The sequence below is a fragment of the Hydra vulgaris genome, chromosome 05 (genome assembly GCF_038396675.1).
Source record: "Hydra vulgaris chromosome 05, alternate assembly HydraT2T_AEP".
NCBI lineage: Eukaryota > Metazoa > Cnidaria > Hydrozoa > Anthoathecata > Hydridae > Hydra > Hydra vulgaris.
In genome coordinates, this window is record NC_088924.1 from 28,891,036 (window position 1) to 28,963,124 (window position 72,089).

The window sequence follows — 72,089 nt, forward strand, 5'->3', positions numbered from 1 at the left end:
TTTGTAACTTTTTTTTGTAATTTTTTTTTATTTATTAATTTTTGTGTCAACTCAAATCATTCAAATGAAGACACTTTTATTAAAAATACTCAAACATTCATTCAGGTCAAATACTTGATAAAGTTAATGTTAATCTTAAAAAGCCTTTGTTCACTAAATTTTTGCTCACTAAGAAAAAAAGGTCCTCGTTTTTTTAAGTTTGCCGACTGACTTGTCTAAAAGGGTCAAACTAGCCGACTAAATCAACGAAAAATTCATTGATGTTGGTGGTGGTGGTGGTGGTGGGGGGGGCGTCAAACTCTTCCTTCGCGCCGGCTTTTGATCGGGGCACCAGTTTATATATATATATATATATATATATATATATATATATATATATATATATATATATATATATATATATATATATATATATATATATATATATATATATATATATATATACGTCCTAAACTATTGAAACAAGCATTTTGGAACTTTATGATTACAGTTCCAATGTCTTCGGAATCTATTTTGTTCAAAACAATAGAAATCGGTTTGTATATACTGACAAATTCAAGCAGAATTTCACAATACATCCTTGCAACTTAAGTTGCAAGGATGTCCTAAGTACTTAGGAACTTTTGCAATATTAAGTGGTTGATTATTAACATTTTTTATCGTATTAGTAGTAAATCCTACAATATCATGAGTTAAAGGATTATCAACATCATCCCTAACTGATTTTAATTTGTAAAAAATGCCACGTGAACAGGTGTAATCATTTTCTTCCACTTGGTTTTTACGGCAGTCTATAATTAATAGAAAAAGTCTACATTTTTTCTAACACTGGCTTAAAAAAAGTTATAAAAGTAAATAAAATTAATATTAATTTACATAATTTAAATTGTTTTTTTAACACCAAAACTAACAAACTAATCAAATCACTGTATTTATTACATTTAAATTATTTCTCTACATGCGCTGCCGGCAAATCGTCTCAGAATTATTTGTCGGCACTGCCGGCAATTACCGCTAGCCTTTTTGAATATTAGTAATGAATATTTGCTTGTAGTGAAGATTTATAGAGCTGGATCGTAATATGCTAGCATCTTTTAATTTATGTTTATGACTGTTTTTTTTAAGCTTATAAAAGCACTCTTATTTATTGATTGCAGTTGATAATGAGAGGGTTAAGTTTTTATATCAAATTCGTCACCTATCTTTGCCTAATATTTCCTTGTGTGTATTTATTGTATATTAAATACACGGAAAAATCACCTTACGAAAAATCTCATAAAAATAAGACCAAAAGATAAAACACAGACAAACTTAAAAATTTTACTTAGTAAGTCAAATGAAAGATTGCCGTGTGTGTTGAACGCGTAGTCTTAACTAACTACCAAACCACATTAGTAGCTTAAGTAACTCTATCGTGACGTAAGCGCAAAAAGTTTCTACAGCTGCACAGTGGGCCGGATATTAGACTTATGGTGGACAAAATTATTTTGATAATTTTTTTTTACTAAAGTCCTTTAAATGTCTAAATAAAAACATTATAATAAAAAATATTCGCTTTTACTATAAATTTTAGTTAAATTATTGATTATACTGAAAATAATAGAAAAAACTTTAAAAAACACGGGTTTGTAATTTTTTATATTTGAGTTCTCATAAAATGCTTATGAGGTTTTAATTATATTTTATGATGAAATATAAACTCTATAGATTAATTATGGTAGTAATTAGTAAAATTCTAGTCTAAAGAATTACATTTTTTAATTTTTAAATCTATTACCCTCAAATTCTGAATAACATTATTTTAAGTTTTTTTATACTATATAGAAAAAAGGCTACTTGTAGGAAAAAGAAAACAATTATAGCATGACCACGAACCAAAATTTTGTGGACAGATTGTGACATATAGTACCATGAATAATTGGATATATAAAGTTTTAGAGCTGTTATGCAAAGAACTTTAAACTTTATAGTATCTATTTCATATCCTGATGACAAAGTGACTAAAATAATATAAAAATAATATATAAGAGTTTCATCAACTTTTAATATCTCGGCGGTTAATTTATAGTTGGCAAAAGCTCTGCGGGAAGTATTTCCGTCGTTACTAGTACCTTAAAAATTAGAAAATTATATCTTATATCTAATATATTATATGGATATATAATATATATTTTATATAATACAAAATTTGACTTACCCGAACCTCCACTTTTAGGAAAATCCACAACCAATCCTAATTGGTTCATAAAATCGGTCTGAATTCGGCACTTTACTTGCTCTACCGCTAATTTATCAGCTACAGCTCTAGCCTGCCATTTTCCGGTTTCCTTTTTATATCCAACATGAAGTATTAGTTCAAAAAAGTTTATCCAAGCGTGTAAACTAGATAAACCATATTTAAACTCTAAATTATTGGTGTCTAAATTCATAACTTTCTCCAAGTTATTCATGTTTTTTGGAGATAAACCACAAACTGGACAACACTGTGTCAAGTTTGTCATAGTTGATAAAATTGTTTGAATTTTACCATCTACCATGGTCAGCTCAATAAAACATTTTACAGCTAATTCTTTCCCAGCAAAAGTAATGTTAATAACATCACAGTTCTCAATTTCGGAATCAATAGTTTTTTTTTCTTCTTCCACAACATTCTTAGTTTCCTTTTGAAAAGAAAATCTAGCGGGTCGACAATATGCAGTTGATGACGGCTTTTCGTTTCTCCACACTATTACGTTTTTATTATTATAAAATCCGCTGAGTTCTAATGGTACTATGCAAGTCATAAATGAGCACTCTTCATTTTTTAGATTTCGTTCAATGTTTTTATTATGGCTAACCTGCTTGTAAACGCTTTGCCCTGTAGCACCATCAAACCCAGCTTTGCATCTAAATGTCAGTTTAGTTAGTTCTTCTAACATTGTTATTAGCACAGGAGCTTGTACGTCACACAGTCTTTCAAGAGTGTGCATAAGAAGGTCTTTTAACGGTATGTTTACGGCATACTCATCTACATAAACGTTTTTGGGATAACATTTAGATTTTGAAAACCGTATATAATTATATAAAGGATAAATGTGGCAGCCTTTTTCTTCTGCGCCATTTCGTAAAAGCTGGTATGTTGATTTTGATAAACCACCATCAACAACCAATGCTAGACCTTCATCCGGTGTGTACTTCATAAGATTTTTAACTGGTTTTTCATCTGAAATTTCGGCAATTTTTCTAGCAGTCTCCTACTTAAACTCATTTCTAAATTTTAATTTTGTTGCATGAAGTAATTCAGAGCCAGATAAACTGTTAATAACATTGTTAAGCTTTCTCTTTTTTGTTTTGTTGCATGAGTTTTTAAAAGAGCAACAAGGTCTTCCAACGTCATTAACTGTAGAATTTAGCGTAATCTACGTAAACTGAAAATCTTGAGCTAACCATTTTTCATTGCTTTTTTCAAAATAATTTGCATCATTATTTGCAGCTATCCACTTTTTTCGGTATACTTTTTGTAATATTAATTCTATATTTGTTTTTCTCACACACTTTGTAAATATCTCTACTCAATATATATACATTTGCAAATACCCCCGAGGGTATAATAAACATTATAAACGTTATATACAATGTAATAAATGACACACCCACAACGTTCCTTCTGTCGCAATACAACAATAGTTTATATAATACAGTTATTTACACTAATTACAACACCCCTTGATTTCTAGATCACAAAGTCCGCATACTTATTCGGAAACCTCCGCACTCGCGTCGATCTTCGGAGATTTAGGTTATCCGCGATGGGTTCTTCCGATTCTCTGATAGACAAGTCAGCTACAATGGGAGCAGGACGGACGTCCGACATGTGTCTCGGCAATCCATTGATTTCTACCGAAACTCCTCGTCCTTCATCTGAGACTCTTCCTCTGTTCCATTCGCTCGTGCATTTTGAGTTAGGTGGTTTTACAAATACTTCTTGTCCTTGTGTATAGTTGTGGAGAACTTCCGCGTTAGTTTTGGCAGAAATTGTGTGTGGTTTCCACTCGTAGGAAAATATAGCTTTGTAGGGGAGCGATGTTTTCTCGCCATTTTTTCTGGGAGCTATGTTATACCAATATACCATTTTTAACGGGTCTTTGCCACTTCTGGCTGCCATGCGCTTGATTGTGCGATGATGACGTTCAACAATTCCATTTCCAGATGGCCTGTAAGCGCAACGAAACAAGATGGACACTCCCCAATCTGCGCATAATTCACCAACGAGTTTTGAGCGAAAAGTCTTGCTGTTGTCAAGTAGAACTTGCAACGGAGGTCCTCTTTCTCGGAATATTTCTTCTAAATGGAAGCACACTGTTGTTTCTTTCTCGTTCTGTAGCCTTCTCCAAATTGCAAACTTGCTCCTTTTTCCACAGTCAATAATAGACAAGTAAATCTCTGATTTGTAGTGGGTTATGTCAATAGCCAAACGATGCCAGCTCTTTTCAACTTCAAGATTTCCTTCTTCCCATCTAATCGGCGCAGGATCCACCGATAAACATCTTTCGCAACTTTTCACGACTGATTCAACGTCTTTTCTGCAAACTTTCTCCTTCGGATATGTTTGTTTCATCAAATAAAGTGTTCGATTGACTCCAAAGTGATGAAGATTATGAAACGACTTCACATCAGGCGGTACAATGTTTGCTGTCATTGCAGAATGGTTTGCATGCAGCCAGTTCTGTGGCACCCTCGTAAGAGCATCGGCTTTGTTTTCTGCTGACTTTACCAGGAAAAGTTTTAATTTTATATTGCACTCCTTCACAAGGTCTTCAATTAATGACAACCGGCGACGGACAAGTGGTTCTCCAAGACCGTGTACTCGAACGGGTTTGTCACCGATAATTAAGGATCTCAACCAACCGACAACAGTAGCCGAATCACACTTTATGTTAATACATTCGAATCCCCATTTTGTTGCTAGATTGATTCCTTTTATCACGGCTTCTAACTCTGCAAGATTAATGTGAGCCGTATCATCTTGTTTCCTCAGCCACGAACAGTCTTCTACTATTTCCCCAGCCACTTCCAAAACTATGCCAACAGCTAAACTGCTTGCATCGCACCACACTGTTGCTTCAGAAATGTTTTTGACGTTCCATGACCCATGAACGGGATCTTCCTTTGTAAGTCTTTCATTCAAACTGCTTACTAATTTAACAACTCGTTCGTTCACCAAAGAGTCCCATCCACAACTACTCGAAACTCTTTTTAGATAGCTGCACGAAGGGCGTAACCAATTTGCTATTGGAAAATGTCCGGTCAGCTGTCCGCACCAAGAAAAGATTTGCCGACGTGTCATTTTTCCTTCCGAAACTTTGGGTATGTTGTCACGTTTCCAACGGACTTGGTTGCATTGTTTATACACTCGCAATCCAAGCACACGACCACCGACAAGTTTTTCTGGCAACTTAGAATCCAAGCCATATTTTTTCAAGAGTTCTTGAACTCTGCAACTTGACACTATGTTATTATTGACAATGATATCATCAATAAATGAATCCGTCCCAGACTCGACAAACTTATCTAAGGATAATACCTTTTTTAAGATTTTAGTCATTATTCTGGGCGCCACATTTAAACCAAAACCCAATCTTGTTAGACAGTAACGCTGCCCTTCATATTCCACAACTTGATATTTCCATAATGCTTCGTCGACACGAATTTGCAGGTACGCTTTCTTTAAGTCGATTATCTCAAGATTTTCTCCCAACTTTCTCCAGTTGCGAAGTTTGGTACTGCAAACATCGCCATCTGCAGTATGACTGGATACAAATTGATTCAACTCCCGGTAGTCCATCACCGGACGTATTTTTAACTTATTTCGTTGAGTTACTGCCATCAATGGAATGATGCCATTACATCTCCCTTCAAATGGTTTCAGCCATCCCTGTGCTATCCATTCACTTATTTCCATTGCGTACTCACTTTTAACGTCCTCAGAGATATGATAGTTTGGAATTTTGTTAGTTAACGTTGGTGGTTCCATCAGCCATTTCCAAGACACGCTCCAACTGCCATTTTTGAATTCTGCTACGAAGTCTTTATCAATCAGCTTTAGAATAGTAGACGAGGATACTTCACTCGTTTTTTCTTGAGAAACAGCAGTAGCACCGATAGTTAGTTGTTCCACATTGAAGTTTATGGTTTCGCCGTCTCTCCCGACTTGGACACCTCCAAGCAGTCGTATTGCGTCCATACCAAGTAGCATCTGATATTCGGGAACAATGTCTGCCACCAGGCATTCCAAATCGATGGTGGTATCATTTATAGAAAGATTAACAACAATCTGGTGTTTTATTTCAATTGAGTTTCCATTCATCATAACAACCTTTTCTCTTGCGAGTTTGACATTTTTTGCGTTTATAATTTCCCGACTTAAAATGGATTTGGAGCATCCAGTATCCAACAATGCTTTTATTTTTCTTCCATTAACATATACGCAGAGAGTTGGCGGTTTTAAATTTTGTGGGAAGCCGCTCGCACAAAAACGGGTGGCTTCCCTTCCACGTTTTTTGAGTTCGTACACTTTTTATAGCAGTGCAGGGCCAGGTGATTGTCCATTCCACACACAAAGCACCTCTTCTTGTCAATTTCTTCGCTACAATTTCGACTGATATGTCCATCCTCGCCGCAACGGTAGCAAGTTACGGTCTTTCTTCCGCGTCCTTGAGGAACCTGCCTTGGACTGATGGCAACAGGATTCACGCAACTAACAAAACATGATTCTTTACGACGTAAAATTACCAAACTTCTTGATTTTTCAGCGATCTGGTACAGCGACATTGTTGATATTGAGCATGCGGTTTGCAGCTGTTTTCTTGCTTCGTCAGGTAACCCGAGAATGAATGCGCACCTTATCCACTCTTCGCTTACGTGAGTTGATATTAGCTTGCTCAGCCTCGTTAATTCTGCGAGATATACGTCAACAGACTCATTCTCTTTAAGACGGCGATTTACGAATTCTTCGTATGCTGTTAGCGGAGAAGCAGAGAAGGCAGTAGTCAGTGCATTTTTCACTTCTTTGTAGTCTTCTTTTATTTCATCACTAAGACCTTGATAAACGGCAAACGCTCCGCCAGAGAGAAATAAGGGGAGCACCACATGCAACTCGTCAACTTTTTGAAGTTTTGCAACCAGTTCCAATTTCTGTATCCATTCTGAAAACTCACCCGAACCATCGTATTGCGACACCAAATCTGCAAACTTTATCACTATACTCATTGCCGAAATAGCTTGTAATATTAATTCTATATTTGTTTTTCTCACACACTTTGTAAATATCTCTACTCAATATATATACATTTGCAAATACCCCCGAGGGTATAATAAACATTATAAACGTTATATACAATGTAATAAATGACACACTTACAACGTTCCTTCTGTCGCAATACAACAATAGTTTATATAATACAGTTATTTACACTAATTACACTTTTATAAAGTTTTTACACTCACAATCGTTTAGTGTAATATCTACTGAAGATAGGAGAGTTAATACTGATGAAAAAAATGATTTATAATTAGGAAGTAGTTTGTTTTGTCTTATAAGTGTGTGAATGTCACCAATTTTCATATTATAACTAAAGTAAAAAACAAAAAAAGTATTATTCAAACAGTACAATGTGCATTGAATTGTATTGGAGAAAAATAACATCTGTTATTGTTTGGTTGAATAAAAAACGTGACGTTTCAAATAAGTATTTCGATTTCAAGCGAATAATTTGAAACTCGTATTTTTAAAGTATCAAATAAACTCAAAATGGGAAATAATGGGCGATGTATACAGTTCTAATAGGTTATAGACATGTAGCATTTACTAGCTCAAGCACTCGATATAGGTTCTCGTAGGTTCCCTAACTTATCTGACACTTTTTGTACGAAATAAAAGTATTAAATGTTATAAACTTACCTTGTTATAATAAAGCCAGTTTACAAATGTTTTATAAACAATGATTTTTTCTATTTTTTTTTTTCATAAAGCTATACAATTTAATAGTTAAAATAAATAAACTAATTGCGCATACACGTATTTTTTTTAAAGTTACTGTTAACGAAAGATATACACAAAAATAAAAAAAACTCGCGCTTTTTTAAAAAAAAAAAATAAAATTATTATACATGGAACCGCAATTGATTTTTGTGGTTTTGAAAGATACTATTAAACTCAAACAAATGTTTTAATTAGTCAGTAGAGTATTGCGATTATGTTTTATAATATGATTTTTGAAATAATAAACTTTCATTTTTGAGGTTTTGTCCACCACCTGGCCCACTGTGAGCTGTTTTGATTTTTATTGCAATTTTAAGCTTTTTTAAAATCTCTCTTCCTTTTGTTTGTTATAGTAAATTAGGTGACCTATAACTCAATCTAATTTTGAAATTTTGTAAATGGTAGATTTTGACGTTTTTAATTTTCAACCAACAACTTTTGATTTTTATATTTACATCAAATTAAAACATGTACTACTAATTTTCCGACTTACTAAATCGTTAACCTACTGTATTTTTGACCTACTGAAGTTTTAACCCACTGAATATTCAACCTACAGTATTTTCATTTTTATAACTACGCATTTCCGGTATGTATTTTGTATAAATTGTTGTTGGTTTGAATATGAGCCAAATTTGATCAGCCTTGGTTAAAGCCGAAAAAAAAGTTTAAATCACAACTTCCAACTTCCGTGAACTCGCAAAAAATTTAATATCAAAAGGTATCAAACTATTATTAAATAATGTGGAATTGAGTCCATTTTTAAGAAATTAATAAACTAGCTGAGACTTTTTGCGACTATGCGAGGAATTTTGCGCTACCTGGATTATAGGCAATTTTCAATTTTTTGTTTTCCCAAGTGATAATTGATCTAAAGTCTACATAAGACTCTGTATTCAACAATTAATTGAAAATAATAGTTTATTATTGATAATTGACATTTACTTAGGTAAATATTTGCACATGTGTTATTATCCTATGCCTAAAATTACATTCTTTGCTTGAAATTAACATAATTAAAAAAATATATATTAAAAAGTTAAAAGAATTAAAAGTTACATATTCTATTAAAATTAAAAGCAAAGGTTTTTCAACTAAAGATATTACTAGCTGTTTCAAATATTCAACAAAATAAGAAAATGTAAACAATGCTTTACTTTTCATGACTTCTAGAGTTTGTATGAGTTAAGGTAAAAAAGAAAACTTGGTACAAAAGTTAAATGGATTTGAATTAAATTACCAAAGATTTGGAGAGATTCATCAGGAAACATAAACTATATTTTTGAAAAGAAAAACGAAAAATGGTTAAACCAAAAGTTTGAAATAGACTTTTCGTCATTGGAATTGTCACAAAATATAAAAGGCCGACCAAAAAAAGATTTTGATGATATGAGTAAGAGAAGTAAACGTCGGATAATTGCAGGAGAACATACAAATTACAATTTTGACACATTTAAAAAATCATTACTTATAGCCCATAGAAAAGTGTATAATCAAAAAGATTTTTCTTTATTCAATGTGTTAACACATGACATCAAAAATCATAAAGATTCACATCATATGTTTGTTCAGTTGACAAATGACAACGATAAAATGACAGCTGAAGAAGCCGCTGCAATAATAATTGACGTAGATCTTAGAGTATCTGGCTATAAATGAATCCAACAGGCATCTAAAACAAGATATTCATCTACTTCAACAGTTGAAAAGCATTTAAGTTGTGTGGTCCACAGGATAATCACTTGGAAGTCAGTGATTTAAGAATCAAAGTAAATTTACACGCACCTATGAATCATACCGCTAAAAGAAATGTAAAAATGAGGCAAAAAGAAATAATGGAATATTAGGATATCAGTAACAAACTAAGTGAAAATATATTGCTTTTAAACAATTAGGGTATGGATGGATCTACTGGGCAGGCTTTGTACAACCAAGCGTTTTCCGATTATGTTGACAATCAAGATTCAAGCATGTTTGCAGTTGTAATAACACCTTTGAGGTTTAGTGTGTCAAATTCAAAAAATTTTGTGGACCAACTTAATGCTTCTTAGAGTAAGATTTTGTAGGCCAATTGAACTTCATTTCATTAAAGAAACTGCCGTAGTCGTTTTAGGAAATAAACATCAAATAGAAAATAAAATTTTGAATTTGCATTCAGTGAATATTGAATTAGTTAATGGAAAGTTTGTTATTGTTGTGTTTCAGTTTTATTTTGTGCATGGTTGATGGAAAGGTTTTAGCAATTATAACAAACACATCGTCAACGCAAAGCTGTTGTATTTGCGGAGCTACACCAACTGCAATGAGTGTCTTTTAAATATTTCATACCGACTCGAATTCAAAAAATGGAGAGCAACCAAAGAATTCAGTCAGAGAAAACCAAACCAAGTCCAACCAAAGAAAGTCAGTATACGATAACAAAAAGAAATTTATCCAGCAATTAATGTTCAAAAGGAAGCATCTCCGAGTTGATTTTCCCGCAGTTAGTGGAGCAGGAACATATACCACCGGAAAAGTTTGAAGAAAAGCGTTCTCTGACCCAAAAGAACTGAGCAAAATATTAGGGATTGATAAGACAGTTATTAAAATGTTTAAAAATATCTTAATTGCAATAAGTTTTCAGCAAACATTGAATCCAGAGTTGTTTGAGCTATACTGTAAAACATTATCTGATCTGTATGATTGGTACAAAATACCGTCAATAGTTCACAAAGTTCTTGCACATGGAGGAGAAATAATGATAAACTCGCCAGTTTTCTTAGGAGTTTTAGCCGAGGAAGCATCTGAATGCCGAAACAAATATTACAGACGATATCGTGAACTACATGCTCGTAAATGTTCTAAACAAGCAAATTTTAAAGACGTCTTTAGCCGTGCAATGAGATCATCTGATCCTCTTATTAGTTCTATTTTCTTGGAATCAAGGATGGACAAAGAAAGTTGTGCTCAAACTTTCAGAAAAAGTAAAGAGTTTTTTAATTTTAGAAGTGGACGATAAAAAATCAATAAAACTGACAGAACTAGACTCCTCAGACTTAGAATTATCGGAACCAACAGAAATTACTAATTTAGAAGATGAAATAATGAACGATTTAGAAGCTAATAATGAAGGTTATTTGGAAGATGAAATCATTGACGTGTGAAATAAATATAGCAATATTAAAAGTAAAAATTGAGAAAAATTATTACTTTGAAGAAAGTTTTAAAAATATTATCTTTTTAAAGATTAAAACAAGTTTGTAACCTTTTGTAGAAGTACTAGTGTCTTCTTAGGTATTTATGGCCTACTACACAGTTTACTTATTAGGTCTGTGAAGGTAATGGGTTATCTTTACAAGTTACCTGCTCAAACGAAACAATATAATTAATAATAAATATTATAATCAGTGGCACGTCTAGTTCGTCTAGTTCGGAGTTGTCCCCAAAAAAACAGTCATTAGGGCCAACAAATCTTAAAGATTTTTCCTTCATTAAGTTTAGCAATAAAAAAAAAAAAATTCGAAACTTGTACTTTTGTAAAAAACTCTTAAAACTGGGTCAAAACGCAGCGCGTTTGCCCAGGTGTTTGAACTAAGTAAGTTAATAAATTGTTAGTTAAAATGACATAAAGATAAAAAATTAAATAAAAGTTATTACTTTCTTCAAAACTATTTTTGGCCACCCATATGTATAAAATTATGACAAAGTGCGCTGACTTCAGAGTGTGGAGGTATAAGGTTTGATGAATAGTTGAAAAACTTACTGATTGTTAATTAAAAAAAAAAATACTTAGTTTAAAAAAAATAACATTAAAAACATAGACCAGATAATTGGTTGAAATTTTTTTTTTATTTCTTCACAATAACTATTACAATAAAATAAATGAAAGAAAATGCATATTAATAAAAAATTACAAACTTTGTTGCATATAAAATAAGAACGCGGATTAAATTAATTTATCTGTAATCGATTGAAAATGAAAATCTATAAAATAGGTCGAAAAATAAATCGGTCGAAAAGAAAACGTCATAAATCGGTTGAAAAGGAAAAAGACTGTTATCGGTTGAAAACAATTTAGGCCTCATTAGGTTATCTGAAAATTAGCTCCGCTTTTTAGTAGATATCCTTTTTGTAGAACAACTTAGTAGGTCGAGATTTTTATGTCTTTATATCTCAAAAATAGAACTTTAAAATATTTTATTTTGTATTTTATATGCAAGCCACATGATTTGAACCCTCACGCTGTATTTCAGAAGTGCAGCAACCTAATAACCACTTCGGTCACTAAGACACACTAAACTGCCAATTTTTAACACTATTTCTTTTTTCTTTTTTAACACTATTATAAAATATAAAATTTTTAAGTAAAACTTTATAAAAGTAAAAATATCTATTGAATTTCAAAAATGATTTTTTATTTATTTCAAAAAACCGAAAAACAAAAAAAAAAAAAAAAAAAAAAAAAAAAAAAAAAAAGTGGATAGGTAAGGATTTGAATCATGGCGATCCACTTCAGAACGCTGCGACCACTTAGGCGTTTGCTCGATGAAAGTTTTAAAAGTATTTAATAAACAAAAGACTTTTTAAAACGGTAAATAAATGCTATAAATCAAAATTAAGAAAATGTTACCGCAAGTTATTTTTAAAGTAAACGTAAAACTGTTTTTTATTTAAAATTTGATATATGTTTTAAAATTACATGATTTGAATTTTACAGAAATTAGATATTTGTACACTTTTGTTCATATTTTTTTATAAAAAAAAGTGCTGCGACTCTTTCTTGCCGTTAACTCGGGTGTAACGGCTGCCGCGAGTTCCGTGTCAAACGCTCACAAATCGGTAACGGCGTTGAATTAAATAATAATATTTATTAGATTAGATGGTAATGCAGACAAAATTTAGAATAATTATTTTTTGAAACATTTTGCTCGGTAGACGCTAACTTTTCAATGATTGATAAAACAATAAATCCAAAAAATATAAACAACCCTTGTGTGACCATTACACAACAACCCTTGGGTGACCATGAGATTTAAAAAATAATCAAAAGTAAAACAGAAGTAAACTGAAATATCTATAAACATAATCATCTGCAAATGAGAAAATATATATAGAACGCAAATGTCTTTTTAAAAAAGTTTTTAAAAACGTTTAAAAAAGTTACTACTCAAGACTCATAGGTAAGTTTAAAAATAACTCAAAGTGCACTTGGCAAATAATGAAATTAGTGGTAGAAAAAAAAGATGCTTAGGGTCCTTTTCCAAGATGATTGTAGTTGATAAGAAATATATATGCGAATCAAGAGCTATTACTTATTAATAAATTCTTCGTTGACATCGGTCATAAACTATTATATTAACATAATTCTTCGTTGACATTGGTTCTAAACCAGCAAATAAAAATTCTTTAACCAATGCTAAGTTTAGATATTTTTAGTAGATGGAAAATTGCATTGGTTTCAATTTTTTTTTCTTTTATCTTTTCAAGAGTTTAAAAGAACTTTCTTTTAAAAGAAACCTCTTTTAAGAGATAAAACAAGTAGAACAAATGGCATAAATGGTATTATAGTCATCGGATCTTTTGAACACTTAAAAAATATCCATTTCAAAGCTTATAGAACATCAATCCACTAAGGAGTTTTTTCTAAACAATCAAAAATTGGTAAAATTACCCCTAATTTACCCTTAAAGAAAGGGATTAAAAAAATATTGGTAATAATCGCCCTAATAAAAACGTATTATGTTATCTAATATTTTTGAGAGCTTGGAAAGGACAGAGATAGGGCGATATTTACTGATATTTGTTTGTACATATATGTACAATAGATTATACAATTATTTTCATTAAAATAATTCTTTATACAACCACCAATTTGGCTTTAAAAAGAAATAATTATGCTGAGCATACAACTATCCAATTTGTACGAGAAATCTGTAACTCTTTTGAAAAATCTAAATACGCATTAGGTGTTTTCATTGACCTATCAACCATGAAGTTATGCTACGAAAGCTAAAATATTATAGAATAAGTTACAAAGTTGTAAAATGGTTCGAAAGTTATTTATTTAACCGTAAACAATTTGTTTTCAGCAACAATCATTATCCAAATAAGTTTCTAAATATTTCATGTGGCGTTCCGCAATGTTCCATTTTGAGACCACACTTGTTCTTGATTAATATAAACGACCTAAATAAAGTCTCAAATTTAATGAGTATCATGTTTGTTGATGAAACTAACTTATTTCTTTCTTTTAGACTATAAATGGTGAACTTAATATCCAAATTTTTTAAAATTTAAAAATATATTGCATTTAAATTAAATGCAATATATTAACTCTTAATATAGGAAACAAATTGGGTTCTTTACAATCCAGTCTCAAAAAAAGCTTATTTACACCGAAAGTTGCTCGAAACTTTTGTCTATAATGTTTAAATAAAAAGATATTATATCAGGATGTTCTTAGGTGTTTTTCTTAATGAAAACATCACGTGGAAAACCCATATTAACTATATTGATACAAAAATGTCTAATAGTATTGGAACTTTTTATACAACCAGAACATATTTATGTAAAAAATAGTTTAAATATTTAAACTATGATTAAATATTATTATAATTTAAAGATATTTAAATTATGCTATTATTGCGTGGGAAGCACTGAAAAAAATCACAATGCTTTTATCGCCGTCAAAAACACTTATTACAACACATTTTTTATTGAAATTAAAGTTCTCAATATAGACGAGTTTAATGTTTTTAATGTTTTATGCTTTATGTATATGTTTTACTTGTTGTTGATTATGTATTGATGTAGTTTGTATACACTGTTTGTAAGAGGTTCTGGTGGTAAGTTCAGTGCAATCTTTTTTTTAGAAACCTTGTTTGTATTTGTGAAAGTAATTTGTTTACTTTGACAGCAAATATAAACTGAAAAAAAATCTTATCTTTAGTTTCCCTGTTTGGCAAAGGTTGCCACTCACCGGGGCCCTATTTTTCGCAAAAGTAGGAAAAATGAAAAATTTTCTTTGTTTAATAATTCAAGTATCACATTTCCCAAATATTTACAATATTTAATATTGTATTGCGATACTACAATATTTTTTTTTTCTAACTTAGAAGATGCAGTTACATCTTCTAAACTATCAAAGTGTAATAACATTTAGATGTTATTACACTTTGATAATTTAGAAGGCTCTAAATATGTCTATAGACTTAATAAATCCCTCCAGGATTTTATAGCTGTGCAATGTATATATATACATTTAACAGCTGTGCAACTACATCTGAGGGTTTCACAGATGTAGTTACATCTTTTAAATTATCAGTGTGTATAATATCTGTGCAACTACATCTTTGGATTTTACAGATGTAGTTACATCTTTTAAATTATCAAAGTGTAATAACAACTGAGAAACAATATCTGTAGATTTTAAGACTAAGTTATTTTTAAGATGAATTAACTAATAATGCAATATTTTACCCCGATGTAGTTACGTATAGAAATTTTTTCATATGTAACAACATCTGGAGAAAATTCTTTCAGATGTTATTGGACTTGGGAGAGAGAGAGAGAGAGACTTGCATGGTAGTCGAAAAGTTTTTTCAAATGATAGATTGTTTGCCCAAACCAAAACCTCACTCGATATAGCGGCACTTCCTTGTAGCAGCAGGCTATATGATAATCAATCTAGCAACACTCGGCGCATGTTTAAAAAAAGCAAAAACAAAAACAAAAACTTTTTAGTCATTATTCTTGCGGTTTTTTAAAAAACAATAAAACTTAATTTACTTCCGCATTATTTTAATTATTTTAACTTTTAGACGTCATAAAGTTTCGTCGAAAGGCTGTTTTTAGTTGAATATATATATATATATATATATATATATATATATATATATATATATATATATATATGCAACTATTTAAAAAAAATTACAACTATTTTTAATAAAAAATATCCTATTCCAAGTAAAATCTGCGATTCAATTATTTTTACAGCAATAAAAAATATCATGGTAGAAAAAACGTTATAGACAATAAATTAGTAAATACATAGTATGAAACGTTAAGACTATATAATATAATTTACCGTTCAAAAAACATTAAAAATATGTGACTAAAATACTCCCTTATTTAACATAGAATTTTTCTCTTTCAAATCATCTAAATTGTATTATAGAGAACAGGTTTCTCTCAAAACATAGAAACCATTTTGAAAGTGTAATATAGAAAATCAATTTGGAGTAGTTAGATAATAGTAAAAATAATTTTAAATCGTATTAAAACAAGAAAATAAAATAATGGTTTTTCGTAGGAAATAATAATATAGCATTAATTTTTAGACTTCTTGTGCACAGGAGATCTATGGTTTTCATCTATATACACGACTGCTACCTTAGAAATCACTTTACCATTGTAATCAGATAATCCCTAAATATTAAAATATATTCATAGCTCATTATTTTTTACTTAATTGATTTTTGTGTATTGCATTCTTCGACTTTAATTGCATGGTGTTGAAAGATAGAAAAAAAGAAACTTACTTCACCGCCATAAGAAACAAGTGGTGAAATTTCACACAAAATATCTCTAAAAAATGCAAAATTGTTATTAAAAAGAAAATGAAATGAAACTGTTTTTAAACACGTATTTTTTGCTGCTACCAAAATATATTAACAAATTTAAAAAAGTGAGAACTTACGTTTTACCATTCTCTTGTTTTAAAATTGCTCCAGCATTTAAAAGATATTTAAGATGTAGGTCAGATACATCAATTTTACATGAAGAAGGGGAACAAACAGATTCAGAGGGGCCGTTTTTTAATGGAGAAAACTCTTCACTTCTTTCAACTTCAAAAACAGCAAAATTACTATAAAGATAAATTTAAAAAAAATATGACAAATGTTAATAATATAGGTACGAACATCTATATTATTAACAAATGGTAATAGTATAGATGTAAGTAACAAATGTTAATAATATAGATACATACATACATACATACATGCATGCATACATATATATACATACATGCATACATATATATACATAAATACATATATATACATACATACATATATATACATACATACATATATATACATACATACATATATATACATACATACATATATATACATACATACATACATATATATACATACATACATACATATATATATATATATATATATATATATATATATATATATATATATATATATATATATATATATATATATATATATAAAATACCTTGAAAATGGAAAAACATCAAACACAAACTTCTCCAATTTTATCCCATTTGGTGATTTGGGTTCAACATACTCTCCACTTGATAGATCTACAAACGGTATTTTCTTTTTAGCAATATGATACGGTAGCTCATTCAAGTGTTCACTATAAGTCATTCATAATTTAATTTATTTTTAATATATATTTTAAACATGAAAAAAAAAATAATAATAATAAGTCTAAAAAAATGTCTAATTTATCATTTATATAGTTTTGAAAATTTTAAAAAACAATACAACAAAAACTATGGTAAAAAATACCATACAATTTTAAAAAAACAACCTAATGACTTTTTTTAAGAATTCAACTGTGAAATAATGCAAGCAAATGTTTGAATGTTTGTAAAGAAGTCTTCCATCACTTGAACGTTTTTCAGCTGTTTCTTTTGATATTTCACTATACTCGACAACCTATTATTATTTTTAATTTTTATAACAATAAATTTAATACTAATTCTATTTACTATTAAGATCAATTAAAAAACTAATAGTTATATAGATATATACTTATAAAGCATATATAACATAAATTATAAATTTAATTTTACCTGATACTTTCCTCTAAGTTTGCATACTACTCCAACTGCTTCCTTTGGATCAGTCTTTTCTATAACCTTAATAAAGAAATATATATATATATATATATATATATATATATATATATATATATATATATATATATATATATATATATATATATATATATATATATATATAAATAAAACTCTTATATGTTGTCCAAAAGTTTTTTCCATATTTTGTTGACAAAAAGTAAAAATTAGAATGCAAGACCAGAATTTTTTATTTTATTAATTGATAGACTGCCTGCCCCAACCAAACCCTCAGTCGATGTAGCAGCACTCCCTTGCGGGTCAGGCTAAAAGATAGTAGATGTAGCAGTACTCCATTGCGAGTCAGGCTATTTGTCAGTCGATATAGCAGCACTCCCTTGCGAGTCAGGCTACTTGTCAGTCGATGTAGCAGCACTCCCTTGCGAGTCAGGCTATAAGATAGTCGATGTAGCAACACTCCGCGCATGATTTACAGTAAAAAAAACTAAAAAAAAAAACATTTTATTAAAAAAATTATACTAAAATATAATATAATATAATAAATATAATAAAATAAAAACATTTTATTAAAAAAAATAAAAATAAAAACATTGTTTATATTGTTAAAAACATTCAGACTGACTAAATAGGGGTCACATGCAAGGAGTCCTGCTACATCAACCTTTAGTTGATGTAGCGAGAAAAGCCTGGCAATCTTTTTGTATTGTTCTTTGGAATTATTTTTTCTTGTTCTAAAAAAGCCGCATGAAATTCAGCTTACAAAATTTACCTTATTACAACATTCCAAACCTCTTTCAATACAAAATCCGGTAAATGAAGGATCTGCAACTTTTACAAGAATGTTGTCAACACAATACACTTGAACATTTTTTACATTATGCTTTTCAAAGTCATCAATAATGTTATTTTTTAACAAAGCTCCATATAAACCCCCATTACCATCAGGTGATTTGGCAATATGATCTGAAATGATTATGAATGTTGTTACTCAAACAAGTGTCTAAATGTTCAACATTTTACCTAAATTTAAAATATTTAGTATGTTACTTAATTATTTACCTTTAGATGCAAGGATTATTTTTCCGTCGAATGTCAAGCAAGGTACCAAATTTTGCTCAAAAATAACAATATTCTCTTGCTTTAATCCAAAATAGTTATGCAACGCAAAATATTCACAAGTTGCACTTAATGTTGCTTCGCTGGTCATTATGTACCACCGTATGAAGCTAGGCTTACTGTATTTCTCTTCTGCTAATTGTTGTAATTTTAAAATACGTTCAGCTTGGATCTGATATAATGTCTTACCTGATGGTAGACCAACATTATACATACCTTTTGGGTATGAAACTCCTAAACAGAGTACACATTTTTAGTAAATATTTATGAGGAGTGTGTGTGTGTGTGTGTGTGTGTGTGTGTGTGTGTGTGTGTGTGTGTGTGTGTGTGTGTGTGTGTGTGTGTGTATGTATATGTACCTAGACGAGTTCCTTGTCCACCAGCCAATAACAATACAGCACTCAAACCTTCGGAAATTTGTTTCAAGCCATCATCCCACCACTTTTGCTGCAGCTCAAATGAAGCAGCACTCTTTTTCACACATATATCTTCAGGCAAACACTCAATTAACTCATCTGTGTCGGACTATAAATATAAACGGCCATATATAAAAGCCATGTATTATGTGTTACTTCTACTTCTCATAACATTTATACCAATATTCTATCTAAGCATATGAATGTAAACATAAATGTTAAAAGAACAACTTTCTATCTATTTACAATATAAAGTATTAATTCAAAAAAATACCTCCTCTGCAAGTTCATCGGTACATTTCTTTAGTTGTGAAATGCAGGAAAAGTCAATTGAGCGCAAATCTTTTTCAAAATTTAATTGCTGATCTTTACTTAATTCATTCCAAAATGTTAAAAGATGCTCTTGACCATGTGGCCTTAATAGTGATTCTAATTGCAATTTTTCCATTCTTAAAAAAAATTTATATTATTGTTTAAATGAAAAAACTATGGGAATAAAAGAAGTATTATCAAAAATATTAATACGACTCCCTATCAGCCAGCCGAACAATATCAGTCTTAAAATAAATAGAACGACGTCATAACAACATCACAGACGAAGCAAAATGCTGGATAAAACCGCCAGAAAAGTCTCGGGCGGCTTTATCTAGCATTTTATAAAAACACGCCTAACAGTTTTAAACACCTATCATTAATCTGCCTAAACAACCTAACTAAAAAAACAAAACAAATAACAACTAACACTTAGAAGTTGTATAATTTAATATAAAACTACTTTAGCTTCTTTCTTGTTAAAAAAAACTTGATTTTTTTTTAATTCAAAATCCTCATTCAAATCATTTGACCAGCATCTTTTACTTTCTCAAATAAAATACTATTTAAAAAAAAACTAAAAGCTCCATCCAATTATATGTAATGATATAATATGTAAAAATAAGTTATTACCTTTCACTTTCTATTTTGTGTTTGTTGATATACGGATTAAAAACGTTTGAAAAATAAGCTTATTTTATGTTTTATAATGACAATAGTTATTCATTTCCTATTTAGCATTGAAACTTGAAGAAAATTTAACGATATGCGATTGCATAACAGGATGTTACTTGTATAATATAAAAATACATGTATTATTCATAAGGGGATATAAGGAGCTAGAGTTGCGACAATTATAAGATTTTATTAGTATAGTTATTATTGTTATTATAATTGTTATTATTACTATTATTACGTGTTTTATTGCATTTTTTTTTAATATTGCTTAACAGTCGTTATTTATTTTAATTAAAGATCTTTGATCTTTATTTAAATCATTACAGAGGGTAAAATTTTCCACAACGTTAATAGTTATAGATAACTATATAAACTGCTGTCTTTAAAACAAAGTTTTTATTTGAAATAAGAACTTTTAGAGGAGCTGACCAAAAAAAAATTAAATAATTGGCGTAAAAATTAAATAATTGACTCATAAAAGATTAAGAATGAATCCGAAGTAAATCTTTAAATTTATTGAACAAATCAATTTTAATCTTATTTCATAATATAGGTTTCATACTTTTGACTGAACAATTTTTAATTTTTAATTTTGTTTCACATGTTTTGTTTTTCTGTAAAATCATTGATTACTTTTAAAAGATTTTAAATTTAGCTTTTTTTAGTTTAATTAAAATTTAAATTTTTAAATTAAAATTAAAAAGATAATTAATTTTTTGTTGTTAAAAGTTTTATTAAAAAACCACTTTCTTGAATGTTTTATTCAAGTTGTCATTAAGGAAGAGGTTATTTTATAAATTAAACAATGCTTTTGCAACAAAATATTTCACAATTACTCCCATTATTGCGGGAAACGATTAGAATAAAACATTATAAGAAATACATATACATCCTCTCATTAGTAAAAATGAATAATATCATGCTGACAATTTATGACAAATATAAAAATACTATTGGGAGGGTATAATTGGAGACAAAACTGTTTAAATGTAAACAAAAAGTCTTATAAATTTCTTTGAACCAATAAATTTCACCAGATCATTATCAAACTAAAGTATTTTACAATTTTATTTTTATTTAAATGATATATTTAAGCAATTTAGATTTATAAAACCCCTTGTCAGTATAACTTCTAGGGTTTTATAGAAGTATAAAACACTAAAAGAAATAGATAAGGTATCTTAAAGTAGCATCAGTAGAAGGAAGTAGAATCCGTAGAGTACATTTTAGTCATAACATTTAAATTCGAAAACAGTTTATAACAAAGTTGATCAAGCAGACTAATTTGGTCTTAAATAAATTCACAACATACTCATTTTTATTAAAATCTTCTCTATGGATATGCTTATATACTTAGTACGTAAACGCAAACATTTTACTAATTAATCAATATCTTAACCCTTTTTAATATTTCTTAGACTATTTAATCTTGTTCTAAAATATTTTGAAAGCAATTGCTCATTGAATATTTTAAATTATCATATATATATTTTGGTATAAGTTTATTAAATATCTGACTTATTAGGATTAAAACAAAAATTTCCTATAAAACTGGATTTCATTTTTACAAAAATTTGGCAATATTTCTAAAAGGAAGGTCTTTATATAAAACGGCAGAACCCTGAGTTAAATAAAAAAATGCAATTGCAAATAAAATAATTCAATTGCAAAGAAAATAAAATAAAAGTCTTTGAATTATTTTAATTTTAAACAAATAGCGTGAAGTTTTGGTAACGTGGTAAATTTTTTAATTTTTTTTGCGTATCAACCCAATAACGACAGCATTTTTAAGAAATTCTTTTACTTTCAGTAAAATGACCGCAACCCTACGCTTTTGGATTCTGAAGAAGTAGATGCCAAAAATACTCTTGTATGTATGATAATTAAGTTAACTTAAGATTTTTATATAATATTTATGACGCACATTTTTTTTTATTTCGTATCATAAATAAATTTTAATGACAACATGTTAACTAAATTTTTTAAGTTGTAAACCTAAATTTAAAAAACCTTTGTAGTACTATTGTAAACTGAAAATAAACAACAAAATTTTGAAAATGGATTTCTAATTAAAAAGTTGTTTTTTTAATTAAAAAGTATAAATATTAAATAAATTTTAATGACAACATATTACCTAAATTTTTTAAGTTGTAAACCTAAATTTAAAAAACCTTTATAGTACTATTGTAAACTGAAAATAAAAAACAAAATTTTGAAAATAGATTTCTAATTATAGAGTTTTTTTTATAATTAAAAAGTATAAATATATTCAAATTTCTTCACACACACACGCACACACAAACAAACAAAATTACATACACACATATGTATGTGTGTTTCTCAGCGTTCACAAATTATGACCTTATAAAATTTGTAAACCCCTCAAATTGAGGGGGGTTCAAACTTCATATAGTCATAATTTTTGAACGCAAAGAGTTTTTTGTATGAAATTTAAACTTTATCGACGAATATAAATTTATTCAAAAATAGTTAAAAAAATTCTATCAAATTATTGCTCTCACGTTTTCGGCAGTTGCGGTCAAAATTTTATAGCTTTTTCTTCCCAGGTTCCAATCATCGCAATTTTTTGCAAAGTATCTTTATTTGACATAAGTATGAACGTATAAATGTTTAAAGTTTGTACCAAAAAATGCTGGATCCGCCCCTTTTACTAGAAAACAAACTTTTAAACCAATAATATTTTGCTTAAGAAATATTTTTTTCTTAACCAAAAATTTTATGAGCTATTGCTAAAACAAGAGCGTCACGATGTGACAAATCGACGTCAAGCAGTGACGTACGTATTTTGAGCAATATCTTTAAAATAAAAATAATAAATTTATTTTTATAATACACAATATTGCAGTACTATAATGAAGTTTATTTTTGAAACTTAAATACCATAATTTTTTTTTTTTTGATTTAAACCGGATTAATGTGTTACATTAAGTTGCTCTTCAGCGCTTTGCACAGGCATCCTACAACTTTACCAAATAGACATTTGTTTTTAATTACGTTTGATTGAGTTTTAAACGCTCTAAACCTAAGGACTTTCAAAAGACGTTTAAAAAACATTTTAAAAATATCTTAAACAAAGCACCCATTGAGCAAGATGTACCCGGGCCGCTATCGGGCCTCTTGCAGCACACGCGCTGCCCCGACGTCGGCGAGCCACAGCGTTACCTCGCTGGCTTGCTAATCGGTTATTTAGCGGTCCGCAGACGGCAAATCGATATAGGTGCAACAGTGGTCCGTTACCGGCAAGCCGATGTAGATTTAACAATGGTTTGCTGCTGGCTAGCCGCCATAAGTCCATCGACTGCCCGGTTGAAATTGCATGCAAAAATGCATAAATTTATATATTTATCAGGGTTACGTTATAACGTAACATGCATGTAACACGTATGTGCACTGTAGATTCTATTTATTTTCTTTGAAATTTTAATTTTAAACCGCTAATGATTCGCTGAAGGTTAGCTGTCGGCAGGCTGTTTTCGGCTTTCTATGTCAAAGATGCATTTGGTCTACTTTTGGCATGCTGACGTTGGCGCGACATACAAGGCCCGCTTTAGGCCCATCAATATTTAGCCAGTGTCGACGTGCCGCTAACGGGCCTTTATTACCTTGATAATATATGAATACATTATAATGTATTCTTATATTATCAAGGTATTCGTATAATGTATTCATATATTATCATATAGTATTCATATATTATCAGATATCAAAAATATAATTAAATACAAATAATTGTTATTTTAACTTCTTATAATCTCTTACAAGCCATACATTAAAATTGTTCGCCTAAATTGCAGAGCTCTTCGTTTTAATTCTTATTGACTGCCCTCATTTTTCTTCCCCCATTTCTGTCTGCAGCTCCTCGTAAAAAACGAACGACTTCAACCTGAAATTCGCTTTCGGTTATTGATTTTGTTGGTGAATTTTTACTAATTCCCCCTGTTATATAATATATTTATAGTTAGATTATTATAGTTGTATTAAATACTGACTTTTCTGATGATTTAAATGCACATTACACATTAGTTAATCACAAAAATTACTTACTCTGCAGCGCTAAACAACAATTAAGTTTGCGAAAAGCTCTTTTAGTTGAAATGTTTTCCTTATCTCCAGCCTGCCCAACTGTTCCAGTCCAGTTAAATTTTCGTTGCAGGTCGTTGGTTATTAAGGCGTTAATGGCCCTTTTTACAATTTCTCTGATTGATTGGCCACCCTTGCTGGCAAGAGCAACCACCTATATTTCAACAGATTATTTGTATTTAATTTAAATGGTGTCACTTTGCATACGAATCAAATAAGATAAATGATTAAATATCATAAAAAATATAATAGCTGGATTAACACCTTTAAAACACTTACCAGCTTGTTGAAAATCGCCTTGTCTTGCATTATCAGACTGTCAAATACATCTAAATCTTTAATATTATCAATCGGAAGATTGTATTCTTCAAGCATGCTGTCATCATACTTGTACTTATTATCAAGCAGTGTTTGAAGTAACTGGGTGTTGATTTCCGATTGACGCTGTAATTCTTTAATTGATGTTTCCACCACGGCTAAAGAGACATGCCTGCCCAAATATAGGATTTGACATCAAAATTAGACCTGAAGAGTTATGTATTACCATTTAAATTACAATCACTTAAAGGAACATGAGACGGGTTCATTGAAAACATTGAGCAATGCGGTGGCATATCAATTACTGGAACTTGAGAAAATCCTAAAATGAAACAACCATAACAATTAAAAAACATTTATTGTTTAATGATGTCATTCATTTCAATTTTGATGTTTAATTTGATTAAAATGTATTATATAAAATATAAACTAATTTGAAATCAAGTATAGAAGATGTTTCCATATATTAAGTTACCTTTTAAGTTGCTGTCTTTCTGCCTTTGAGACAAGCGCATTGGAGACACCATAGTTTTGGTAAATATATTTATTTGCTCTTCTAAAAATTTAAAAATATATTTGAGAAATTGTATTCTCTCTCTGTCTCTCTCTTTCTCTCATTTATATATATATATATATATATATATATATATATATATATATATATATATATATATATATATATATATATATATATATATATAAATATATATATATATATATATATATATATATATATATAAATATATATATATATATATATATATATATATATATATATATATATATATATATATATATATATATATATATATATACACTAAATATGATTGTTGACTTATGATCTGCTATAAGAAAAAAGTTCATGAAATTTAATGACTTGAAACTTATTGTTTAACTGAGTCATGGAGTCCTTGCCACCATGTACCTAAGGACTCCGGGTTCAAGAAACGATTGTTCCTCTAACCTAAAAGTCTTCATTTTTTTCCTATTAGTAGTCCATAAACTTATTTATATTTTTAGAGCTCCTGGATACCAAAAACTAGGTTCAAGTAATCTTTTTGTGACTTTCAAATCCAGAGTCCTTTTTGGGACTCCGCATCTCTGATATATATATATATATATATATATATATATATATATATATATATATATATATATATATATATATATATATATATGGAAAACCGTCTAAGCCATACACATGTGGAAGGGTAATTTAATGCCAAATCAGCAAAAGAAACAAAAAAATGTTTTATGATGACTCAGAATTTTTTTTTAAATGCATTTTTGTCATTAAATAGCAATATTTTTTGGACGAAATGAGGTATCATTCAAGAACCGTAAGGAGTTAGAGGTTCCAAATTTCAGATCATTTACCTCTCAAATTAGGAAACTCAGGGACATCAGGAGTTGTTGTGATTGGTTCTGTTCTCAATAGTTTCCTTTTTTTCGTTTTTTCTTGGACAGATGCTCCAATCTTGAAGTTGATACCATCATCAGATTCATGTTCACTTTCTACTAATCCGCTATAGTCTACTTTTCTAAAACAAAGCAAAATATCAGTTTTATTAATTTAAAAATAAAAATAAAAATAGATATGCTTATATCATATGTTAAAGATATGTTTCACATAAAAATACCGCTTCCTTAGGCGACTTTCATTTGCAATGCTTTTTTTGTCATTCTCTGTGAGATTAAGATCAGACTCATAACTTGCAACCTTCTCTTTTTCTAAAGCCCTCTCATAAGTTGCTATAAATAGTACAATAACTAAAGTAAAAACTTGTATCATTTGTAACATTTTAAATACACAACAGCATTTTAAATACACAACAGCATTTGGCAAAAGCTAACATACCTGCTTTTCCAAGCACTCTAATTCTGTGCTCATGCCAAGTTTGTTCTGGTTCTACTTCATCCTTAACCATTTTGTTTATTTTATTTTGTTTTCTGAAAAAGGGTGGATAGCAACAACAATCTTCTTCTTCAGAACACAGCCAACCTTTTGGAAGTATACCCAATTCACGGGTTTCTTTAAGGTCTTCTGGATAATCAAGAAACTCAACTATAATAAAAGCCATGATAAACTTGAGATAAAACCGATTTGAAAAAAAGTTATTATTGTTTATTATTGATCAACTGTTAACATTATTAAGAAGTATTCCTGAAAAAAAAAAAAAATTTTCTGAATAATATTATTATTTTTTCTTTAATTGTACAACTAATAACACATGGGAAAAAATATGGGAAAAATATTTCACAGGAATGTCGGAATTGTTATAATTAATTTTTTAATTTCTGTAGTTATTTTGTAACCAGGAAGTTGCATTAACTACATTATTTTTCAAAAAAGTTCAATATAAATAATGTCAAAATACAGCAAACTATAAAATAAGTTAAGAAACAAAGTTTATTACAAATACAACTAAAAAATATTTAAGAGACAAATTTTGACTAGATAGTAATATAAAATAAAAAATAAAGTTTTTTGTAAAAGATTTAGCAACTCATACTCATGTACTAAAAATAAGACTTTAATGAGGTTCACTTTGACAAACATTATGCAAGATAGAAAACAAAAAATAACTACCAATAATATAAGAAATTTATCATTACCAAACATTATGCAAGATAGAAAACAAAAAATAAACTACCAATATATAAGAAATTTACCATTACCAATATTTTACAACCAATAATAATGATCAAACTTTTTAAAAAAAAAGTAATCATGGAAATATATTATAATATATAATATATTATAATATATTCAGAAATGAAGCATATGTACAGCATCATAACATTGCTTGTGAGGTAAAAGTACATATTTGTGTTTTATTTCTGATAAAGAGCATTTGAAGAGCTGTTTTTCTTAACAACGACACCATGAAAATTTCCAAATTTTTAGAATCACATGGATATGTGAAAAAATTCTCAATTTTTTCAAAAGATTTATGCAAAATAACAATCTGATCATCAGAGCATCTTGTGATATTTTGCACAACAATTATTGCCCCAGATAATAATCTAAAGCAGCTGTCACCAAAACCAACTTTAACACAAAATTTTGAGGTATATAGCTCTTTAAATTGATTAGAAACATTCATTCCCAAATTTGGACACAATGGACCATCAAAATGTTCTTTCTTCAGTTCATGTTGTACTGTCAAAATTGAATCAACTTTACTAAGCTTCTGAACAAGATTTTTTTCATACATTCTTCTCACAACTTGTCGAAGTGGTAATTTTGGCTAAAATTCTCAAACGGAAATGCTGAAATATTGTCCAGAGGGCCAAAGTGTTTGGCATCTTGGGCTAAATGAATCAATCCATGCATATTGTATGTTAAAAATTCAGGACAATATAAGTTTCCTATATCTTCAACAAAAATTACAAGCAAATTATGAGCATAATCCGCATATATGTGACACAATGATTCACTCAATAAAATATTTATTGCAACACATAGCAGCATAAAATTTTTATATAAACGCTCTGACAATATGTCTTTCAAGCAAACCATCCCTGTATACAGTAAAAACTGCCTAAATTCAGATGCCTTCCATCGTTCAAACTCTCTAAACGATCTTGGTTTGCGTGCAAACTCTGAACACACATGTGGTCTCAAAATGACTTTTCTGATAACTGCTGAATCACCGGAGGCCTGAGACGTGTATTTAAAGGTCCCTGTATCCATGCATATATCAACTTTCGCATAACACCTAGGCAAACAAGATGCATGTAATCATGAGGAACCTGAGTAATCAAACCAATAGATGTTCTATTCAACGGGCTTTCCATTATGTGGTGACTGCAATCTGACATCGTAGCAAAAGACAAGCCTGTTCTTAATTTTGCATTCATTTCCGGAAATGTAACTCTTCCAATAAATTTACCACGTTGCTCACATTTGTCACAACCACTGTAAGCATTGTGAGCCTTATTACATTTTATAAATGATCTTGCCGGTGTATCACAAATAATTGCTGAAATTTTTACTGCATAATGGTACCCAATAATCATCAATCCATGATTTTCTAGTTCATTAACTTCGTCAACCAAGTCCTTAAGGAATGCACCTACATCCTTTAGTTTACTATTATTACAATATAGTGCAATCAAGAATGGCTCTTTATTACACTGAAGAATACTATTAAATATTTCTATTAATCCTAGAATCGGCCACAACTACATCATTGAGCTTTTAAATAGTGGCAATCCATCTACATTGATTTGAATAGATATAGTTTGATCTACTAATTGCTTAATGTGTCCACCTGACAATATTCCATTTTTTATTCCTAAGTAGCAGTATGAATTATCAATGACCAAATGTGGAAACTTTAATGTCTGAAGGTCTGTTTTAGCACATTTTGGTAGATCAGGAAAAGTTTTTTGTAAAAGATTTAGCAACTCATTTAACGCTGATTGTGTAATGTTATGTTTAGTAGACCAACAAGCCAAATCAGAAATCAACTCTTCAGTTTCTTTGCTAATTTTACATTTGTTATTGTAAAAAGATTCATCTGAATATCTATTTTCAAATTTATCTTCACTTGTATCAGAATTACAATCTTCAAAACTCTCAACAACTATCGGATTCAGTATCAAGTCATATGCGGTATCTGTACTTAATTGTAACTGATCTGGTTGAAATAAAAAAGCTGAGTCAGAAATGCTATCAACTGTTTCCACATCCTCACATAGTTCATGTATATTTTTTTTACTAAAGCACTCGTCAGTAATAACTGCAACCTCTGCACGGATCCTTCTCCATCTGCTCCAGTAGCTTGACATACTTAACCTGGGAGTAACCATTAATACAATACATTGTTTAACCAATATAAATAAACATTATTGTGTTTTATAATACAAATATAAATAAAAATATATATATATATATATCAGAGACGTGGTGGCACCTAAAAAACAGGTACGAATTTCAAGAAGAGGGGCCCGGTGAAGTACTTTTAACGTGAGAAAAATAACGATCAAGGAAAATTATATTTATACTAAAAAAAATTGTAATAAATAAACAAAGAAAATATAGATATTGGGTCAATTTCCACATTTTCTTATGTTCCACTGACAAGAGAACACGATCCCCAACATGCTTTGATGTCAACCGATTTGCTAGACGAGTTTTGACAAGTTTCAGTTTGCTGAAAACTTTCTCATGCTAAATTTGTTGGAATTGAACTAAATATCTTGTATAGAACTGCAACAGAATGGAATACAGCATCTAACATAGTTTACAGCATAAAATTGTAAGTGGTGAGGAAAGAAGGCAAAGTTATGTTATCCTTCTCAGCAACCTTTCTGTAGATCTTCACAAAATCAACCATTTCAGTAGTGAATTCATTTAAACTGATACCAATTTTGAATTTTTCAAGCACTGATTGAATTTTTTCTTGTGAATTAGAGTTATGAAAATTATGACTAATATCTTCACCCATATTCTTCAATAAAAGATGTCTATGCTTTCTAAAAATTTCCGCTGTAAAGAAAATTTGTCAACAAGAATTGCAGTTGCTGAATCCACTAGAGTATAAAACACTTCTGCCAACCACCGATCGAAGTCCAGTCGTTTCTTTCTGCCAGCCCTATTCTCATCAAATATTTGCTGTTCAAGATGAGCTTCAGTTGCAACTTTAACAGTAGATAAAATAGCATTTTGGTCAGCACTGTCCCTTGATACTTGAAGCTTTTCCAGTGATACATCGACAGACATTATAGCAAACAAAAAATCAAGTGTTTTTTTTTGAAGAATTTCATTTAGGGGACCCAAGATAGTAAAAATTTCTTTGAAGAGACATAAAGTCACAATTGTTTCATATGACTGAAATCGGGATAAAATTTTTCTGTTCCAAAAAAGTGAACAGAAACAACAGAAGATTTTGCGCAAACTTTCATAACCAGATTTGTTCCATGAGATCCACAATAAATATTTGTTACCATGGAAGAACACTGCTTCAAAAGTGTTACAACTCCTTTGTTTATTCCTTGCATATTGCTTGCACCATCAAAAGACATACCTATACACTTAAATATCTACGTTAACTGATTTGATTTCATCTTTGATTTTTTCACTTTTTCCTTCACCAGTTGTTGTTCTAGTTTCAACCATTGAAATCAGATGTTCCTTTTAAAACGGCTTCTTCTGCAGCAAGCGTAACATAACGTAATACAATAGAAGTTTGCTCGTATAGTGTAATATCATTGTTGCCATCAGCTGATGTTGAAAAGAATACTGAGTTATTTACCTCTTCTGAAATACCCTTCTTGACTATCTGTGTCATAGTATGAATTAGCTTGTTTTGTGTATATTAGAAAGAGGCGTAATTCTAGCACCCCTTCCAGCAGATTGTTTTTGAGTACTGTGAACATTTGAAAGTTTTTCATTCAGCACCTCATCATACTGACTGAGTAAATTTAACAACTTTAGAAATTTAACCGCGCCACATTGAAAGATTTCACTTTTTTCAGAGTCATTGTAAAAATTAATTCCTCATTTCCACGTATAGAAATACTCTCTGCGATCAAATACCGAATAGCATCAATAACTCGTATTAGGTATTGATGTAGTTTCTCCGCTTCTTTACGTTTCTTGTTCAGATGTCTCGTGGTTTCAATATTTAATATTTTATCAATTGTGGAGTCTGATAATGCATGGACCATAGCTTCAGCAGCATTTCGATGGTTTTTCTGGGTGCAATGCTTTGTTATGATGTGACGTAAGTTTGACCAATTATCAAACCCATCACGTAAAAAATTTCTATCCTCTCTTGATCCAAAGCATAAACAAGCAATAGTAGAGAGTAAGTTAGCCATGACTTTTTCTGCACAACTTCAATGTCATTAATTTTAACTGATTCAGTGTGATACTTAGATAACCTTGAATGTTTTGTTGGCTGATTTGGCCATAATACATTAAATTGCTTTTTATCAATCGTCTTTGCATTTTTCAGCTCTAGAAATTTTGCTGGATCATTTTCAGTGACATTTACAACGTTATCTGGTTACTTCTAAATAATCTTCATTGGTAGAGCCGCTGAATCATCTTTATTGGTCCGCCGCTAAATAATCTTTATTGGTCCGCCGCTGCATATTTATCAATGTAAAGCAAATGAATTCATGGATTTTATATATATATATTGTTTTGAACTTTTCAATAACAATTTTCTCTTTTTTTTTTATTGATGGGATGGTTAATTTCAGATAAAGAGGAGACATTGTTTAATCGTTCCTCACTAAAATGGTTGTTTTCGGTATTCTTTTAGTTTATCAATACATCTGCCTCTACCTTTTTTTGTTTCAGCCTCCATACATATCGTTCTCTTCTTTTTTTTTTAGCCTAGATGTTCGTTGTTCAGCTGATTCATTTGCTTTAGCTCGAAATTTCCGTTCTCTTTCTCGAGCAAGACAATCGATCATATTCAGTTTCCAGATTCTTTTTTTTATTTAGCTTTCTTCTTTATATTTCTACGTTTATAAGATATTTTATTTATTTATTTACTTTAGAAACATTGATTATTATTTTTATTTACTATTAATAAGTAAAGTATTAAAACGTTACTTACTTTTTTACAGTACAAAATCTATCAATTTCAGGTCAACAACGTTTTTTGTCATTATTATTCATCATCGGTTTTATTTATTTACGCTAAACAAAGTTTGTTGTTTTTTGTTTCTTTTAATTACTTTTCTAAACGATTTCTTTTATTTACGCTAAACTAAAGTTTAGCGTATTTCTTTTATTATTACCGCTGACCTAGTTTTTTTTTTTAAGCGGACACCAAACAAACGAACAAACAAACAAACAAACTGACGTGAAAGCAAGTTAAATTGAATGTTGTAAAAAATGCCCAGATAAAAACTGAAATAAAATTTTTCTGTTTGAGGATTGGGGGCCCAGTTTCCTATGCCAGATTAAGGGCCCAGTACAAGTCCTCGTACCCTCGTACTGGGCCACCACGTCCCTGATATATATATATATATATATATATATATATATATATATATATATATATATATATATATATATATATATATATATATATATATATATATATATATATATATATCCATTAACAGATAAACAAATTTTCATATTACTAATATAACAATTGAATATGCTTAAACTGTGTTCATTGTCAACATGCTTATATTACTAGCATGTTGACAATGAACACAGTTTAAGCATATTCATAATATTTATTCTACTGTGCTTCATTAGAAAAGGAATTGATGCTTTTAAAAACGCATGTTAACTTTTCGCGGTCCTTCGCTGGTTCTCTATGTGTGGTTAGCTAATCATTCGCTGTAGGTTAGATGAAGGCACGCCTACTTCGGCTTGCCAGCTCAAAGCCGCATTCGGTCCAATTTTGGTATGCCGACGTTGGCGCGCCATGTCAGGCCTGCTTTTGGCCCATCGATATTTAGCCATCATCGGCGCGCCGCTAACGGACCTTTGTTATCATTCTCACTGGGCAGCTACCAAACTGTTGTTTGAAAATAATGCTTCGAAAGCAATCTGTAAAATTTTCAAAACAAAAATACCAAATGGAGGAACCCCTTATAAAAATGACAAAATCATTATTTAACAGAGGATATATAAAAGCAAATTATTCAAAAGTTATCTAGAAAAAAAGAATCTAAAAGTTTTAACCACACTAGCACAAAGAAAAAACATCTTTTTAGAGCTTTTTCAATAAGTAAAAAATTTTATAAAAGAAAGGAGAGCAATGACAGCAATCATATGGAATCACATGTTTAACAAACGTAGTAAATTGGCACCAAGTGAACTAAGAGCAAAGCCGGTGCAAAGGGAGTGGTTTGTTGTGGAGGAGAAGAGGAGGTGTGAGACAACCCTTTCCACATCAATGAATTTCTTGTTGATCGGCAAATTTACCCTTAGACAAGTTGGTTGGCAAGTTAAAAAAAACGAGAAACTTTTTTTTTCTTTTTTAAGACAGCAAAAGTTTTAATTGCATCCCCTCCCCACACGTGAGACCAACTCCCGCCGGTTCTGTCCGAGAGCATAGAAGATAACTTTGCTCAATCATTTTTTGAGTTTAACCACCGACAGTTGCAGGGCCGACCACACTATGGGGACAGGGGGAACTTTTTTTCTAAAAGACCTTTTTTTTTATTTTTTAGAAAATTCTAGATATTAGGGACTTTTTTTTAGAAATTGACGACTGTGCCTCTCCGCTTCGAAACCCGTGTCGTTGGCTATGAGTTGGACTACGCAACACAGCATTCTAATCTTTTTTTCATTAACAACACAATCGATTAACTGAACTTAACATTAACAAAACGGGCTCTTAAACAGTTTAAAGACAAAAATAGTTATCTAAATATTGTTACCCACATTTTTCAGTTTTGTATAACCAATAACTCAAACAGCAAAGCTTATACATAACTTATAGCTAAGGCTTAAAAATTGCCAAACAAATTTATCTTTACATTTAGTTATACAAGATATAATGGAGCTTAAAATTTTACTTGCTAGAGCAGCCAGTGGAAAAAGTGGCTTCTTATGTAGTTTTTTTTTTTTTTATCAGAAATTAAAAATTAAATGCTTTTTATCATAGAAAATAAAAGTTGAGATCACAATTTTGAAACTATTGGAACTACTCAAGAGATAAAAATAAGTTAATATTAGTTAATTGACTAAAAGTCGATTTTGCCGAAATATGGGTATAAATATTTTTTTTAATTAAAATGAAATTTATGTAAAACATTAAAATATAATGAAATATATAACGGGAAGTTTAATTAGGTATAAATATAATTAACATGCTATAAATGAGATATTTAGAAAGTAAATTATAAATTAGAACTTTAAGAGAGTAAACAAAAAACAGTATGCAATAGTATAATAGTACATGCTATTGTTTTTAAATGAACAAACAAAAATTTGAAAAAAATTTAAAAAATGAAATAGAATAAAAAGACATGAGGGTTTTAAGATTTGACTAAATAAGTTAAGATTTAAAGATTATTAATTGACTTTTAGTAAATTAGTAGGAAATCCATTGTCAATTAAATCGACTATTTGATTTTTCATTTGATTAATTTCGGCATTCGACTAGTCAATTTAGTCGACTTTTATTTCAACTTTTAGTCGATTTAGTCGATAACACTATATAAAATACATTTAAAAAAATAATAATAAAAGAGTTTTGCGAAACCACAGTGTCACCTAACTTTACGGTATGAAAACTAGCGCTAACCAAAATATTTACATTAAATAACAATATAATAAAAATCATGAAAACGCAGTTGGCAGTCGCAAAAATAAAATTAAAGGTACGTCCAAATTTTCGGACGTGTAAGAGAAGCAAATAACAAGTTTTTTTATATCACATTATTATCCTGCGTTAGCGTGGTTCAGTGAACAAGGCTCGAATAATATTCTTAAAGAAATTCAGGTTCAAATCCTGCAACTGAGCGAAGATTTTTTTTAGTTAGGGTAGGGTGGGGTAATCTGAGCCTATTTTTACCTATATCTGACTTCCCAGTGGGCACAATGACGTTGAAATAACGTTGAAACAACGTCGCAAACCGACGAAATGCAATGTTGAAACAACGTTGAAATTTGGTGGAATTGGAAACAAAATCCGACGTTGAAAACCACGACGTTGAAACAACGTCAATGAAAACGTTGTTTCAACGTTGTTCTAACGTCTTATCAACTACATATCATCCATATTTCAACTTCGATAAAATGAAAATTAAAAGTTCAACGTTGAAATTACGTTGTTTTAACGTCTTATCCACAATATATCAACCATATAGGGTTGATATATTGTCGATAAGACGTTAGAACAACGTTCAAACAACCTAATTTCAACGTTAAATTTTGGTCATTTGATAAAAACTATACAGCCTATTGGATATAACTTATATCCAATAGGCTGCAGCCATGTTAAATTGTCATCGTTAACATGTTAAATTGTCTCCACTTAGATTGCGATAAAATAAGACAATAAAAAAGCAATATTTTGCGCTAAAAGTAGTGTATTTCATGTTCAAAAAATTATTTTAAGGGAGTTTATATAAGAAATAGATAGAATGTTACCATTTTATATATGCATTTTATATTAACATATTCGAATCGTCATTTACGCACCGACCGCCACCATTGGATCTGTCGGGTGCATATTTCAACAAACTCATGATATCTGTTCTGACTTCAGCAACCGTAGCAGTCGTTTTACTAAGCATGACGCTCTCTATAAAAAAAGGTATTGCCTGAGTAATTTGCAACAAGTACAGCAAGAACTTGAAATTAAAGAAGCACCAAAGCATCAAATTGTATTTTTCAATAACAGATAACATTACTCATGACTTACCAACAACAACCTTACAAATGTAGCTTACAGTAGCCTCACAATTGGTGCTGCTACAGACATCTTCATTTAATGAAGCTGAGCAATCAATATCAATGTCACTACTAAGAAGCTCATTAACCAAAACAATATTCCGTCTCATCGCTTTAACCGGGTAGCCATTTCCCAAAACAACAGAAGGCACTTTTATAGTATGTATATATACACTTATATGTTGTCTAAAAGTTTTCTTCCATATTTTGTTGACAAAAAGTAAAAGTTAAAATGCAAGACCGGATTTTTTTTTTTATTAATTGATAGACTGCCTGCCCCAACCAAACCCTTAGTCGATGTAGCAGCACTCCCTTGCGAGTCAGGCTAAAAGATAGTAGATGTAGCAGCACTCCGTTGCGAGTCTGGCTATTTATCAGTCGATATATCAGCACTCCCTTGCGAGTCAGGCTATTTGTCAGTCGATGTAGCAGCACTCCCTAGCGAATCAGGCTATAAGATAGTCGATGTAGCAGCACTCCGTGCATGATTTACAGTAAAAAAAATAAAAATAAAAACATTTTATTAAAAAAAACAAAAATAAAAACATTTTAATAAAAAAAATAAAAATAAAAACATTGTTTATAGTGTTAAAAACATTCAGAATGTTTTAAAAAACATTCTGGTCAATTAAATTTGCGTTTTTGCGGCTTTTTTAAAAAACGATTAATTTGTAATTAAATTAATGGTTTTAACTTTCTGACAACTCGCAAATGTTGGACGAAAGTCAAAAGAAATTAAAAGTGACGTATGTGTTGGCGTAAGAATCACTTTTTTTCTTCCGCTCTTCCCAAATTAAAAAAAAATATAAAAACAATAATAACAAATATTATAATATAAATACTATAATATAGTATTATGATTATTATAGTCTATATGATATATTATTAACATATCATATATTTTATGTATATATATCATATGTTATATATAATAATATCATATATATATATATATATATATATATATATATATATATATATATATATATATATATATATATATATATATATATATATATTATATGTATATATAAATATATAAATAAATATACATATATAATATATACCGTGAAAAGGGGTGACTATGAACAACGGGGTAAAAATGAACATCGACGCCAAGTTTACTAAATGGTGAAGAATCACGCACTATATAATTAAATAGTGTGTTTTATGTTATTTTAATTTAGCTATTTTATTCTAAAAACTTCCACTTGTATATATTTGTATATATGTATTTGTAAATATAAAAATAATAATAACAACAATAATAAAAATACTATAATATAGTATTATGATTATTACAGTCTATATGATATATTATTAACATATCATACATTTTATGTATATATCATATGTCATATATATATATATATATATATATATATATATATATATATAACATTGATAATATATATTTTATATTTATATAATATAAAATTAGAATAGTCAAATATACTAGCATACATAGTAAAACAATTTAATCAAACTCTAAAAAACTACTTACTTAAACAAACTCTAAAACAAATTCAAGCAAATTCTTTATGCAATACACACACTGATGAAATAAAAAAAAAGATCTATTTAATATTTATCACTAATGCATCGCAAATTAAGCAATGTGGTATTGTTAAATTGACAAACTTAAAACCTTATGAAATGGCAATAGATGGCCTAATCAATGACTCGTAAAGTCACGCATGCGTATTTGAGTTCTCAAAATGCAAAACGAACGTTGGAACTCATAAAATAGACGTTGAATTAACGTTGATTCAACGTCGCGTTAAGTTGATCGTTTTCAACGAATTTTCAACGTTGATAAAATGTTGATTTTTGGTTATATGACGTCGCGACTAAAAATCAACCGTAAATCAACGTTGAAATAACGTCGTGTGTCCACTGGGTTTGAGTTGAAAAAAACAGGGCTTTCTGACAAAAGATGACTTAAAATCATGATTAGACATCCTACTAAACAAACTTAAGAAAAAAACTATTACTTAAAATACTATCAATAAGTCTGGGGAGCCTTTATTTGGAGATGCCTATATAGATCCACATTATCCCACGTAGTAGGGTAATGTGGGTCTACATAAAATGTTGGTAGTTCTGGTTTAAAATACTGCTGCTTATGAAAACTCTGACAACATTCTATATGCACGCACCTTTTTTATAGTATATATACAAGATTTTAACTTAAAAAGTAGTCTTAAGATATTTGTATTGAAAAAGAATGTGCATACATGCGTAGCACAACAATAAAAATTAAAAACTCGAAGAAATAAAAGTAAAAAAATGGTGATCTAAAACAGAAATAATTATGTTTTAATAATGTGTTTTATAAAAAACAACTATTTTTTGATTACTGCACTATTATGGTAACATTTTTATGCTATTTTGGGCACTAGTTAGATCTTTTTGAGTATTTCTTTGATGCTTCAGTAGAGGGTGCTAGTTTTTTTTGTACATTTTTTTTTAACTTGGTTTTTTTCCTCTCTAACTTTTCGTTTCTCAAGAAACCGTCGTTTGACTTTCTCATTTGTAAGGAGTTCTCCACATTTTGCTTGTACTCTCTTCCTTTTTTGTTTTTGTTGTTCCATTATTGCTGCTGTTTCTGCAGATACATTAGGACATATGATTGACCTTAAAGCTTCGCGCATGGCTGATCTTGGTGTTTGTAATCTTGGAGATTTACGGCCGTAACATTCAGGTGATTGATTGAGAGTCAATACCTGTTATTCTTCTTTCCACCTTGTCTTTACTTAATGGTGAAATACCTGTACCACAAAATCCTGCAATAGTGTTTGCTGGAGAGAGTCTCTGACAAAATTGTTCCAATAATCCTGTAAAAGCTGTTTTATCAGTATTTTTGTATTGTGTTTCTCTTGCAAACCGCTTTAAAATTTTTCTCCGCTCATTCTTTAATGGTCCAAAGACAGCCATATTTAACGGTTGGAATGCGTGTGAGCAATTTGGCAGAAGACAAACAGTTTGGATATGGTTGTCCATGGCCGCTTTTTTGGTACCATATGTTAAATAACTGCTTTGAACATCATAAAGCAAGAGTATTGGTTTTTGATCTTGGTCAACGAATGGTATGAAGTACTCGACAAACCTTAACAAAGAATGTATTTGCTTCTATTGAATCATTTGTACCGTCTTCAAGAACAACAAAGGCTATTTAGTGTAAATACATTAATAAAAAAAGGAAAATAAAAAAAAGTTGAAAGAAAAAAATGAAAATTATAAAATTCAAGTAAAATACCAGTTTTTAAAAGGAAAGTCTTGCATCCATCCACTTGCTGTTGCCCCAAAAGCACATTCTGGTGGTCCATTTTCTATCCATTTAAAATACAAATAGCCTTCTCCCTTAAAAACAACAAATGGTGAAAGATATCTTCCATCTGCAGACACACAGAACAGCACAGAGTACATAGCTTTACCAGAAGAAGCAGCCAGTTCATAAGCATCTTTGCTTTTTGGATGTATAAGTACTCTTTTTATTAAGTGATTTGTGGAGAGCCCAGTCTAGTCAAGGTAGTATATACTACTTGGCACAATGTTCTTGCTATGAATTACATCAGATAAAGTAACAAAAAATTTATCTACAACTTCACGTGTTAAACCTTTAGCTCTTGAAAATGTAAGTATTTCAGGTTTACGTAATCAAAGTTTATTAACATGACGCTTCCTAAAAGCAGTTATCCATTCTTTCCCAGGAATTCTATTTTTACAATGAGTTTTCATCCTCATCGTTGTGAAAAATTGAGCAACTAAATTACAAATGTCAAGAGAATCTAATGGAAGACCATTTTTAATCTAATGGAAGACATATTTTTCTTTAACAATACTGCGCTGCAGCTACAATCATAGTTTCATCATTATCACTCAGCACACTTTTTCGACCTTCGCGTTTGTTTGCATTAAATTCTTGTTATTTCATACTTCGTCTTAATGTTTCTTGAGGAACAGAACATTCTTTAGCAGCATGATAAATAGTCTTTTTTTCCTCACATTCTAACATAATTGCTCTTTCCAAATTAGCATTGTACTTGGGTTTTATTTTTTTTATTGTAACATCTTGGTATTTTTTTCAAACATAAGAGTTTAATAGTTCTAAAGGATTATTAACACCAAAATAGTTAGATATGATGAAACTAATAGGTTTTTAATGTTACTAACAACAACTTCGATAATATAATTACATATCATAATATTATGTATACATAGACCCACTTTACCTCACCTGATTATATTTCAAATTTTAAACAAACCATGTGTGTTAGTGTCTTAAAGGTATACTATCCTTAAAATATAGTAATTTAACTTTCAAAATAACCATTTTTCATACGCTTATGCCTTATTTGAATACATTTTCTCTGAAGTTTAAAAATGGAGAAAAAAATGACTTTGTTGATATATCTAGCATTTTAGCTAAAAAAGTGCCGTTTCTAACAGCATAGCTAGGTTATATTTTAAAATTAATTAGCCTAATATGTTATAACTAAGTGGTAAAAACTACAACTTTATGCCTAAAGCCAATATCAATATAACACATAAAAATGAATTAGACCCAGATTACCCCGTAGATCCACATTACCCCACCCTGCCCTAGTTGCTATGATTATTTAAAGTTCTATTAAATAGGCGCGTATACTGAATGACACAGTTGAGCGCACAACGGAGTGTGCATACATGAATAAAGATAGTCTAGTGAAGTGTATATACATCCACTGACCTAAATAGGGATAGGCACAGTGGAGTGAGCACAATTCACTGAGGGTTTTGGTTAGGTCCAGGGCCTCCTAGAGGGAGGGGCAAAAAAGGCAAATTGACACGGGCGCTAAGCTTGAAGTGGCGCTAGACATTCTGCTATTTTTGCTGATTTTTTTTTACAATACTGATTTACTTATTTACAATTTTACAATAAATAGAAAACATTTCAATGATTGACAATATAAAATCTGTTTAATTTTTGTGTTTGAGATTGAAACTTTAGTATTCGGAAGTAAACTGCACATAAAAATAATAATTTAAATTTCAAATTCTACTATTATGATTAATTATGAACAATCTTTTGATGAAAAAAATAGGGTTTAGTTGTTGTTGAATTAGACGGAACCGGAGGTGTTCCGTAAGCCCATGAATAGTTATCAATTCTGGTTTGTGCTTAGTTTCATGGAGGATGACGTGATGTGGTAATTATAATGGTAACTGATCAGTCAACACTGACTCATTGAAGAAGTCAACACTGATAGCACTGACAACTTCGTTAGGTAGTGCGTTTCATGTGTGAGCAAATCGGTTGTTGACGAGGTTGAAGCAAACGAGACATTTGTCGTCAATTTCACAATAAAAGCTCCAATTTTTCAAGAAGTATTTGACTATTGAAGCAAAAGAAAGAACCACAGCGTCACATTTTCTAGACAAATGAGCTGCCTTGTCTCTACCAGAACCCTGCCAGTTATCAAATATTTGAGTTTTTTTATCTTTGCTGCACTCAATATGTGCAATTTACTGCACTCAATATGTGTAATTCAACTGTGGATCAGTGGGGACCTCAAACAATTTCCCTGAAGCTGAGCTAAATAAAGTAGAAACTTTATCTAACAGTGGAGAATGTGATGTTAAACCTAACTTGGTAATAATCAGGGCTTTCACCTCTTTGTGACCAGTTGTTTTGAGTCAAAAAGATCGAGATGTAATTATTTTGAAAGGACCCCTAACACGAAAGCAGTATTCAAAAGCGGGTAATTGTTCCAACTTCGTTGGAACGGAGAAGCTAGGAATCAATTGAGGAAACTTATAAATCACGTGAAGCAGCATTAATCCAACCCATTGTACCAAAAGTTCTACATGGGTTGGAAAGAGGCATACATTCGTCTTACAAGCTCCACTGGTATATATTCAGAGCTTTAGAAGTGAACAAATTCTGACAATTAAATGGAGAATAACTTGTCGTGGAATTTTGAATACGACTCTTTTCTTGGCTTCTAGGAATTTTGCTTTTCTAGTTAACCCATTATAAAGTTCTCCCAATATCAGTCTTCATTATTTATATAATTATTGTAACAAATTAATTATAATTACTATATACAACTATGTTTCCAGGTAAAACAACACACGTGAATGGGGAAGAAAATGAAAATTTTTTGGCTGGTATGGAACTTATTAGTCCCGTCATTGCATCCCACTCGGAAAACATAAGACACCACCAACAAGAGGGCTCCAGAACAAGTAGCCTTACTTCTCTCCGTAGTCTCAAAATGAGTTCATCAAAGAATGTGGTGGTGTCATCCGAAGTGTAGCTGTCGAAGAAATCCAGGATGGATAAACTTATCATTGAAGTGATTTCAAGGCTAGGTATGGATATTCGAAACTGTCGCGGTCAGGGACTCGATGATGGATCCAATATGTCAGATCCAATATGTCATACAAGGGAGCTCAAGCATTAGTAAGACAAAATTTTTTGGAGGCTCTGTACGTTCCTGTTGCGCTCACAATCTGAATTTGGCAGGTTTGCACGCAGTTGAATCAGCCATTGAGATTAAAGAATTTTATTAAATTGTTGAACATTGATACATATTTTTTAGTCTTGCCCGATGGATGATCCTCGCTGAAGCAACAGGAATTTCACTGCATACAATTTTTTTGACAAGATGGAAATCTTGTAAAGAACTCCATCTTGTCAAAGTTCTCGTACTGACTTGATCAAACCACTTGCCAAAAGGCAAGATAAAGTCGGTACAAGACTATCATTTTTTGAATTTGTATTGCTAGTTAAAATTTACTACAAAACCCTTACTGTTGTTAACAACGTTAACACTTTTCAACAAAGGAAACTTAATTCAGCAAAACAATTTTCAAGCAAGGAAATTTAATTAAGCTGCTCAATCAAGTCTTTGAAAAGAAGCTTGAACGCCATACATTTGCATCATGCTCCGGATTTTCAACATTATTCCTGAGTCAGTTGCTAAGGGTGAACGATCATTTATAGTATAAATAATAGTACTTAATTAGTACAATAGTACTTAACCTGCAGAAATACAAAGTCAAAATAAGAATCTTGAAAGAATCTCATCGACTAAAAGGCACGAATTCCTTAAATAACGAAGACTTTTCTCGTGAAACCGTTGCTATTCAGAAAAAGTTATTTGCAGAAGTTAAACAAAGGTGCTCAAATGGTGAAAATGTAAGGGTAAGATATGACAAAATTAATAATAATTCTAAAATCAATCTTAATAAATAACTAGCCCTCCTAAAAATAAATCCTTTGTTGTTGTTTTTTTCCATTTATTATCATGGCTATGACTTATATCTTTGAATCCCTTTTTTTTAACTTATATGAAACAAATCTCTTTTCTTCAGAAAAAAATCTAGACCCTGAAAATAATTTTTATCGCAGTATTTTATCCCATTGTTCGCATCATTTACTTAGCTAACTAATAACGGTTTCTTTTTAAGAATGCTCGTAAAAAAAAAAAAAATCAAATTGTAATTCTCCACCTTAATATAAGAAGTTTGAAATGCAATTTTGAAAAACTTTTAAATCTATTAGAAGAAACTAAACACATTTTTAATATAATTTGTTTAACTGAAACTTGGATTACAATAGATAAAATAAATAGTAATTTTTATATTCCTCATTTTAATATAATTTGTATGGAGAGAAAAACAAATATGCGCGGAGGTGGAGTATTAATTTATGTTCACAAAATATTTGAGTAAATTATTATTAGGAACGACTTGAGCGTTTCTAACTGAAATAGAGATAAAGAAATTGTAACTATTGAAATTACAAACAATCAAACTAAAAACATTTTACTAAGCTGTCGTTATCGGTCACCTGATGGTGTGAGCGAAAACCTGAGCATGTTCTTACAATAAATCATTAAAAAAGAAACCAATAATAAAAAAGAAAACTATATAGTAGAAGACTTAAACATGAACTGTTATCTCTATAATGAGTATAACTGTTATCTCTATAAAATTAAGAATATTTATGATGCAATTTTTGAAACAGGGTCAGTTACTTTAATAAATTGACCCACTGGAGTAACGATAAACACAGCAACACTTATAGATAACTACTGATATTTTCAATAACTACTGATATTTTCAATAACAATATACAAAAAGGTATCATAAAAACTGATATATCAGATCATTTTCCTCTATTCCTGAGACTTAATAGAACAAACCAGAAAGAAACGATAATACCAAAAAAGTAATAAGAAAACGCATTTATAATGAGACTAATGTTAAATTACTTAAAGACCAACTATCATTACTGCATTGAAAAAACATAAATTTTGATGATAACGCAAATAATATTTTTAAAACTTTTTTCAAAACGTTTTTTTTTGTTTATGAACTTAATTTCCCAATCATAGAAAAAATAATAACAACTAAGAATACCATATGCATTATAGTAATCAAGGATGCATATACCAATATGCATCCTTGATTACTAAAGGCTTTCAAAATCAGAATAAATCAAAAGTTATATATAAATTTTTTAAAAACAAAAACAGCTTCAGGCGAAAAAATTTATAAGAACTACAAAAATCTATTTGAAAATTTTCGAAAAAACTTTAAGAAAAATTATTACTCCCAATTATTCAATACATCTAAATACGACACAAAGTGCACGTGGCAAATAATGAAAGAAATTATTGACAAAAAAAAATCATGCTCCGGTTACCTGCCAAAAATAGTTAGAGTTGATAACAAAAGTTTATATGAACCAAAAACTATAGCTCAAAAATTTAACAAATATTTCACTCATATAGGACCAACACTGTCTGAAAAAATCCCTAAGACCAAATCCATGTTTACTGATTATCATGAACCGCTGGATAATTGCATTTGTTCAGATGAGTTATCTTCCGAACCAATTTTTGATGAGTTTGAAAGAGCCTTCAAATCTGTTTAAAAAAATAAAGCAATTGGAGCAGATCAAATTAATGGAAACGTGGTTATAGATTACTTTGAACAACTTAAAGTTTTTCTTTTTAAAATCTTTAGGGCTTCTATCCATCAAGGAGTATTCCCAGAACAATTAAAAATTGCGAAAACTATTCCTATTTTTAAAGAAGGGGACAAATTTGAAATCATTAATTATAGCCCCATCTCTGTTCTCTCCACGTTTTCAAAAATTCTAAAAAATGTTCAACATAATATACAAATATTTTAATGATAATAATCTACTTTACATCAATCAATTTAGTTTCAAGAAAGATAACTCAACTGTAGCATGTACTATCCAATTTGTACGTGAAATCTTAAAATCATTCAAAAAATAATAATACACGGCGATTTTTTTTTAAATGATTTTCTCCCACTTGGCACAGTGGGTCAGAATTTTTTTTCCGTGGCCAAAAGTCCTAAAAAAGTCAAATATTCTAAACTTTTTTTTATTTTATTGAAACGTATGTGCTTTACTCTAGTCAAAAATGTATCCGTTTAATTACTAGAGATGAAGGCAAGCTTGCTAGAACCATTATTAATGGCTTTAAAATTGTTAAATTTTCGCAAATTTTTTTTTTGAAAAATATTTATCCTCAAAATCTACATAATTTTTTTCAATTAAAAAAGCTTTGGACTATTTTTATTTTAAATAAATATATTAACTTAGTGCTTATAAAAAGTATATGTTTTAGTTATATATTTTTATTTAATTTATTCATAATATGTCTTAGAATTGTTAATATTTTAAAGGTGTTTTTCTAAATTTCCTCATCTTCCTTTTTCTGATGCCATTCGAAGATTGTTTGATTTTCTGATTATTGCATTTACTAAACGGCAGTTATTGTTCAAAAAAAAACCCAGCTTTATGATATATTTTTTAGTTCAAAAAACCCATTCTTTATGATATATTTTTTAGTTCAAAATCGACGACTTTTTTTGCTTTTATAAAAGAACAGTTTAAAATTAAGATATTTGTTTAAGGAATATAGTTTCTTTTTTTTAAAACAAAAAAATTTATTTAACACATTGAACCGTTATTGTTTAAATAAACTTTTTTGTTATTATTTTAATGTTTATACAGAGAATTTAGAAACCCTATCCTTTACACTAAATTTTAAAAAGAAACTTCTAAAATGAATGATCTGATAAATTAAAAAAAGTAATAAAAATGGCTGGAATAAGTGATTTTGAATTTATAAGATTTAACTTTACTGAATTGAATTCTGATGAAAATATAAACCCTAATATAAAAAATTGCTCGGATTGCTTATATCACTATCCGTGCGAATTAGAAGGGTTTCTTTTTAAAAATGTTTTGACAAAAATTTAAATAAAATTAGAATTCTACACGTAAATATTCGAAGTCTTAATAACAATTTTGAAAAACTTCTTAACTTGTTAGATGAAACAAAAAATCGTTTTAATATAGTTTGTTTAACTGAAACGTGGATTTCGAATGACTTAGATATTAATTCTAATTTTAATATTCCACATTTTAAATTAATTTCACTCAAAAGACAAGTAAATAAACGTGGCGGAGGAGTCCTTATTTATGTGAATGAAAATATTTTTTATTACGTTAGGAATGATTTAAGTGCTTCTGATGGCGATAAAGAAATTTTAACTATAGAAATTATAAACCATCAATCACAAATCATTTTACTAAGCTGTTGTTATCGACCACCTGACGGCGTGAGCGAGAACTTGAGCATTTTTTTTTGAACAAAGTATTTTTATAAAAGGTATTAAAGAAAAAAAAAATGAGTTTTATTATTGGGGACCTAAATATGAATTGTCTTCTGTATAATGAAGATAACAAAATTTAAAACTTTTATGACTCCTTTTTTGAAATGGTGCAATTCCTTTAATAAATAGGCCGACCAGAGTTACAAAAAACTCGGCATCTTTGATTGATAATATCATTACAACAGATATATTCAACAATGATATTCAAACGGGTATGCTAAAATCTAATATTACTGACCATTTTCCAATATTTATTACACTTAATTCAAAATATGAAAATAAAAATAAATAAATAAAAATTAAAACACGCACTTTTAACCATACTAATATAAACCAGTTTAAAAACCAATTATCGTTACTGCACTGGAAGCATATTAACTTCAATGACAATGCAGACAAAATTTACGATAACTTTTTTGAAACCTTTTACTCCGTATATTATGCAAACTTCCCTATTATTGAAAGAATAGTAACTCCAAAAAATATAGACAATTCTTGGGTAACAAAAGGATTTGAAAAATCATCCAAGATAAAACAGAAGCTGTATATAAAATATCTCAAAACAAAATCATCTTCAAATGAGAAAATATATAAAGATTACAAATATCTATTTGAAAAAGTTCGTAAAAACTTGAAAAAAATTTACTACTCAAAACTCCTAGATAAATTTAAAAATAACTCAAGACGCATTTGGCAAGTAATGAACAAAATTAGTGGTAGACAAAAGAAATGCTCAGGTTCTCTCCCCCAGATGATTATTGTTGATAACAAACAGAGCCGTACCAAGGGCGGGGCCGGCCGGGCTGCGGCTTAGGCGCCAAAATTGGGAGGGCGCAAACTTTAATAAATTAAAAAAACAATAATCAGTATATAAAACTAATTTTCACGGCATCGCTGCTGTTGAACAGAAAATTAATTAAAATTCCGCCTCTTGACACAAACTCTTAAATATTAAAGCTCATATACTGAACAAAAAAGCGCCCTATAACACTAATATACCTTTGATAACTTTTGAGCATTATAATTCTATTATGAGTCGAACCCAAAAGTTATCTGGTGCTGAAATTAAGAAGAAAAGAAAACAGCGCCAAGAAAGTGACGAAAAACTACAAAACTGTTTCAAAAAGTGGTTGGTAACAAACTCAGTGGAGAAACAAATTATTTCAGAGGATATTTGTATTGAAATTAATGATAATTCAACAGATCCTATAATTGACTTTAATTGAGTTCAGATCATCATTTGGAATTAATTGAAGAGAAGATTTTCATCAGCCAAAGTCAAGAAGAATTTTGCACAACTGTTTCAGAACCAACCAGGGAAGATGAAAATGCCTAGCTTTCAGGCCCAGCTGAAATGGACGAGGATGAACTTCATTCAGAAATCTCAGAAATTCCAGTGGCCTCGGAAGAAACATAGGGATCCAGCAACATGGCCTAAAATAACGGACAAAACAAGATGCTTTTTGATTGAGCATAGGTCAGAGCAAGACAGAAGAGAATTTTTCCCAAACACGCTGTGTGATTTTGACAACAGAATGCGACACTTCAGCTCAAAATGGTATGAAAAAATTCATCCCAATGGTAAAAAATCTGTTCGCACTTGGCTGCAGTACAGCAATAAAAAAGATTCATTATTTTGTTTTTGCTGTTTGTTATTTTTAACAACAAAAACCAACAATTTCTTAGAAATTTCTAAAGGGTTTTGTGACTGGAAAAAACTAAACCCAAGAATTCCTGAGCATGAAAACAACAATGAACACCAAAGATGCTATTCTGATCGGAAAACTCTTGAAAAAAACCTCAAGGAAGGAAAGACCCTGAATTCTGATCTGTAGAGAGTTATTAGTGGAGAGATGAAAAAGCGGAGAGATATCTTAAAAGTGACTGTTGATGCAATTTTTTTCTGTGCCAAGAACAATCTTGCCCTTCGGGGAACAACAGAAGACATTGGTCAACAAAACAGTGGCATTTTTCTGAGCTTAATTGAGTTGATTAGGCATTATTATCCTTTAGTGGCTAAACACATTGCGTCCGTTAAAGCAAAAAAAACCACAACATCCTACTTTTCTCCATGAATTCAAAATGAGCTGATTGAGTTACTTGGGCAGAAAGTCAGGAAAGAAATTTTGTCAAACATCAAAGAAGCTAAATACTACTCTGTTCTGTTTGACTGCACTCCAGATATCTCCCACAAAGAGCAGATGACTCAGATCATCAGGTATGTCCGCATCAGTGATGAAACCTGCACAATTAAGGAAAGCTTTGTGGACTTCATTGAATCTCACCAAAAAACCGGAAAAGGTCTTGCAACAGAAATAAGTGAAAAATTGGAGAAGGATGGTCTAAGCATTTCCGATTGCCGGGGCCAAGGCTATGACAATGGAGCCAATATGTCTGGAAAATACAATGGCGTCAATATGTCTGGAAAATACAATAGCTCACATCCATTCTCTTAATGAGTCAGCAAGATTTGTTCCATGCGCAACTCACACTTTAAATCTTGTTGGTGTTCATGCTGCTGAGGTTTCCCCACTCATGATTACGTTTTTTGGAAAGGTTCAAGCCATCTTTAACTTTTTTTCAAGCTTCACGTCAAGATGGAAAAAACTGATGAAAACGTTGACCATCTCAGTAAAGGGAAATAGTGACACAAGATGGTCTACCAAAAAAGAAGCAATTACACCATTGCACAGGCAAATCAAAGATGTTCTTCAAGTTTTGGAATCCATTATCCACAATCCCATGACAAATGCTGTCACAGTTAGCAGTGCAAAAGAACTTCTCATTCATATTGATTTCAGTTTTATGTGTTTGTTGGATTTCTGGTGTCAAATTCTTTCTCTAATTGACCGGGAAAACAAACTGCTTCAGTCAAAAACCATTTCAATTGACATTGCCGTAAAAAAAAAGAAATGGTTAAAGGCTTTCATTCAAAATTTTTGAGATGTTGGGGTGGACAATATTATCAAAGATGCCACAGAAAAAGCTAACCAGAGCGGAATTGATGGTGGCTTTCCAATTAAGAGGAAGCGCAAAGTGAAGCGAATAGCACTTTATGAAGCTGAAGATGACTCTCACCTTCTCACAGCAGAAACAGAATTCGGATCTCAGTGCAACCTTGTGTTTGACAGCATTATTACACAAATAGAGTGGCGGTTTGAGGCTGATGTCTGCTGTATCCTCTGATTTGGCTACCTCAGTGGGCATTCACTCTGTAAAAGTTCAGTGGATGAACTCAAGAAAAAAGCGGCAAATTTATCTCAAATTGACAAGGCAGATTTAGATTCTTCCGATTTCCAATCAGAAATGTCAAGCTTTAAATATCAAGCTGCCGCAATGATGGACAACTTTGAAAAATCTAGCCCGATCGACATTTTGCAGCTCATTTATAAATATTCTTTGACCGATGCTTATCCCAACACAACAATTGCTATTCGCATCTTCCTCACCATACCAGTCACAGTTGCTACGTGTGAGAGAAGTTTCAGTAAACTTAAGTTCATAAAACACTATATGAGGTCAACAATTGGCCAAGAACGTTTGTCTAGTTTGGCTATGATTTCAATTGAAAATGAAGTGGCAAACAACATTGATTTTGATGATGTCATTAGTGAACTTTCCTCAAGAAAAGACAGAAAAGTGATATTGAACTAAAGTTTGTGCAACCTTAATGACAAATTTTACTTATAACTTGATGTGATAAATTTTGTGATCAATAAATCATTTTTTTCGTTTAATTTTCTTCTTTTTTTTTAAGGAGGGGGAGGGGGAAGGGAGGGGAAGAGGGGGCGCAATTTTCTTTTCTTACCCGAAGCGCAAAATTGGCTCGGTACGGCCCTGATAACAAACGTATATGTGACCCAAGAGATATAGCTCATGAGTTTAGCAAATTTTTTATTGACATCGGTCCTAAACTAGCAAAAAAAATTCCTTTTACCAAAGCAAAATTTAACGATTTTCTAGTACAGATGGATAATTGCAATGGTTCCAACGAATTATATTCAAAACTATCTTTTCAAGAATTTGAAAGAGCATTCAAATCACTTAAAAAAAACAAAGCAAGCGGAGCAAATAACATAAACGGTAATATAGTTATAGAATGTTTTGAACAATTAAGAGATATTCCTTTTAAAGTATATGGAGCGTCTATCCATCAAGGAGTATTTCCTAACCGATTAAAAATGACAAAAGTTACCCCTATTTTAAAAGAGGGAGATCAAAAAAATATCAGTAATTATCGTCCTATTTCCGTCCTCTGCACATTTTCAAAAGTACTAGAACGCATTATGTACAATAGACTATACAATTATTTTCTTTCTAATAATTTATCATACGTCAACCAATTTGGTTTTAAGATAAACAATTCTACGGAACATGCAATTATCCAATTTGTACGTGAAATTTCAAATTCTTTTGAAAAATCTAAATATACTTTAGGTGTTTTCATCGACCTATCAAAAGCATTCGATACTTTCGATCATCAAATTTTGATACAAAAACTAAAATACTATGGAGTAAATTACAAAGTCATAAAATGGTTCAGAAGTTATTTATCAAACCGTTTGAACCGTTTTTTTTTAATTATTATTAATTAAACAGTTTGTTTTATTAATAATAATTATTCTAATGAGTTTCTAAATATTTCATGTGGCGTTCCCCAAGGCTCCATTTTGAGACCACTGTTGTTCTTGATTTATATAAACGACCTAAAAAAAGCCTCAAATTTAAAGAGTATCATGTTTGCTGATGATACCAATTTATTTATTTCCAATAATGATATTTACAAATTCTTATCTAGCATGAACGAGCAACTTAAAAATATACTCAAATGCAATAAAATAACTCTAAACAGTAACAAAACAAAATGGATTCTGATCCATCCTGTCTCAAAAAAAGCTTATTTACCCCCAAATTTGCCCAAAATTATTATTGAACATACTGAGATAAAAAGACAGTATGTCACGAAGTTTTTGGGAGTTTTTCTTGATGAAAACATCACATGGAAAGCACATATTGACTATATTAGCACAAAAATTTCCAAAAGCATTGGAATTTTATATAAATCCAGAACATATTTTAGTAAAAAAAGTTTAACCCAACTCTACTACTCATTTATACATAGTTATTTAAATTATGCAAATATTGTATGGGGAAGCACAGAAAAAAGTAAGTTACAATGTCTTTACCGCCGTCAGAAGCATGCGATCCGTTTAATTAATTTTGCGGATCGGTACACTCATTCCAAACCTTTTTTTATTGAAATGAAAATTCTCAATATATTGGGTTGAGGAATAATTCATGAGCATTTTTTTCAAATTTATTTTAAACAAAAAAACTACAACGATTTAATCAATAATATACTCTCCGTTGTTGTTTACGACTTCCTCCCATCGTTCAATAAGTTTTTCGATGCCTCGGCGATAGAAATCTCCCGGTCTTGACTCAAAGAATTCGTCCAACCAAGCCCTCAATTCCACGTCATTATTGAACGATACACCGCGCAAAGCGTTCGAAAGCGATCGAAACAGATGAAAATCTGACGGCGCCAAGTCTGGAGAGTATGAAGGATGAGGCAGCACTTCCCATTCGAGTTCTTGAATTGCGGCTTTGGTCATATTGGCGATGTGAGGACGGGCGTTGTCGTGTTGCAGAAGAACGCCATTTCGCCTATTTGGTCTTTTTTGCTGAATTGCTTCGTTGAGTCGGTGCAGTTGTTGAACGTAGAGCTCCGCATTGACTGTTTGGTTGCGCTCAAGCAGTTCGTAATGAATTATGCCTTCCCAATCCCACCATACACACAACATGATCTTTCGAGGATGAAGGTCTTTTTTTGCTCGCGGAGTCGCTTGTTTTTTGGGGCTGAGCCATTCTTTTCGCTGCTTCATATTGACGTAAAGGCGCCATTTTTCATCGCCAGTGACAATGCGGTAAAGAAAACGCTGTTTGTGACCATGTGTTGAGCGATGTCGAGCGAGCAAACCGGCGGCGATTGTGGAACGTTGATTTTTGTTGTTTTCGCTCAAAGTGTGTGGCACCCAAGCGCCGAGTTTCTGAACCTTGCCCATTGAGTGAAGGTGGTTCACCACAGTTTTTTGATCACAATCCATCTGCTCCGCCAATTCTCTGGTCGTTTGACGTGGATTTTCGTGAAGAAGTTGATTCAATCGCTCTTCGTCGAACTCAATTGGTCGACCGGTGTGTGATCCGTCCTTGAGGTCAAAATTCCCATTTTTGAAGCGCGAAAACCAACGGCGAGCGGTACTTTCAGGCATTGCTCCTTCTCCATACACAGCACAAATCTCACGAGCAGCTTCGGCGGCCTTAACACCTCGATTAAATGCAAAAAGCAAATGGTGTCGAAAATGCTCAGTTTTGTCCACTTGACATTCCATTTTAATGATCTGAAAATACACAAAAATAAAAAAAACTAACAAATCAAAACACACTATCTTGTAGAGCAAAACATTCTCTTTCAAACAACATAAAACATTTTGCCAATGCATTTTATTTCTGCGTGCATTTTTAAATTTGAAAAAAACGCTCATGAATTATTCCTCAACCCAATATATGAGCTTAATGTGTTTAATGTCTTATGCTTAATGTATTCGTGGAAAAATGACTTATCCTTATCTGTCTTTAAAGATCTCTTTTGTGAAAAACCAATAAATAAATATGCACTTAGAAATAATTTTCTCATATATGAACCTTTTTGTCGAACCAAGTTTAATAAGTTTTGTATTGCTTATCGCGCACCGTATCTTTGGAATAAGATTGTTTTGTCAAATTTTGATATATTTCACACTTATCCCACTTTCAAATATAAACTGAAAAATTTTATTTTATTTATTGATGACGTAGTCAAGTACTTCTAATTGATACTTTGTAATCTTTGTTTAGAACTTTTATTTTATTGTAAAATACGCTTTATGAAACGTTTTAATTTTTGTTTTTATCTTATATATAAATGATATAAATTCTATATATAGTAACGTCAGATTTATTTACACGAAATTTTATTTAATTTATATAGCATCGTCAGATTTATTTACACTATTTACTAAAATTTTTTTTTTGTCTAAAGCTGTAAAAGGTTCTGATGATAAGATCATTATGATCTTCTTTCAGATGCCTTGTTTGTTTGTTTGTAAAATACGATAAATGTAAACGAGCAAAAAAAAAAAGAAAATCATTTTACTATGAATACATAAAAATCAAATATTTAAGTATTCGATTCCAACCAAATACCGCTCTCTTGAAATTAGAATTAATGATATTTAGGAAGTATAAAGGTTATTTAACACTATTAATAAAATCAGCTTCGGCTAGCTATAATTTAAACTTAAAATCGATTTTGGAAATTCAAGGTTTTAGACTAGAGTTATTAACCGGAAGATTTCGTACCATTCCGGAAAAATAAAATTCTTTCTTTTTTTTATTGAGAATCAGGAGTTTTATTTTTTTGTACCGAATTTTACGAAACAAAAAAAACCGTCAATGTTCATTTCGCAAATGCAACTTACGAAATGCAGCCTTTCGCATGCCGAATTACGAAATAAAACTATTTTGCTATATACGAAAGTAGCGCTTACGGAAGTAGCACTTGCGAAACGATCTCTTTCGCTAAACGACGTTTTGAAGTCTATAAAAAAATTTTGTTGGTCAAACGGATATAATTGTAAAAAAGAAAATTTTTATATACCAAAATGTTTATTATAAAGTTTTATTTTCAGTATTAAAACATATGAATATTTTAAGGTTTTATTTTTTAAAATAATCATAAAAAACATAATTTTTTTGAAACGAAACTCTTTCGCACCGCAACTTGCGAAACAGTTCTTATCGGAAAAAAACTTACGAAACGCGGCATAATAAATATATTTAATTACGTTTTAGGAATCAAATACGTATAATTAACTAAGTAATTAAAATACTAATTTTTTATATGATATTGTAAAGTTTCAGTTTTAAACTTCTATAATGGAATCAAGACTTTCATAAAATATACTTTTTAGAATGTCATTTAATGAATAAGAATTAAATAATGAAGATAACTTGAACAACGTTAACATACGAATGCAATTGCGAAATCGGGAAACAATTCCTTTGTTGAAATCAAAAAAAGACCTAATTTAAGAGATGAATGCTAAAACTTAATTATATAATAAAATGCCTAAAAGCAGCTCTTACTTGTTTTCAAATAAAATAATTTCATGTTTAGTCAGTTTCAATTTTTTTATGGTGCTCTGTTTTTTATGGTGCTCTGTTTTATGGTGCTCTTTTGCTTTTATTACCTCAATAACAGCAAGTAAATTAAAAAAAAATTTAAACACATCCTTTTCAATGATTTTTTCCTAAATGTTTTCCTTAATAACTAAAAAAAGTCGCGGTGGGAGGGTTTTAAGAGCATTTGTTGCCCCTTGTACCATTGGCCCTGGAAAATGCTTTGATTTTAAACATCTCAATGTTATTGGGATTATACAACTGCTGAAATTTTTAAAACTCTACCTGTTTCGGAGAGAAGTAAAAAATTAGTTGCAAGATTTTACAGCAAAAAAACGGGCACGTACAATACGACCCTTCCCCGGGTCTTCGCCCCTAGAAAAAGTGTTAACATAGAAGCTCACCAGGACTATACAAGCGTTGAAAGATTCAAAGCTGTAGCTAGTCTGAGAGGTATTGATAAATTAATTATAAGATTAAGTAAGAACTGCCAACAGCAAAACAACACTTAAAGTTCAGTTAAAATTTGTAATGGAACCAAATATTTTATTTAGTTTTTATATATGAGAATATAAATAGTAAACCTCCGTTTCTGCTAAGCCAAAGACAATAAACAACCGAGTCGGAAGGTAACCAAAGTCGGTACTTGATAAATATAAATATATAAATAAACACTGGCATAGAGACATATTGCGGAGGGAGCGTTGCCCTTTCCCTCAAAACTAACTCAAAGTTTCAGTTTTTTCTATTTAAATTTTAGCTGCGTTAAGCCTCTTTAATTTCTGTTTCTGCCACCTTTCCCTCTTCCTGCATCCTAACTTTCTAAAACTTTTTAGGTCACTGTATATATATATATATATATATATATATATATATATATATATATATATATATATATATATATATATATATATATATATATATATATATATATATATATATATATATATATATATATATATATATATATACAGTGACCTAAAAAGGTCACTATCAGATGTATATGTATAAACTATTGAAGAATAATTTAACAAAATTATTTTATGTAAACAATAAGTAATAAAAGTTTTTTGTATAACAGTTTAATGAATGCTTTCGAGTCTATTCCGTAAGCTCACATTCCGAAACGCATCTTCCGTAAGGAACTGTTTCGCAAGTTTCTTTTCGTAAATGGTTATTACGGAATTATTATTATTTATTTTTTTTTGTATTACGGATTAGTAATATGCATTACGGAAAGTGAGTTTACGCAAGTACAACTTCCGCAATTGCAACTTGAAATACGGAAGATAAAATTGCGAAATTTTTGTAAGTTTTTGTTTACGGCGAACAACCCTATTTTAGACTAATTTAATTCTTGCTTGACAATGCATTGTGAAGTGAAAAAATTTATTTGTCTAGAAATTTGAAGTTTATTTGATATTATATGATTATATGAAGACTAATTAGTTGATAATTGCAGCGATTTGATTAAAAAACTGTAACATTAAAAGCTTAAAAAAGCCTTAAGCATAAAAAATTAACGTAGACACTATAAGAAAATTGAAGTTAGACACTTGCATATACTGTAAATGTTAAAAAATAGTTAAACTATTAGTCACTAACATCCTGCATATAGACTTTTAGTGAATTACACTAGCTATATTTTATATTGTTAATATTAAATAAATATTTAAAACTGAGAATTTATTTTTTATAGCTCAAGGTTAAAAGTTTATTCCTATTTTACAAATAAGTGCACATAATCTCGTTCTAATAAAAAGGTAAAAATAATATAAATAAAATATTAGTTTAATCAGTAAATTCAAAGTCAGCATAGTAATAAAATGGCAAATCATCAAATTTTCAGATGATCCGATAATGTAATTGTGTTCGTTTAAATTTCTTATTTCACTTATGTTTATTGGTTTCAGTTCCTTATTTCTATCATCAAAATTATCATCCTCATCCAACTCATTATATTCTTCATCCGCATGTATATTATCATTAGCATCATTTGTATTTTCCTTTTCAGTTACTTGAAAAAGAAGATCAACTGCAGTGTGTTATAAGCGAATAATTTTATTATCTCTATTCCGAGCTTCAATTGCTTCTTCAGAGTACATTCCAATTAGTGGCATAAATTTAGATATTGTCAGACTACTATGAATGAGTAGTTTGTGTACTGAGGCTAGCATGTAAAACCATGAGTACTCTCGAAAAAATATATTTGCTGTTTCCAAATAATATGTTTCATATTTGGCTATGTCAATTTTTTTATTCAAATTAATGACTGATAGTATAATGTATAGCCTGTAGATTAAATCTTTCTTGACTCCCGTTATTCGCAAAAACTCTGCATGCTGACGAAAAGCACAGCGAGCAGTATTGTCACCATTTGTCGTCCCAGATTTGCCGTAAAGAGGCATGTCATCAATAAGGCCAAATTTTGCAAACTCACGCTAAACAAGCTTTTTTTTACAGCTGCTAGTTTTATATTTTCAGGTCCACGTATTTGCCACTCTTTAATATCAAGTCTATAACTTATATGTAGAATACAATCGAAACATCGAATCCATGCGAATCCGTTGAACGGATCAGAGCTTTATCTAAGTTGTTCATTGATCTTGGATCACATTTGCAAGTATTATAAATTTGAGTTGATTTGTTGTCACAAATTGCATTAACTGCTTTTTCATCAATTATTGTAAGCTTAAGATCAAAGCTTACTTCAATTACAAGCTTCTTTTCAGCTTCTGGTTCCATTTTTTCTACATTAATAATCAGTGTACTCTCCTCAAGCAAACTGATTTGCTTGTCAAAGTATTTTTTTTTTCTTAAAACTAAAGGGTTTTCAGCAATATATTGAATTCTTAGTGGGCGGCAGAATTGCGTTGAAGAAGGCATTTGATTTTCCCAAATTGTCATAACACCATACGATAACTTAAGTGGCACTAGGCAAGTAGAAAACAAAATTTGATCAGACATTAAATCATTACATTCATTATTGTTATTTTTTTGGACGGAAAATCTTTGTTTATACTGCTTTTGTTTACTGGCTTAACGGCTTCGCACCGTCGAAGCCCTATTTGCAATACAAAGTCATATCTATACAGGTTTCAAGGGAATCAAGTTGAGATATTTTAATTTTAACATCAGTTAGTTGCAGCATTCGATAAACTGTATGGTGTAACAATTCTTTCAGTGGAACTTTGCCTCTCATTCCATTTTCAGCTATATAAATCCCATCAGGATAACACTTTTTTTTTCGTCGCCAATGTTGTTTTCTGTAGGATATATATTTGCGTTACACTTAATTGAGTTATTTCGCATAACTTGATATTGCGTCTTTGATAAATTCATTGCTGTCATTAATGCTAATCCCTCTAGTGGCGTATTTGGTACAATTTGCTTGTTTTTGTCCTGAAAAAAATATTTTATTTCATTTGCCGAATCTGTATTTGATAAACATTTTTTTAATACGTGCAGCTAACTATATCGCTTTTTCTTTTTTAACCCCATTTCTGTTGCTTGTAAGATTTTATCATGGACGCGATTTACTAACAAAATGGAAGCGTGCCGACGTTTACTGCGGTAGGACATATCTTCGTATTTCTGACATGGTCTCCCAAATGACTCTTCATTTAAACAAGAAACATTTAAAACGAGAGTTTGTGATGATTGTTCGCTAGGTTGCTGAATAATTAAAATCAAAATTTTATTATTAAGCCAAAATGACTAGCCACTTAAATATTTGCTCTTATTTCGAAACTTTTTTTTGCTATGTTTTGATCGGCATTTGCATACAAGTTTGAGAAGAGCTTTTTCAAAATGAGTAAAATCATCATTTAAATTAATGGATACGTTTAATTCGTTTTTGAGCATACTATTATACTAATCTACGATTTGTCTTGACGTAAGTTGTGATGAAATTGTGTCTTTAATTTTTTCAAATACTTCAAGTCGAGTTATGTAATGAAACATTTTTATAAGATAACTTGATTATTTATATGGTAAGAGTTTTAATAATGCTACTTCAAGAGAAAATTGAAATATCTATAATTTAGTGTAAATTTAAGCAAATAATTTTATTACTTTCAGAACATAATTGCAATCAAATTGCTGCAATTATCAAGTAATTAGTCTTTGTATAATCATATAATATCATATAAACTTCAAATTTCCAGACAAATAAATTTTTTCACGTCACAATGCATTGTCAAGTAAGAGTTAAATTAGTCTAAAACCGTGAATTTCCAAAATCGATTTTAAGTTTAAATTATAGCTAGTCGCAGCTGATTTTATTAATAGTGTTAAATAACCTTTACACTTCGTAAATATCATTAATTCCAATTTCAAGAGAGCGGTATTTGGTTGGAATCGAATACTTAAATATTTGATTTTTATGTATTCATAGCGAAATGATTTTCTTTTTTTTTTCCTTTTTTAAAAACATTAAAATAATAACAAAAAAGTTTATTTTAAACAATAACGGTTCGATGTGTTAAATAATTTTTTTTGTTTTAAAAAAAAAACTATATTCCTTAAACAAATATCTTAACTTTAAACTGGTCTTTTTATAAAAGCAAAAAAAGTCGTCGATTTTGAACTAAAAAATATATCATAAAGAATGGGTTGTGTGAACTAAAAAATATATCAAAAAGCTGGGTTTTTTTTTGAACAATAACTGCCGTTTAGTAAATGCAATAATCAGAAAATCAAACAATCTTCGAGTGGCATCAGAAAAAGGAAGATGAGGAAATTTAGAAAAACACCTTTAAAATATTAACAATTCTAAGACATATTATGAATAAATTAAATAAAAATATATAACTAAAACATATACTTTTTATAAGCACTAAGTTAATATATTTATTTAAAATAAAAATAGTCCAAAGCTTTTTTAATTGAAAAAAATTATGTAGATTTTGAGGATAAATATTTTTCAAAAAAAAAATTTGCGAAAATTTAACAATTTTAAAGCCATTATTAATGGTTCTAGCAGGCTTGCCTTCATCTCTAGTAATTAAACGGATAGATTTTTGAGTAGAGTAAAGCACCTACGTTTCAATAATAAAATAAAATAAAAGTTTAGAGGATTTGACTTTTTTGGGACTTTTGGCCACGAAAAAAAAACTCTGGCCCACTGTGAAATGGTTTAAAAGTTATCTATCTAACTGAAAACAATATGTACCATTTAAAAATGAGTATTACAATTTGTACCATTTAACAATAATAAAAACAATTTGTACCATTTGTAAACAATTTGTACCATTTACCAATGATTATTACACTTAACATAACCTGTGGAGTTCCCATGGTTCAATTCTTGGACCTCTCCTTTTTTTAATTTATATAAATGACTTGAATAAAGCTTCAAAACTAACGAGCATTATGTATGCAGATGATAAAAACTTATTCCTTCCTAACTATAATATCGTTGAACTTTTTAAAACAGTGAACGAAGAACTCAGACATCCCAGCGGGCATTTGTTTTTAAAAGTTACGTTCTAAATGTATTTTAAATGTCTTTTAAATGTCTTCAAAACATTCTTACGTAAAGAATGTTTAAAAGACGTTTAGAACGTAACTTTGAAAAACAAATGCCCATAGGGATATATCTAATTGGTTTAAGTGTAATAAGTTAACCTTGAATACTAATAAAACAAAATAGATTTTATTTCATTCGATAACAAAAAAGCGATTTCTCCCATCAAAATTATATCAATATAAATATCAATCAAAAGGAAATAAAAAAAGATTTTGTTACAAAATTTTTAGGCGTTTATCTTGATGAAAACATTACTTGGAATCACCATATTGATTATATAAGCACAAAAACTTCTAAAAACATGGGAATTCTATATAAATCACGAATCTATCTCAAGAAGAAAGTTTTAATCCAACTTTATTATTCATTTATAAAATAGTTATTTAAATTATGCCAATATTGTTTGGGGAAGTACAGAAAAAAGTAAGTTGCAACATCTTTATCTCCGTCAGTCAATTTTGCAAATCGCTTCTCTCATTCGAAGCATTATTTTATTGAAATGAAAGTTCTGAATATATACGAGTTAAATGTATTTAATATTATATGTTTTGTATATATGTGGATAAATAACATATCCTTAGCCATCTTCAAAAATCTTTTGTCCTTTAAACCAATCAGTAAATATATTTTGAGAAACATTAACTTTTTAAATGAACCTTTTTGTCAAACTAACTTGAATCAACTTTGTATTAATTATCGAGCACCACATATTTGGAATAAAATTGTTTTGATGAATTTTAATTTTGAAGTAACTATGAAAAACCTTATTCTTTCATTAGATAATATATTGAGTTATTATTAGTAGTAAAAGTTAAAAATTTTATTTGGTCTACTTTTTTATTGTTTATATACATGTTTACGTTTATAAAAGTTTATTCCTAATTTTATTTATTGTTCTTATACTTTTTATTTTTTAATTTATATGTTGGTTTACTCTAGTATAAAATTCTGATGAGAAGATCCTCTTTCTTCAGACACAGATTATTTGCAATTTTGTAAAAGTTTATTAGTTTTTTAATCTTATCTTTGTTAAATGTTTATTAAAGGTTCTGACGACAAGATCCTTGCAATCTTTTTTCAGATACCTTGTTTATGTTTGTTGCATTTTATATTATTGTAAGTTTGTATAATTATTTTTATTATTGGTTATATAAAGCTGTACAACGACTAACAAATGAAAACCAAAAAATAAATAAATAAATAAATTTAGTAAACTAAAAATTTGGATCGTGTTACTGTTATTAGATTACTTTGATTGAAGAAGATTTCATATTAATCAAATTAAATAATATAAAAGTATTAATCAAGTCAAGGTACGTGTCCTTTAAAATAAAACATATAAACAAATAAACAAAAAATATATAAACTGAGTTCTACCACGTCCGAAAATTTGGACATCTACAACTTATTTTTTTATTAAAGATACGCGTAGACTAAAACCCGCAGCAAATTAGTTATTTTGACGAAAAATTTCATAAAAAATTAGTTATTTTGATGAAAAATGAACTTAAATAAAGTCTTTATAAATAATCAACCATGTTTTATTTCCTCAAGTTTCAAAAGTGGAATAAATTTATCTTTAACTAATGGTTGGGAAGTATATAACGGAAATGGTACTTTTAAATTTCATTATTTACAAATTCAATACAAATATATTAAGTTTACATAAAAGATATATTTATTAAATATATGAAAACAATTTAATAAAAAATTTTAGAGTTGCCTCTGTTTCACATAAAGGTTTCCTATACTTATTATATACTATACCTATATACTTATTTTATTTTACTACAAATTTGTACCAGAAGTGCCTATCAGTCAAACATGGGTGTTTGATTGATAGGCATTAATCACAAGGCAATCAAACATGAATGCAAAACCTAACCTCTTAATTTAAGTGGTTTAAATTTTATGTTGTTTTGAAATTTGGTACTTGAACATTATTGCAGGTGTTGAAAACTCAAAAATGCAGACACCATAACTTAAAATGAACATTCGATAGTCATTTTTTGATTTTAAAAATGGTAATGACAAATTTTTTGTATATATATATATATATATATATATATATATATATATATATATATATATATATATATATATATATATGTATATATATATATATTTATATATATATATATTTATATATATATATATATATATATATATATATATATATATATATATATATACTCAACAACGTCATGCTCAAACTATTTTAAAAAGACTGTGCAGTACTATAAATCTAGAGGTGGCCATGTATTTGCGTGCTTCATAGACTTTAATAAAGCATTTGACAGTGTTAATTACTGGCTATTGTTCAAAAAATTATTAGATACTGGTCTGCCCAAAAAACTTGTTTTGGTATAGTAATCAACAAATGTCTGTTCGATGGCAGAAAATAAAATCAAACAGTTTTGGAATTGGGAATGGGGTTCGTCAAGGTAGTATATTGTCACCACTTCTATTTAACTTTTACATACAAGATTTGATATCATCAATATTAAACCTTCATACTGGATGTAATATAGGTGGTATATTCATGAATGTGTTGGCCTACGCTGATGATATGGTTCTAAATGCACCTTCTAGGTTTTCTCTTCAAAAACTAATTAGCTTTACAAATAAGGAATCTTCTTTAATTAACATGCCCTTTAATACCAAGAAAACTGTATGTATGGCGTTTAATCTAACTCAAAAATCATAAGTTATATCAAACTCCTTCCCAGGGTGTGAAATTGCTTTTGTTGAATCTTTTAAATACCTTGGTCATGTGTTTAAATGAGAAATCAAAATGCATATAGTTGAAAATGCTTGAAATTGAAAAAGAAGACAAATAAAAGAGCATCAAATTAAATGTAAGGTAATGGATTAAATAAGGAAATGAATTAAGCGAATATTGTGTAAATAATAGAACCGAAATTAATATATTTTTAACAATAATTTTTTTATGTAATAAAATTTTAAGGTTGGAAAACTATCACTGTATAAGTGCTGCTTGGTTAGATCTTCATTCTCTTTTTCTAAGATTTCTTTTATCAAAAAATATTATTGTTAATACAACAACTTTTTTTACTTTTATTTTTGACTCTGTTTATTAAATTCTATTTACAACTTTTATACAGAAACAAAAATTCTTGAGGGCGTAATTATATACAAAAATAGCTTATGACTTGACTAATAAATTACATCAATTAACTTCAATAATATTATGACAAAAATTTTATAAACGTAACAATAAAGTTTCATAACAATCAGCTATTATCACAATTATCTTTTAAAATTTGAGAATGCTGCTTTCTATTAAAAACTTTTTTTTTAAAGTTTTTTACAGATTCATGTAGTCAACAAGTTAGTCAGATTTGGATTGAATATCCTTTGAAACTTTGATGTTGTCTGGAGCAGTAAGATCATATTAAGAGTGTTTGTAGGCCATTCTATGGTTTTTTTTGAATTACCTACTTAGAACTTATTAGTTATTCTATTAGTTTGCTATCTTATTGCACAAGAGCTTAATAAAAATATTCAGTATAATGGATGTTTAAATTCTTTGTACTTAAAACACAATTTTTTTTTTTAATAAAATATATTTTGAAATTTTTTGATAATTTTAATTTTTTTGATTACATTTTTGATAATTTTTATAATCTTTAACAGTATTTTCTTTCATATTTTAAATTGCTTACTTTTTTTTTTTTTTTAAAGTCTCTGAACATCAACTTTCACTTATGGCAAATAGAATTGATATGTGTCCTCCAACTTTCTTACAGTCAATTAAAGATGCATTTTGTAATAATAGTTTATCTGAATTGTTTTCATTTGATCTTAACAAAATGGAAAATTCATGCGAGGTTAACTTTTTATATAAAAAATTAAATTTATAATGAAAAATTTTTTTATAACAAAAGTTAAAATTGATGATGAGGCTTGTGGAGTGGAAAGTTTTTTTACTAATTTTAGTTTTTATTTTACCCAGTGACACGGTGACTGAAAAAGACGTCTTTTGAACGTTCCAAAAATGTCCAAAACATTCAAAAGGCATCCAAAACATTCGAAAGTTGTTGAGAAGACATCTTTCTCACATCTTAGGTGTTGAAAAGATATTTTTTTTACGGTCCGTGCCCACTGGGTAGTATAATTTTTAAGATACAAATAACCTTTGATAATTAAGTTGTGCATCAAATATTTAACAGCATAATATCAGTATAAAAATATATATTTTAAAGCAATATATGTAATACTGTAAGAATGTTTCCATATATAATTTTTTTCTTAATAAAACTTATTTAAAAAATGCTATTAAAGGATAGTATTTTGTTGAGTAAAAAATCATTAAATATTCAGTTTTATTACGTTTTGACAAGACTGTCATTGTTAAAATTTTTTTCTTAAATAATAGAAATTCAATTATTAATTTGTTCAAATTAATTAGTTGAGCAATGAATGAATAAAATTTGTCTACAGTAAAAAAAAAAAAATTCAATTATTAATTTGTTCAAACAAATTAGTTGAGCAATGAATGAATAAAATTTGTCTACAGTAAAAAAAAAAAAACATTTTATTCATTTAAAAAAACATGAGAGCCAAGAGCAACTTGATTGTTGTGGCTCTGACTCCGCCAAAAAACAGTGGCTCCATGGCTCCTGCTTGGCTCCACAAGCCTGTTGATAATGATGATGATGATGATAATATGATGATGATGATATGATAATGATGATGGCGATGATGATGATGATGATGATGATGATGATGATGACGACGACGACGACGATGATGATGATGATGATGATGATGATGATGATGATGATGATGATGATGATGATGATGATGATGATGATGATGATGATGATGATGATGATGATGATGATGATGATGATGATGATGATGATGATGATGATGATGATGATGATGATGATAATGGTGTTAATGGTTGTAGTCTTATAAACTTGTTTAAATAATATTTTAAACTTATTTAAAATGTTATTCTAGTATAATTTTTTCAAGTTGTTTATTTAGATAAAATTATTGAAATTGAGTTATATATTTATTCAAATAACAGTATTGAAATTGAGTTATATATTTATTCAAATAATATTATTCAAATTGAGTAATATATTTATTTAAATAAAGTTAATGAAATTTTGATATTGAATTATATATTATATATGCCTTTTGCAAATAAATACACCAATATTAATGTGTCATTCTTTTGATATTAAATGTCTACATTGAAGTTTTTTCTATTTTTGCTACTTTAGTACTTTCTATTCTTTCTTTAGTACTTTTTGCTATTTAGTACTTTCTAGTAATAAATCATTTTTTTATAAAATTATGATGTTAATTTTTCTTTTAATAATAATTATCAAGTCAATTAAATAATCGATAATTAAACACCGGCTTGAATAACAACATTGACTTAAACACATTTGATGCAGTAATCTATCTGGTTGATGAAAAAAGATCATATAAATAATTATAAAAAGTTATATTAAGATATTGTGAAATTTAAAAAAATAAATGAATAGTTGATGTAGTAATCTATGTGGTTAATTAAAACTATTTGTTAAAAGTAATACCAATGTATTTTAAATTAATAAATATATAGCTAAAATTTAGAAAATTAAACAAAATGAATAAAATTTTAGTTTTAGTGAAAAAATCCAGCAAATTGTTCACCAAATATATGTACTATAAAATGCAGTTCTGTTAAAGAAAAAATTTAACATCTTATTTAGTTGTTATTACAATTTTGTTATGAATCAGACTAAAAATTTTTCTTTAATATATTTAAAAAAAAATCTTTTTATGTTATTAATGCCAAAGTTTCAACATATCTATTCAATTAAAAAAACCAAAATTAATATTCTTACAATATCAAGTTTTTTATTTTTTAAATATAATCATAATAATGATATTCTATTTTAAAATTATAGCTTATATGGAAAAAGATTCTATCAGATGAAACAAAGGTTTGTTTATGCTCTGTGTTATGTTAAAGTATGTTTTTTAAAAAGTTTAAATAAATATTTTACAGCAACATAATATCTTTGCAAAGAATGATTTATTTACAAATACAAAATTTTAAATACTTTATATATCTATTAGTATTGATATATAAAATATTTAAAATTTTGTATAAATAAAAAATAATTTTACTTGCATTAGGGGTTGTCCATAAATTATGTCACGCTTTTTTTGTTACGAGGGGGAGGGGGTCTCCAATTTTGTGATGCAACATTTTATTTTTAAAGCTTTAAGTCTAGAGGAGATTTTCTTTTAATCCGACTAAACCACAACATTTAGTTAATTTATCTATATGTTGATTGTAAACTCAACTGTGCCTAAATCTTACTTAATCAATGTGTACACTCTGTTAACAGAGTAGTTACAGCCTGTTTATGGACTGTTAAAGCTGTAGGCGCAATGCCTTGTGCCTACAGCTGTATGGTCCAAGCGCAGAACTTTATTCAGTTGGTACACAAAAGTGAGCAGCAGCAACAACAAAAAAAATAACGTTTGTGCAGTAAAAAAAAAAATTTTGTCCCTGAGAGACAAACCTGGAACCCTCGATTTATTAGCCGGAAGCGGAATCCACTCGGCCACATTATCATGACTAGAAGTGAGAAAATTATATTTTTAAGATAATAGTTTTGCATGTTTATATCGGAAAAATAGCTATTTAAAATTGCCATGATGTTTAGGATAGTGATGTTAACTTATACAATTTTACACAGAACTATTGGGGTGAAAAAACATTGAAATGAACAATATTGCAATGAAATAAAATGTTACAATGCTTTAAGGAAGAGAGGGGGAGGGGTCAAACAATTTCAAAAATTGCGTGATGTAATTTATGGACAACCCCCTAGTAAATAATTTACTAATATTAGTAAAATTAATTTATAAGTACTATTATTTTATTGCTAGGATAACAAGTAACTTTTAATGCATTTAAATTTAGTTTCAACTTGCTAGTCTAACACTTCAAAAAGATAATCATTCAGCTCCCGTATTATCTTTGTTAGAGGGAGTTATGGAAACTGTTCAAATGCTGTCGGTATGCATTTAAAAATAAATTATGTTAAAATTTAACTAAAAACAAAAATGTAAAGTTTAGGTACCAAGTTTATTGCATGTTTGTATAAGTTTGTAAAAGCTTTATTTCATATCTTTTTTTTTATGGGATCTCATTATACAATTATTGAACCAAATAGTTGAATAGGTTCATTATTTTATGTTAAGCTGTTATTTAATGTATAACATAAAACAATGAACCAAATAAATTAATTTGAGTAATTATATATGGGATATACATACAGTATAACATGACTCTTATTGTGTATAGTGCATGAGCGCATGTCATGGATCATACCCTAAATTTTGACATGGGTCATACACTGTATTGTGCATGGTGTATGAGCCATGGTATGTGTTGAAACCTTAATAGTAATATTTATTTATAGTAAAAATTTGTTTTGTAATTTAGTGCATAGCTTATGTTGTAAGATGCAGATGACTTGACAGTTATTTTAATTTTTACAAATTTGTAAAAGACTTTTTTGCTGAAGTATCAGATAGAATGCTTATCTATTTCTCATTTCAAAAATTAAAGCTCTACTCCGCTATCATTTAAATTTGTTTCAAATTTAAATGATCTTTTAAAATGGCTGTTTAATGTTTAAAAATCCTTTAAAATTGTTTTAATTACAAACTTTTTCATATACTCAAATGAAGAGGAAGAAAAATGAAACTTTCAAAGTATCAAAAGTTATGTGCAAATATTATTTGCACACATCTTGAATTATTTTGATAAACCAGAACAATATAATCAATTATAGTCACAAGCTAATTGCAGATATTGATAAAATGTCTGCAATTAGTTCGATTTATTAACTACATTGTGCATATATATGCATTAATCTAGGCTTTTCTATCATCTTATTCAAGTAATCTTTTATAAAGTTAAGCAACTATCTATAGAATTACCATTGCAGAATAACTGCAATTTTCTTTTTCGCAAAGTTAAACTAAAAAAAAAAAGTCACTCTATTTTTAAAATATTTATGTATTTAAATAGCCCCTACTGTAAATCGATTTTTATAAGCAATTTATTTTACCCAGTAGTCACTAAATGTGTTTTTAAACATCTTAAATTAGTATTTTGGATGTTTTAAACAAATCTTTTGCTGCTACTTTAATTCAGACATTTTTAAAGAAGCATTATGTAGGACACATTTTACAAATGAAATGGCAATATCTCCAACATTTTTAACAATTTACATTAAGCAGAAGCTTTTATTCATTGAAATATTTATATTTCTTAAATATTCCAACGATTTATTTAGATTAAATTAATTATTATGAAAATTATGTTAACTGCATTTGTGAAATAATTTAACTTTTTGCTAAAAAAAAACAGATTAATTTTTTTTTATTATCTAAAAAATTTTAAATAAACATGGTTTTGAAAATTAAAGATTTAATATTAATTTTGAATGAATATAAAATGGTTTTGCAATACTTCTTAAAGAAATTTTTTTTTTATTTGCAAAGTAATTCATTACATAAAAACGATTTTACGAAAGTCTCCATCATAGATTTAAATGTAAAAAGCAACCATAAAACTTCATTTTTTACTTTAAGAAACGGAAAATGTTTTTGTTTAAGATTAACTTTTTGTTTCTTATTTCAAAATCAAATTATGTTTGTATGACTTGAGTTTTATTTATGAACACAAGTTATGTTTATACATATCTTATTGGTAACTGATAAATTATATATATAAATTGTTTACAATCTTTGTTAAAAATAGTTCATTGAATACTTAAAAAAACTAAATTGAAAAACTAAATTGTGAAAAAACAAAAAAAGTATTATGTTATGTATAAAATCATTTTAAGAAATTAAAGTGGAAAAAATATAATCTTTTTCAAATAGTATAGTTATTGTTTAAAAACATTTTAAAAGCTATTTTAACGCGGTTTAAAGTTAAATTTAATTACAATGCAGAACTTAATTGCATACCTATAAAATATGAGTAAGCAACATTGATAAAGTTCACCACTATAATTATAGTTATAAAACCTAACAAAAATAACAAATTTTTTACGCATTAGTTTAGACGGCCATACCAGTTAAACAATATGGGATTACCTCTAGGTATGGCACATACACAGATGTAATCCAGGGGTGTACCCTCATGGTCATCCAGTGGCATGGGACAACTCATTTTATCTAAGGGCTACTAAAGTTAAAAAATAAATGCCTATCAGTAGTCCAGCAGGGCGACCAGACAGTTTGTTACATATAAAAGAGTGTTAATCAATAAAACCAAATTTTAAACTATGAAAATTTTATTGTGATTATTTAAAAGAAACCTTTAAAAACCATTTAAAGTAGTTTACATTTTGTTTAATAATGAGTACACTGTGATGCATTATATAATTTTACTAAACGTATTAAATAGAAACCAACATGCGGTTTAATAACTCAAACTACATCTGTAATGTTTTTTTAAATGTTGTTGTTGCATTTTGAAGCACATTTCTTTTCAATTTAAGATGAGTTTTAAAATTATATTTTTTTCTATTCAAAATGGTAATGTATTATTTTTTAAACATTATAGTTGCATTTCCAATCACGTGAATGGGCAGTTGAATCATTAATAACACTGAATCTCTTTTGCTTTTTATTAGTAAAACAAATTTTTGTTTTAAATTTGTCAAACAAAATTAACATAATAAAAAACATTATCAGGATGCACAAAAAAAAGAACTTTATTAGAATGCACCTAATGATGCACATGAAAATTCTTTTTTTTTTTATAAAAAAAAAAGTCTTAGTATAATAAATAAAGCACTGGCCTTACCACATTGACAGTCAGTAGAAAAGCAATTTTTTCAATTATACAATAAAAAGCGATAAAAAATCGCATTAAATTGCACTCAACTTTCCAATAAATATTAATTCACATTAGTTAGCTCTATAAAATTATTTGCTCTATAAAATTAGTTGCTCTATAAAAATGACAGTATTATGATTACCTATTTAAATATCGTATTTGTAACTAAGCGCCCTTGATTTCTTATCTAATTATTGCAATTTATTGCATTATCGAAGTTAATCAAATTGCGGTAATGCTAGTGCTTATAATGAATTACAATAAAAATATGTTTTAAACATTCAACTAAATTAAATTTGATTGAAGAGAATAATAAAGTATTTTTCTTTTTACAAAACATTTCTTTGCTGTTATGGCTTTCAACTTTTTTGCTCCCCATAATGAAACCTTGGTTAAGTTTGACAAAAGAAACAACACAAAACAGATATCAACTATGACAGAAATGGCAATCTTTAAAAGTTGTATTTAAAGTTATCTCTTTACCAATATCTCTTTGTTACTAAAGTTACTTAACAATATTATTTAACAGCTAATAACACTTCACTTTTTTTTAATAAGTAATTTACTTTTAATTAGGCGGTTTCTTATTAGTCGTATTTTAGTAGTCAGGTTTAAATTTTTTTTCTTCAGTATTTTCACACCACAAAAAATACCAAAAAAATATTATACCAGACTACTGATTATCATAGCAGACAACTGATTTCAGTTGCCCACAGGGCGACCATTAAAAAACTGGAGGGTACACCCCTGTAATCCCATACTAGGATTGATAAAATTTTTATCTACAGTCAGATAAAAACAAGTTATCATTTGAAATTTCCCTTCTGAATTCAAGGAGGCTTGTGCGGACATGTTTCTCAAGTACAACACAGTGTTACCATCATCAGCATCTATTGAGAGACATTCAGAGGTATTCAGCTATGGGTTTAGTATTCTCAGACCAAAGAGGTCATCACTCAGCTCCCACAGTTTTGAACAGCTTGTTTTTATAAAAGGAAACATGAAGCTTTTAAAAAAAAAATTCTTGAAGAAGAATATATGAATAATTTTTATTATTTTTTATTTAACTTTAAAATTGAATAATAACAAACAGTTGTTTAATAATTTAAACATTGACTTCACTAGTAACGGTTATGCAAAGTAAGTTATCCCTTATAAGTACTATGTAAGATTTTAGGAAGTGTATAGCCCTTCAAGTGTTAACAAAGAAGTGTATAACAAATCATCACTTTTATCATCTCATATGGATATGACAAACTCAACATAGGAGGAAGGAAACATAAATTTTGATTTTTTGCGCTACTAAATTTTAAAATTTAAAAAAGAAGCAGAAGAGTGTTTTCTGGTTCCCAAAGAAGCAGAACGTAGCTTTCAAATATTTGGAAGAAATGTCCAGCTCTGATAAATACATACCTTGTGAACAGGGTATTAATTCTTATAAACAATTACATAACTTATGAACATGGTAATCATATATAAATAATAACATACCCTGCAAACAAATTTTTATAAAAGTGATCTCTATGATTATCTT

General features: G+C 29.4%; 4 protein-coding genes across 8 annotated transcripts in view; 1 reads left to right on the plus strand and 3 right to left on the minus strand.

Moving 5' to 3' along the window:
• Positions 1 to 3,712: 3,712 nt before the first annotated feature.
• Positions 3,713 to 6,346, minus strand: LOC136080308 (uncharacterized). The gene has a single exon (XM_065796927.1). It carries the CDS (start codon positions 6,344 to 6,346, stop codon positions 3,713 to 3,715), a length of 2,634 nt encoding a protein of 877 aa, XP_065652999.1.
• A 9,594-nt stretch (positions 6,347 to 15,940) lies between these two features.
• On the minus strand, positions 15,941 to 22,932 carry LOC136071942 (UDP-N-acetylhexosamine pyrophosphorylase-like). 2 transcript variants are annotated; one of them, XM_065797828.1, is made up of 11 exons: positions 22,909 to 22,932; positions 19,671 to 19,845; positions 19,340 to 19,505; positions 18,924 to 19,214; positions 18,634 to 18,827; positions 17,841 to 17,906; positions 17,576 to 17,703; positions 17,255 to 17,398; positions 16,701 to 16,868; positions 16,543 to 16,588; positions 15,941 to 16,429 (listed from the first exon to the last, which is right to left on the minus strand). In XM_065797828.1, exons 2-11 carry the CDS (start codon positions 19,842 to 19,844, stop codon positions 16,331 to 16,333), a joined length of 1,476 nt encoding a protein of 491 aa, XP_065653900.1. In that variant the 5' UTR covers position 19,845; positions 22,909 to 22,932; the 3' UTR covers positions 15,941 to 16,330. The 2 variants fall into 2 exon arrangements, with proteins under 2 accessions (XP_065653900.1, XP_065653899.1); XM_065797827.1 differs by lacking the exon at positions 22,909 to 22,932 and adding an exon at positions 20,342 to 20,481.
• A 1,147-nt stretch (positions 22,933 to 24,079) lies between these two features.
• LOC136080758 (uncharacterized) lies at positions 24,080 to 32,527 on the minus strand. Of its 2 annotated transcripts, XM_065797830.1 has the most exons (8): positions 32,386 to 32,527; positions 26,664 to 26,870; positions 26,446 to 26,557; positions 26,183 to 26,346; positions 25,281 to 25,361; positions 24,767 to 25,127; positions 24,452 to 24,641; positions 24,080 to 24,343 (listed from the first exon to the last, which is right to left on the minus strand). In XM_065797830.1, exons 2-6 carry the CDS (start codon positions 26,731 to 26,733, stop codon positions 25,021 to 25,023), a joined length of 534 nt encoding a protein of 177 aa, XP_065653902.1. In that variant the 5' UTR covers positions 26,734 to 26,870; positions 32,386 to 32,527; the 3' UTR covers positions 24,080 to 24,343; positions 24,452 to 24,641; positions 24,767 to 25,020. The 2 variants fall into 2 exon arrangements, with proteins under 2 accessions (XP_065653902.1, XP_065653901.1); XM_065797829.1 differs by lacking the exon at positions 32,386 to 32,527 and having other exon boundaries at positions 26,664 to 26,914.
• Positions 32,528 to 61,943: 29,416 nt separating this feature from the next.
• LOC136071943 (DNA repair protein XRCC4-like) overlaps positions 61,944 to 72,089 on the plus strand; it is a 51,485-nt gene continuing 41,339 nt past the window's right edge. For 2 of the 3 annotated variants that reach the window (XM_065797832.1, XM_065797831.1), the window contains exons 1-4: positions 62,070 to 62,267; positions 64,360 to 64,505; positions 66,588 to 66,623; positions 67,616 to 67,711. In XM_065797832.1, coding sequence (XP_065653904.1) covers positions 62,156 to 62,267; positions 64,360 to 64,505; positions 66,588 to 66,623; positions 67,616 to 67,711 — 390 coding nt within the window. In that variant the 5' untranslated portion in view covers positions 62,070 to 62,155. Of the gene's footprint in view, positions 61,968 to 62,069; positions 62,268 to 64,359; positions 64,506 to 66,587; positions 66,624 to 67,615; positions 67,712 to 72,089 lie in introns of those variants that run through there. The other variant, XM_065797833.1, reaches the window with a different exon arrangement.

Bases quoted from the DNA above. Each gene is read 5' to 3' on its own strand.
- LOC136071942 (XM_065797828.1), bottom strand. From the start codon at position 19,844: ATGGAAAAATTGCAATTAGAATCACTATTAAGGCCACATGGTCAAGAG. The intron at 18,828-18,923 runs GTAAATAATTAA...TAATCATTTCAG, and splicing joins AATAATCCTTGCATCTAAAG to ATCATATTGCCAAATCACCT. The intron at 16,589-16,700 runs GTAAGTTCTCAC...TGCATTTTTTAG, and splicing joins AAACAAGAGAATGGTAAAAC to AGATATTTTGTGTGAAATTT.
- LOC136080758 (XM_065797829.1), bottom strand. From the start codon at position 26,886: ATGGCTTTTATTATAGTTGAGTTTCTTGATTATCCAGAAGACCTTAAA. The intron at 26,347-26,445 runs GTATTTTTATGT...GCTTTGTTTTAG, and splicing joins GAAAGTCGCCTAAGGAAGCG to AAAAGTAGACTATAGCGGAT. The intron at 25,362-26,182 runs GTAAATGATCTG...TTAAATTTTTAG, and splicing joins TGAGTTTCCTAATTTGAGAG to AAGAGCAAATAAATATATTT.
- LOC136080308 (XM_065796927.1), bottom strand. From the start codon at position 6,346: ATGAATGGAAACTCAATTGAAATAAAACACCAGATTGTTGTTAATCTT.